The sequence below is a fragment of the Selaginella moellendorffii genome, unplaced genomic scaffold (genome assembly GCF_000143415.4).
Source record: "Selaginella moellendorffii unplaced genomic scaffold, v1.0 SELMOscaffold_29, whole genome shotgun sequence".
In the NCBI taxonomy this organism is placed as follows: domain Eukaryota; kingdom Viridiplantae; phylum Streptophyta; class Lycopodiopsida; order Selaginellales; family Selaginellaceae; genus Selaginella; species Selaginella moellendorffii.
Window position 1 is genome coordinate 800,863 of NW_003314290.1, and position 68,374 is coordinate 869,236.

Below are 68,374 nucleotides of genomic sequence, written 5' to 3' on the forward strand. Positions count from 1 at the left end.
AGCCAATGCGTAGAAGAGGACATCTGGCTGTTTCCTTGTGTTGGGCTCGCGGCTATTCTCGATCGATGTAGCTAGCGGGAACGCGACCTCCCTAAACCCCTGACCAATCGCTGCAGCCATGCGCTGGTGACATAGGCCGGCCATATTCGCGATAAAACGCAGCAGGCGAGCACACAATTAAAGAGAAGTGTAGTTGATGTTCACTTCATAGTAGTGTTACACCATGTCAACTTATTATTTAAAATTGCCTTGTCCGTGTTTTCTAAATTAATGTTCCTGGTTGGTGTCAACTATGTCCTTTTGTTAATGTTATCTTGTTGGTGCTACTGTAGGAAAAAGCTTTAATACAAAGATTCTTCCAGGAAATAAATTGTATAAGTAGTGGAGGGTTTTACTTAATGAATAAGTCTTATTATTTTCTTTCTTACCAATTCATGTAGTGTTTACTTTTTAAACTTATTTTTATAATAAAAGGTTTTTGGTTTGCTTAAGCAAACCTATATGGGGACTGGGATGGTAGTGAATATATCTAGAATATGCTTGGATATTCTAGGATATTCTACCATCTAACGGTTGTTATTCATTTAGATTAATCTTGTATTTATAATTTATAAACATGTTTATAATTTATAAATTTTCCTAAACCTTTTCTAGTATATTCTTTTTTATTCTACCATCTAATGGTTGATATGCAATAAAATTAATTTTGTATATATAAATTACAAACATGCTTATAATTATAAACTTTATTTGATCAATTGGATTAATAAGTAATAATACAAGCAAGCCAAGCAATGCGTAGCAATTTTTTTTTATTATTCTCTTATTTTTATAACAAAAAGGTTTTTTTTTTTTTTTTATGTTAGTCAAATTTATCCTTCACAACAAGGAGTAGCAAGCACAACATGAAGGCCCGGAATAACTGAAGCCGCTTCTCATGCTGCCTCGGAGAAGCCAGCCTTGCCATGACCTCGCTGTAAGGAACCAACTCGCCGAGGTGTCGTAGGCTAAGGGAACCCCGAAAGCATGACCAAAATGACAAAGAGTTCATCGGATGGGACCAAGTCAAAGATCGAGTCCAAGACCGACTCTAGGACCGAGTTCGAGATAGAGTCCGGAATCGAGTCCAAGACCGACTCGGGGACCGAGTTCGAGTCCGAGTTCGAGACCGAGTTCGAGACGGAGTCCGAGATCCGAAATTGGGTCCGAGATCGAGTCCGCGATCGAGTCCGAGACTGAATCCGAAGTCGGATCCGAAATCGGATCCGAGATCGAGCCAGAGACTAAGTCCAAATACTAATACGGGTCAAGGGGTGAAAGCCCAAAGCGTGCGTCCCCCAGGGGGGGGGGGCTGCAGGGGGTTCCAAAAGTATAGTAGGGATAGTGAGGTCCAGGAACCAGTTTTGAAGGGACTCTCCAGTTGGGCTTCCAAACCGACTTGAGGTTGGGACTGGGACTAAGGGGCCTTGGGTGGGAGTGAGCATGGACTTGGCTGGTGCCGGAGGGGCCATCCAAGGAAGTGCTCAAGAGCAGCTCCCACTCCCGAAAGGGAAACCGATTGCGGTGCTCCCGGCTCATGTGGAGTGGTGCCCCACTTGAGTACCATGCGGCTCATTGGTCCTCGCCCTTCCTAGGGGCTTGGGCCTTCCTTCGGGATGGATGTGGGGGGCGAGGGGTACCCATACCGGGCCGTTAGGCCACGGTGTTTCGCCCCGGCGTCCCGAAGCAAGTGTTGCACTCAAGACTTGGGATTTAGAGGGTCCCATGATCAAGTCTTGTGGTACCAAGGGATGTTAGGAATCTGGAAGCTTGGTGTGCTTGGCTGCTTGTGCTTGCGGGGAGTGTAGCCGAACCTTAAGTCCAGTCTAACCCGGGGAGGGGGATTGGGAGTGATTTGGGAATCCGTGGAAGGATGGCTAACTCTCCGTTGCTCGTGCAGTGAGTAGCTGAAACCAAGTAGGAGCTGGTACCATAGGCGAGAACCTTGGCAAGGGAACTTAGCAAAAGCCAAGGCAGTGTTGGACGGATAGACGAGGTAAGCTGGCAAATTGGAAAGGAAAAATTTGTGGCTTACAATTTGGTATCGGAGCCTTTATCTCAGTTCTAGCGAAGGATAGAGGCGGATTGCTGGGAGATGGCAAGGGCAGGGCGTAAGCGAACCCAGGCGGAGACGGAACCTCCGCCGGAGCTGGAGCCTCCGGTTGAACAAGAGGCTATGGATGAGGAATCCTTGCATGAGGAGGACTCCAGTGAGGAAACTTCCAAACAGGAGTCCGGTGGCGAGGTTCGGTCGTCCAAGGCTCGATTGGACGTGCTAGAAGGACAGTTGGCACAGACCAATGCCCTGCTAGAAACTCTCGTACGCAAGCTAAAGCGTGACGAGAGGCGGAAGAAAAAGAAAAAGACTGCGGATGCTGGCAGCGCAGAAGGTGCGGATCTTTCGGCCGGGACTGAGGCAAAACCAGACAAGGTCGAACAGACCGAAGTGGAATCAGTCCCTCAGGCAGTTCCCAAGTACAAACCAAAGCCCCCACCGGTCTTCAAGGGAGTGAATGACTATAAGGTGGTGGAGGATTGGTTTTACGATATGGAGGACTACTTCCGAGCGTTGCGGTTACCAAGCTCGGAGAAGGTCCCATGTGCAAAACCATACTTGGCAGATAATGCCAAGTCTTGGTGGAGAACAACAGAGGCCAACGAAGGACCGGTGGTCACTTGGGACATGATGAAGGCGAGGATCCGCGCAACATATGTTCCTCCGAATGCCACTCTGCATCTGAGGGATGAACTGAGTAGGCTGAAACAGACAGGAACCATCCAGGAATATGTGAATGGGTTCATGGCAAAGAGGATACTTGTCACGGACATGGGGGATATGGATGCGTTCCATGCCTTCATATCAGGTTTGCAAACCTGGGCTCGCGGCGAGGTGATGAGGTGGAACCCGACCAACTACAAGGAAGCGTTGGATGCGGCCATCAAGGTGCATTTCAACGATAACCTGCGAAAGGGGAACACGACGGGGTCGGGATCCACATTTAGCAAAGGGGCCAAACCAAGGGGAACGTATAGCAAGGGGAAATTCAAAAGGAGTTTCTCTAAGAATGAGTCCTCGGGGTTCCGGAAAGGCAAATCCGGTGGCCAGCGAGCGAGTACGTGGGGGAGTCAAGCGAAAAAGGACAAACCCACGGATAAGAAGGTCAAGTCGTATAGCAGCGTGGGAAACAACGTATGCTACAACTGCGGCGAAGCGGGACACTTCTCGAGGGAATGTCCCTACCCGAAGAAGGCCAGAGCCAATATGGCCATCAAGTCGGGTGAAGTCCAAACTGAGGTATGTGATCCAGTCCCTAACTCAAAGTTACTCATTACACGAGCAACTTTGGTAGAGAGTCGTTCGCGACATCTACTAGCCCTCCGAGGGAAGCTCGGAGGTAGCTTTGTTAAGATCCTTATTGACACGGGTGCTTCGGATAATTTTGTGGCTGCAGACATAGTCCGGCAAGCCGGACTAACGGTGCAGCGGCTAGGCGAACCAAGGACTATAGAGTTTGTTCAGGGTAGCCAAAGCACCGATGAGGTACTTCGACAAGCGAGAGTCGAAGTGGGGACATGGAAAGTGGACATGGATTTCACCGTCTTGGATATGGCGGGATTTGACGTGATCTTCGGAATGGATTGGTTTAATCGGTTCGTGGTAGCCTTGCACAAGGTAGGAACCTTGTGGTATTGGCGAATGCCCAAGGAAGAAGATCTAGGGTGGAGGCCCAGGATCTAAAGGTAGGGCAAAGCAAGGCCAAAGAGTCATGCTTGAACCTGGTGTCCACGAGAGGACAACTCACTAAAGGAACTAAGGCAGCCTTTTTGTGCTTACTCTCGGTGAAGAGTGACAAAAAGACAAGAACGGAAGAAGTGCCTTTAGTGATCCAGCGAGTGTTGGACCAATTCCAGGATACCATGCCGGAGGAGCTACCGGCGGGGTTGCCCCCCGCACGACCGATAGAACATAAGATTGAGCTTGTCGAGGGCGCTGAGGCGGTGGTTCGTCCCCCCTATCGTTTGAACGAAAAAGAACTCAAGGAGCTCAAGTGCCAACTAGAGGAGTTGGTGGGCAAAGGGTATGTTAGGTTGAGCAAGTCGCCGTATGGGGCGCCGGTATTATTTGTGAAAAAGAAAGATGGATCTATGCGCATGTGCATAGATTACCGGTTGCTCAACAAGTATACCAAGAAGAACAAGTACCCGTTGCCAAGGATTGAGGACCTGTTCGATAGGTTGGGAAAGGCAAAATACTTCTCGAGGATTGACCTAAGGTCAGGATACTACCAGATTAGGGTAGCCGAGGAAGATGTCGAGAAGACAACCTGTCGAACGAGGTATGGGAGCTTTGAGTTTTTGGTGATGCCCTTTGGGCTGTGCAATGCGCCGGCAACGTTTTCGGCGTTGATGAACCACATCTTTGTACCCTATCTGGATCACTTTGTGGTCGTCTATATTGACGACATCCTGATCTATAGCGAGACGCTAGAGGAGCATGCCGAACACTTGGCGAAGGTGTTTGAGAAACTAAGGGAACATAAACTGTATGCTAAAGAGAGCAAATGTGACTTTGCTCAGCAAGAGGTAAAGTTTCTCGGGCATGTGGTGGGCCAGGACGGGCTCAAGGTGGACCCGGAGAAGGTCCAAGCGATCCAGGAATGGGAGCGACCATCGAATGTACATGAGTTGAGGGCGTTCTTGGGGCTATGCAACTACTATCGAAAGTTTATCAGACACTATTCGAGAGTAGCCCTGCCCTTAACGGATCAAACGGGAAAAGGGAAGATGGTATGGACAGCGGAATGCGAGGCGGCATTCGTCCACCTCAAAGGGAAGTTGAGGAAGGCTCCGGTGTTGGCATTACCGGACTTTGGTAAGGACTTTGAGGTAGACACGGATGCTTCGGACTTTGCGTTAGGCGCAGTTTTGAAGCAAGACAACCATCCAGTAGCGTTCTTCTCGAAGAAGCTGGACAAGGCTCAACGGAAGTGGCCTGCCCACGAGAAGGAATTGTTTGCGGTGGTCAAGGCGCTCAAGGAGTGGCGACACTACCTTGGGAGACACTTCAAGGTTTACACGGACAATGTGGCAACGAAACACTTCTTGTCACAACCCGACCTGAGAGGGAAACAAGGTCGGTGGGCCAATGCCTTGGCCGAGTTTGATTGCGAGATTCTGTACAAGCCTGGGAAGAGCAACATCGTGGCAGATGCGCTAAGTCGAAAAGCGAGCTTGAGGTTGGCGATCTCCAGCGCAACAGCAACCTTCTGGGACGAGGTGCGGACAGCATATGAGAACGATGGTCTAGCACAAGAAGTGTTGTTGAGGAATCTGGAGGCACGGGAAGCTCACCAGAGAGGTGAGCTGCCAACGGAAGAGAAAACGGGCTATGCGGAACGCAATGGACTCATTTATTACAAGCAAACGAGGGTGTATGTTCCAGAAGGTGGACTAAGGAAGGTAGCCTTAGAAGAGTGTCATGACGGACCTCTTGCGGGACACGGCGGAGTGCCCAAGACGATGGGCTTACTCAAGAGGAAGTACCATTGGCCAGATATGGCTAAGGACGTCCAAGACTATGTAAAGACATGTCCAACATGTCAGCAGGTCAAAGCCGTGACTAAGGCTAGTGGGGGCTTGTTGCAAAGCATCCCAATTCCAGATCGTCCGTGGAAATGTCTCACGATGGACTTCATCACGGGACTACCCCCAAGCGAGGGGTTCGATGCGATATTCGTGGTGGTGGACCGATTTTCGAAGATGGCACATTTCATACCCACCACAACAGAGGTGGATGCGGAAGGTGTGGCGAAATTGTTCTTCGAACAAGTGGTTCGAGTGCGGGGAAGGCCAGAGGAGATTATCTCAGATCGAGATAAGATCTTCACTAGTAGGTTCTGGAGGACCCTCCTGGAACAGTATCGCACCAAGTTGAAATTCAGCACAGCCTATCACCCACAGACAGGTATGGGGTATTAAGTCAAGTTTGGTGGTCCTAACACTTCTTGACAGACGGACAAACGGAAAGGGTGAATAGGCAGCTGGAGGATTATTTGCGATGCTATGTCTCGGGAGACCAGACCGATTGGGTAAGTCATTTGGGACTTGCGGAAATGTGTTATAACAACTCACCACATTCGAGTATCGGGGTGAGTCCATGGGAAGTCATCAATGGGCGAGCTATTGAAGGTCCTGTGGAACTCGGCGTGGCCGAGTATCATGGAGAGTTACCCGCAGTGGAGGCATTCACGGCGGAAAGACTCAACATTTGGAATCTAGTGAGGGATTCCTTGGAACGGGCTCAACAAAGGCAAACCAAGTATGCAAACCTAAAGCGCCGGGATGTAGAGTTCCAAGCTGGGGAGAAGGTGTGGCTGAACACCAAGAACCTTAGGCTACCAAGTGGGATCAGCCGAAAGTTGACCCAAAGGTAAAAATGCATGTATTCCTGTAAATGAATTGATCTTGAGTTCCTTAAGCAAGTTCGCGGGGCCTTACGAGATTGAGGCACGAATCGGTAAAGTGGCTTACCGACTCCGACTTCCTCGAGAGATGGGGAAGATGCACCCAGTGTTCCATGTGAACTTACTCAAGCCGTACTTTGAGGATCCGCTTCGCAAAGACCAAGTAAGACCTTTACCTGAGGTTATCCAAGGGGAAGAGGAATACGAAGTCGAGGCCATCCTCAATGCGCGCAAGAGCAAGCGACAAGGACGCGAGGTGAGAGAGTTCCATGTGAAGTGGAAAGGATTTCCACACTGCGAAGCAACATGGGAACCGGAGGAGAACCTAGCGAACGCGCGAGATCTAGTGGAGGAATTTCTGCAAGGCAGAACTCTATGTACTTATGCAAAGTTCAATTAAAAATATCAATTTGCAAAGTTGAGCAAGTGGCATATGTTGGGACCCGAAGGCGCGCCAAAGGTGAGCTAATTAGCATGGGTTAGCTAGGTCGACCAGGCGTAGGGAGCTACGCCCGACTCCCTGCGGGGATGTCGAATCCGTAGACGTATTCTACGGAGGTTGGGTTTGAGTCCCAACCCCCTAGTAAAGCAAGGCTGGGTTCAAGTCCCGACCCCATACTAGGGCGTGGTGAGGGGTGGAGTATAGGGACACCTATATTCCGTTGTCATGAGCTCTTGGCCGGGGAGGCTAACTTAGGCACACCGCTAAGTGGGGGGATGCCCCCGGAGACATGGTCAACAAGTCGTAGGATAAAAAAGAGACGTTCGATGTGGGCATCGAACTTCTTCTATGGGTGGTGGAGTTGTAAGGAACCAACTCGCCGAGGTGTCGTAGGCTAAGGGAACCCCGAAAGCATGACCAAAATGACAAAGAGTTCATCGGATGGGACCAAGTCAAAGATCGAGTCCAAGACCGACTCTAGGACCGAGTTCGAGATAGAGTCCGGAATCGAGTCCAAGACCGACTCGGGGACCAAGTTCGAGTCCGAGTTCGAGACCGAGTTCGAGACGGAGTCCGAGATCCGAAATTGGGTCCGAGACCGAGTCCGAAGTCGAGTCCGAGGTCGGGCCTGAGATCGGGTCCGAGATCGAGTCCGCGATCGAGTCCGAGACCGAATCCGAAGTCGGATCCGAAATCGGATCCGAGATCGAGCCAGAGACTAAGTCCAAATACTAATACGGGTCAAGGGGTGAAAGCCCAAAGCGTGCGTCCCCCAGGGGGGGGGGGCTGCAGGGGGTTCCAAAAGTATAGTAGGGATAGTGAGGTCCAGGAACCAGTTTTGAAGGGACTCTCCAGTTGGGCTTCCAAACCGACTTGAGGTTGGGACTGGGACTAAGGGGCCTTGGGTGGGAGTGAGCATGGACTTGGCTGGTGCCGGAGGGGCCATCCAAGGAAGTGCTCAAGAGCAGCTCCCACTCCCGAAAGGGAAACCGATTGCGGTGCTCCCGGCTCATGTGGAGTGGTGCCCCACTTGAGTACCATGCGGCTCATTGGTCCTCGCCCTTCCTAGGGGCTTGGGCCTTCCTTCGGGATGGATGTGGGGGGCGAGGGGTACCCATACTGGGCCGTTAGGCCACGGTGTTTCGCCCCGGCGTCCCGAAGCAAGTGTTGCACTCAAGACTTGGGATTTAGAGGGTCCCATGATCAAGTCTTGTGGTACCAAGGGATGTTAGGAATCTGGAAGCTTGGTGTGCTTGGCTGCTTGTGCTTGCGGGGAGTGTAGCCGAACCTTAAGTCCAGTCTAACCCGGGGAGGGGGATTGGGAGTGATTTGGGAATCCGTGGAAGGATGGCTAACTCTCCGTTGCTCGTGCAGTGAGTAGCTGAAACCAAGTAGGAGCTGGTACCATAGGCGAGAACCTTGGCAAGGGAACTTAGCAAAAGCCAAGGCAGTGTTGGACGGATAGACGAGGTAAGCTGGCAAATTGGAAAGGAAAAATTTGTGGCTTACACTCGCCTCCTGTTCACGAAGGGAAACAATGATACTGAAACGAACAAGAGAGCGAACCCTAGGCCAACCTCCCAACCCTTAAGGCGTTACGGCCTTAAATCCCACAGGCCATGGAATATTCTCGGAATATTCCCGTGGTTCGTGTCATTCTCCCCTCCCTCATGACCCAGCCACATACGGTAGCCTTGAGAAGCTAAACGAGCCTCAAATGAAGGGAGTCCAAGGCAATACGGCCATGGAGAAATGATGTGCAAACGGCAACACCAACATCGCAACAAACGGTCACGAAAGAAAGAAAGCAATACGGCTTTCTCACATGACAATACGGTCATGGAAAACAAGAGAATGAGAATAGAACAAACGGCTCAAATCATATAGCAATACGGCTATAGAACTCAATTCTCCCCTTCCTCAGGAATGTCATCCAAGTCATAACCAAAACTCGGAAACACTCTCTTCACGTCATCCTCAATTTCCCATGTAACTTCGTCCATGGAATAACCATTCCACTGAACTAACAACTCCCTAGTTGTTTTCCGGCGTGTTTTCACCAATCTTTGAGCAAGAATATTGGCCGGACCAGCCTTCTCTGCATCAATCTCTGGAACTTGGATGATGGACTGATCCACGATATCACCAAAGTGCAAACACACTTTAAGCTTGCTCACATGGAACGTTGGATGAATCTTCGAACTAACTGGCAAATCCAAAGTGTATGCAAGATCCCCCACACGCTGTAAAATTGTCCAAGGCCCACAATACCGTGGGGACAACTTAGCACTACCACTTCCTTTTAGAGATCGTTGTGCATCCGACAGCTTAAGGAAAACCTTGTCACCAACTTTGTACTCTTGATGACGACGATGCTCATCAGCCAATCTTTTGTCTCGTTCTTGAGCTTGCCTCATGTTCAATTTTGCCAACTCAAGCTTGTCTTGCATATCCTCCAAGAAATCGCAAGCATGAGGAACCCGAACCAAAGCCAAATTCAAACTCACAGGAGATCTAGGCTCATAGCCATACATCGCCATAAAAGGAGACATGCCAATAGCCGATTGATGAGCGCTATTGTGAGCAAACTGAAGCAAAGGCAAGTATTTTTCCCATACTCCCTGTCGAGTCAAGTTTCCCACAAAAGACCGTAGCATATCTTCTAATAGCTGATTCATGCGCTTTGTCTGCCCATCAGATTGTGGATGCTCACCACTACTCATGCTCAATTTAGTCTCTAGTTTTTCAAAGACCGTTTGCCAAAACTTGGACGTGAACTTAGGATCCCGATCACTCACAATGTCACCCGGCAAACCATAGAGACTGAATAACCAGTCTACAAACAACTGAGCAAGTTCAGAAGCTTTTATCGTTGTCTTCACAGGGAAGAAGTGAGCCATCTTCGTCAAACGATCCACAACAACCCAAATAGCATCATTTCCTCGAAAGGTTTTGGGCAAACTAGTGATAAAGTCTATCGAGATGCTATCCCACTTATTCTCGGGTACACGTAAAAGATGATAGAGGCCAGCGAGCTTCTGATGATCAACTTTGACCGCCTGGCAGGTCAAACAACCACGTACTTACTTTTCAACATCTGACTTCATCCCAGGCCAAAAGAAATGCCTCTTCACCAACATATATGTTCTCAATACCCCCGGATGCCCAGCACTTGGCACATCATGACACTCAACCAAAATCTGTTTGATGAGTTTGTCAACACGAGGAACCACAACACGTCCCTTCTTTACCAGGATTCCATCTCGTATTTCGAATGACGCAAACTTGTCACCCTTTAAATCTGTAGAGGCGTCCCTCAACAAAACCTTCGCGCAAATATCAGTGATGAAGGAGTCAAAGTCAGCAAACTCCTTAAGCTCATCCAAGAGATCGCTGGATAGCTTCACGAACGAGATAGAATTTACCATCCTGGATAATGCATCAGCCACTTTATTATCACCTCCATGCTTGTACCGGATCTTAACAGACATTTCCTGCAGGAACTCTTGCCAACGAGCAAGGCGGCCTCGAAGATCCACATCTGGAGAGACTGATGATCTGAAACTACATGGAAGTCTGATCCATATAGATAGTGTCGCCATTCTTGAGTAAGTCAATTCTGCTGTGTGACATCAAACTTGTGGCTCATGAAGGCAAGAGAATGCCTAACTTGAAGCAATACGGCCCCAAAAGCACTATCACTCACATCATTGCCTATAATTTCCACCACAGTCACCTTATCATTCATTGAGCCCTTCAGAACAATCCTTGCTCTGATGTCCAGCTTTATGGCAACGAAAACAATTGCCCTCCGCCTTATCTCTCTCACGGTGGTCCAAACGAAATTTCTTAGCCTCACTGCCATCTTCATACTTTGAGCCACAAGGGAATAACAACCGTTTCTTCCCCGAATATGAAGCATTGGCGAGCTGGTCATCACGTTGACCACCCCGGAGACCATCCTTTTGACCAACGTTGACCGAGTTGACCGACGGTTTGGGCGAAAAGATTTGAGCCTTAGTGATAGCATCAGTCAATGTTGCTGGAAAATCCTTCTTGACCTTCTGCTGCACATCCACCGAGCTCAATCCTTTGATAAAACATTGCACCTTTAGCAGCTCATTATAGGTGCCCATGAGACTAAGGCAAAGATCATGGAACTTGCGGGCATACGCATCCAAAGACAAAGTCCCCTGCCGGATCTCTAACAACTGATTCACGAGATCAACCTCTTCAAACTTCTTGACAAACGAAGCGCGGAAAACCTTTGTCAAATCAGTCCAAGACGTCGGCGTCGGATTAGCTTTGATGTAGTTCTTCCACCACGAAGAAGCATGGCCCGTAAGCTTCGTCACAAAGAAATCTATCTTCACCTTATCCTCACAAGGATTGTGAGACCAACAACTTTCCCACAATTCCAACCAAGAATCAACCTCTTGACTATCACAAACATCCGGTGATGATTTCCATTCCACAATACCATAATCCTTGGCATGCTTGACGTACCAATGGTAATCACGGACATGAGATTGATTCAACCCTTGAGGGTTCATGCGAAGCAAGAAATCCTTGATGAGATTGACGGAATCCTTAACCTCCTTTATGTCGCTCTGAACTGCAGAAATCTGGCGTCCTTGCCGCAAAACGACATCATCAAGAGTCTCTTCCGCATCGTCATGGTTATCCTCACTAACGCCATACTCCTCATCAGGATCAATATCTTGCTCACCCGCCATCCCCAAAAGAACGTGCTGCTCCGATACCAATGAAACGAACAAGAGAGCGAACCCTAGGCCAACCTCCCAACCCTTAAGGCGTTACGGCCTTAAATCCCACAGGCCATAGAATATTCTCGGAATATTCCCGTGGTTCGTGTCAGATACCTTCTTTTAAACAGGGAATTATCCAAAGCTAGATTTCTTAGCTGATTGAATAAGCTAGAACAAAGCTCGAAGCAAGCAGCTGCGTCAGGCCCTGGAGGAGCAACCTCTTCAAAGATCAGGTCACTTCCAGTTCGTCGAAGAGAAATTACCTTGTTAGACCACGTCCGTGTTGTGTCGGACTTACAGAAAGTAGAGCGCGCTCCTCCTGGACGATGATCCTCCTGACCTCGAGCTCCTTCCTGGGACGCCCAAAAATATCCGATCCAGCTCCTCCTCAGATTTAGCAGAACCAAATACGTAATTGCTTCTCATGCTATATTACCGTGCAAAGCACCCCTTGCAGTCGGCTCCAAGTTCCTGCAGCCATGAATCTGAGGAAAGCAACCAGAAACACCAAGAGCAGGAATTCTTTGCAACGAACTGCAAAGTACGTACTTGGACATGAAATTCTCCCGTGACCATCGATCGTTGCTATGAGCCGCCGCTTCCTGCAAAAAGGAGAAGAGCTCTCTTTTACGTTACCAACCATGAAGAATTGGGGGGGGAAGTGGTACTTACAAAAACTGCCAGTCTGAATCAAGACAATGCTCTTCTCGCTGGTGGAATGATCGAATCGAGTTTGTTAGTAAGTGAAGGAGCCTCAAGAAAAGAAAACGAGTTTTGAGGAGGAAAAATGGGGAAACAAGTACTCAACTTCAGAGATTTGGTCCTCCGCAACCACCAGCGTTTTCACTGACTGTGGCAGCCGCTCGATCCTATTTCCTGGAAGAAAGAAAGGAAAACTCTCATTCAAGATTGTCATAAAGAGTTTACTGTCCAGTTCCATCGCGTAGTAGCTGAAAGGCGCTCTGGATCAAACACAAATCTCCAGCTGGAATTAGAGGGCAAACGAATGTCTGGATGAAGATCGTACCTGTTGGGGATCGACCCAAGAACACCATAAACCCTAGTGCCGCAAAGCCCGGAGCTTTAGGGTTTAAGGGAGACGATGCCGCGATCGTTTGAAGCGGTGTTTGCGCGCGCGCTCGAGGCAGTGGAGCGCAAGGCGGAGCACGACGACGATCTCGACTGGCAGGCATGGAACAACCGCGAGGAGTGCACCGTGGGTAAGCGCTGGAGCGTCGCCAAGCTCAATCGCTACCTCGAGATATGGAAGCTAGGGGTGTCGTGCGTCATGCGCCCCGGCGGCAAAGTTATCGCCGTGGAGCGTCAGCACGAATCCTTCGTCGCTGGGTACGTGAGGGATAGATTCATGTCCAGGAGGGATGGGATGGAGCCTCTGGGGAGCAGGACGTGGGGACTACTCTACGTTCCATTTGCCCATCTCCCCAGGGGGAGCATCAAGCTCCTCACCATGGAAGCCTTCCATGCCGCGCTCTACCAGCTCGAGCCCAACAATGGCAAGTACCTGACCAATCGCCCATGCCCGCGCTTCATCCTCGACATCGGCCAGTGCCAGACGCTGCCCGAGCTCCTCTCCTACAAGGACGCCTACTTCCATAGCCCCGGCTCCAAGGTCCAGATCTTCCTGGCGATCAAGTTGTACGTGAAGACGCAGCTGAGGCAGATGGTGGCGGTGTTGCTCGACCGATATGGCGATGCTAGAGCCATCTCGTTTGGAGAGGAAGCGCTCCATCCCGTGACTGTGGCGTGGCTGGAGGAGCAGGGGATTCCATTGGCCGGAGTGGGACACTGCGGGGTGGAATGCGATCGACCAGGCATTCCGAGCTACGAGATCAAGCTTGAAATCGCCAAGGTGCTCGAGGGTGGGGATGATGTCGACACCGTTCGGGAGAAGTGTGGCGACCATGTTACGCTGGATCTCTACTGGGTCAAGACTGAGTTTCACAATAGCGCTCGTTTGCAACCCCAGCATATCCTAAGTAATTAGCAGCTAGCATATCTCTGCGCTGGAGAATTCCTCGCGATTTCACCTTCTTGAATCCATAGGGCGTGCTGTGTTTGTGGCTTGCATCCTCTCCAATTAGCTGCTTTTCTCGCCCTCCTCGCCTAGGAATTCCTCTTGCTTGGATTCCAGCGCCCATTCTCAGAAAGGTTTCTGATCTCAGTGGTTAAGTCCAGGAAAATGAAGGAAGACTTCTTTACTTTTGTAAAGTCCAAAGAACTATAAGAGATAAGAGATCTTAAAACCAACAAGCGAAACAAAAACTCAGAGTATTTGGAAAGAATTCAAGAGATTTTTGAAGCTCAATGGAATAATCAAAGAGCTCACAAGATTCGATCTAGTAAAAGAAATCACACAAACCAGGCTTGTGTACATTGATCTCCCGGCAGTGAATCTCTGCTATACTCTACCTGGATATTCTTGCTTGGTCTGGATGTGACAGTTGATTGATCTCTTGAGAATGATCTGGATGTGATAGTTGATTGATCTCTTGAGAATGATCGGGATGTTCTTCTTCTGGATGTGATAGGCCTAGTTGATGACAATGGACTTCTGCTATACTCTAAACATCGGGAACGCAATGAAAACCCGGAGTGGACCAGTGACTTTGGTCCTGGAGTGATCGGTGTTCCCGTCACACATCCAGGCGCTGATACTGGGCTCCAAGCTAGAGAATACTTTGAATTACGGGGCAGTGAGATCTGCAACTTGGAATAACAGCGGCTTTGCTTCTCCCAATCAACCTGAGGGCACCGATGGGTATAATGTGGGATTCGTTAGATACACTTGGAGGTTCCTGCTTCCCAAAGGGATCAGGCAGTTCGTGAGCTTCTTTACGAGTGTCGACGATGAAGAAGACGATGACGATCAGAATGAAGGGTCTGAGAGAGCTGAACTAGATAGATGGCACAACTTGGAAGTGTCGTTTGAGGTCATATGCAACACAGACGAAGAGTTATTGCATGGCAACTTGAGCTAACAAGTAACCTTAAACCCTGGGCTTTGCGGCACTAGGGTTTATGGTGTTCTTCCCAACAGGTACGATCTTCATCCAGGCATTCGTTTGCCCTCTAATTCCAGCTGGAGATTGTTTGATCCAGAGACACGATGGAACTGGACAGTAAACTCTTTATGACAATCTTGAATGAGTCTTTCTTCCAGGAAATTGCTGCCACAGTCAGTGAAAACGCTGGTGGTTGCGGAGGACCAAATCTCTGAAGTTCATTTTTCCTCCTCAAATTGGAAAAGTTTTCTTTTCTTGAGGCTCCTTCACTTACTAACAAACTCGATTCGATCATTCCACCAGCGAGACAGCAACCAAGAGCATTGTCTTGATTCAGACTGGCAGTTTTTGTAAGTACCACTTCCCTCCCAATTCTTCATGGTTGGTAACGTAAAAGAGAGCTCTTCTCCTTTTTGCAGGAAGCGGCGGCTCATAGCAACGATCGATGGTCACGGGAGAATTTCATGTCCAAGTACGTACTTTGCAGGTCGTTGCAAAGAATTCCTGCTCTTGGTGTTTCTGATTGCTTTCCTCAGATTCAGCAAGCTCAGGGAGTGGCTGCAGGAACTTGGAGCCGACTGCAAGGGGTGCTTTGCACGGTATTATAGCATGAGAAGCGATTGCGTACTTTGTTGTGCTAAATCTGAGGAGGAGTTGGATCGGATATTTTGGGGCGTCCCAGGAAGGAGCTCGAGGTCAGGAGGATCATTCTGTAACTTGTTCTGGCGGATGGAGCTGCTCGAGGTCAGGAGCATGGCAGTTGTGCCAATTATGCTAGCCAACTCGATGATGAGCAAGTCACTTTTCTGTCGGAAAACTCTAGACTGGACGTGTGCTTACTCAGAGATCATACAGGAGGATGGTACGTTTGCAACAAGAGAAGCAAGCTGCTAATGCCTTTTGCATTCGCATTGCAACGCATATTGCTCTTTTTTTACCTTCGGATTGGTGGTGTAAAGCAAGAACACACATTCTCTAAAGCTAAAAGACCACTTAAAGCGTGGCTTTTGAAGGGTAGAAAAGGCATAATAAGATTCGACTGTTGAATTAAATTGAATAGTATTCCATCAACAAATTAAAACAAGCAATGGTGTTAACAAAAACGTCCATCCGGGACTAAAACACGTCAGTGTCTCGGACTCCCTATCAGCATCTACCCGTCACTATATCGGACTTCTAAGGAGTTCGACGAACCGTGTCCGGTGCTTATACTCCTCTTCATCTACGTCTTCGAGCCTCGTTCTTTCCAGACAAAAATGGCGACCGAGAGCGTCTTCCAGTAGCTCCGCAAGTTCTTCGCGATACGAGAGATAGTCTTTGAGCTTGCAGATGAAATCGCCGTGGGATCGGCCCTGTGCGAGATTTACATACAGCTCAAGCTCATAGAACGAAGTAACGAAAACTCGCTCACCAGTCGATACGCTGGAGCGCGGCGCGGAATAGTCAAGTAAGCCATTCGTGCCGGGCTATAGTCCCAGAGGAAGGAAGTGTGGTGGAGCCAGCGATCTTTGGAGATGGACTCGGCATTTCCAGCGATCTTCGTCTGCCCGAACGCATAGTCTGTCCAGCACTCACGAAGAACAGTCGCCAAAGAAACTCTTTTATCTCTCCGGTACCTTGCTCGTGAACTGTGAAGTCTGGATTGTCCAAAAAAACGTTCTTGTACAGCTCTCCGGTCCATTTCAGTATAGTCCTGGGGAAGAGTTCCAGCGATGGAATCGCCTTTCGCGAGCAAATGAGCGTGACAAAGAGCGTATCTTCGTCCACAATCACAGTCCCGCCGCCGGAGAAGCGTCGCACGACAGGGATTCCATCCCGGGACACGGCGTCCACATCCAGAAGCTCTTCCGGGCTCCTGGGGCACGGATCCATCAACAAAAACGCGCGCATTTGGGGAGAATCTCTTCTTACCCGCTCACTCCCATGACGATCGTGGGAGGCGATGTCCCATTGTTGAAGACGCACCAATTCTCATCGGACTTGTGCATCAATCGCTCCTCGAGCTGGAGCTGCCGGAAGATGGGGAATCCCTGGAGCCGTAGCACTCGCATTGCGGGCCTCATCGCCGCCATCCAAGAGCCCTAAAAAGTCGCTCTTTCTAGTCCACGTAGAGACACGTGGCAAGATGCGCATTTGTCACGCAAGCCCTAATCCTTTATTTTAAATTTTTTGAATCTCTACTTTGAAGCCGCGTAGGCCTCTGGAACTGGCTCCGTCTTGCCAGTGATTCCTTGCTTGAGATTCTTAAAGTTTTCTTCGTAGTTTTTCTCGGCAGGAGGATTGCTGGGATCGATGGAGAAGGGTTCACTGAAAGGAACCGTGCTCTTCACCTGTTAGAGAGAAACGCAAAAGAAAAACCATGAATCGGGAAGGGGAAAACGAAGAGAAACTCTACCTCGAATGTCACATTGCAAGCTGCGGGAGATTCCAGAGCAGCCACGCAAATCCGTGCAACTTCTTCTCGCGAAATCTTTCCCTGTGCAATGACAATCAAAGAAATGTGAGAAACAGCTCCAAATGAGATACTGAAACAGCTCATACTGTGATGTTGTCTCCCTGATCAAACTGTAGCTCTGCTCCTGCTGGCTCTTCTGTAAGCGCACAGGGTCTGACGATCGTGAAAGGCACCCCACTCTCTCGTATAAGATCCTCTCCCTGAGAGACGACTTCATAAGCTTGAGCTTTGAGCCAAACTACTCCCGTGCAAGTTTACCTTGAGTTTGTAAGTGAGTATGTCTCCAAGCTCTTTATTGAGCCGGACTGCTGGTGGCTGCTTACTTAGATCCAATCCTGGTCTGTCCGGTCTCGTAACGCCAGCAGAACTTACGTGAACAAGCCTGCACGAAGAGAACTATTCAAAAGCTTATAACGAAACTCGGGACTATACCTCGGTGTAACAGGCTCACTGAGATAAGCTTTGATGCTTGCGATTGGAATCGCAAACGAACCTGGTTCAAACGTTGGATTAAGCCTGCCATCGTACTCGAACTTGCTGTACATGAGCTACAAAGAGAGGCAAAACGAAACTGGAAGTCGAGAAAAATGGCTACATGAACATACCTGTAGCGAAGCGATGCTCGAGACGTCAAACGGTGGAGCGTCTTGGACAGTTCGTGCTCGAAAAACTGGCACGAAGCTTGAAAATGGGACCCGAACCTACAAGAGTGGTTTCCAGCTTCCACGCAAAAGGTAAGAAACATGACGTTTACCTGTGTCCAAGAGTTCTTCTGTGTGTCAAAGCTCGCAGTGTATCCGGTTCCGTCCCAATCTTTGGAAACGCGGACAATCAGCTTCAATCTTTGGCCGTTTCCTTTGAGCCGGAGCTCCAGGCCGTCGTACGCGGACAAGTCCAGCACTGGATCAAAGTTCTGTCAAGCCATACATGAGATCTAATGCTCTTAGCCGGAGTGACTACTACACCTTTGTTCTTATGCTCGCAAAGCCTCCATTGTTTGCAGTCGAGACAACTCCTATACAGCACAAGAGCGAAGTTGTTACACAGTTTCTTCTGGAAAGTTGAAAATACCTCTGAAGATCCCAACTGGCTCATCTCCCTCTCGGCCAACTTGCAGAAAACTTTCGCTCACACCGCCCATAACAACATCGTCCAAAGATCCCCACGCGGGCCCGAAAGGAATGCCATTCTCTACGACCAAGACGGGACATAATTGTGCAAGAATAAACAATATCACTCTCTTACCATAGAAGCCAATCAAAAGCCTTCCTTGCAGCAGTCCAACATGATCTTTTACAGCATCAATCAAGTTTTTCATTCCCTGGTATTCCACTGCTTCTGGTGGATCGCCTTTAATCTGGAACATCAAAGTAAGAATAGGAAAACAAACTAAAAAATGAACTCACCTCTGGCATAAAAAACTTTATGCCCTGCAAAGTGTATCAATAAAAAATGAGAATTGAATTGATCGAGCTAGAAGCAATGGTCTCTTATTACCTGAGAGTACTTTTGCCTATCCGGTGTATCTCCCTCCTTGGGTCCTACAATAACCGAGGCCGCGCTTATCACTTTCTTCACTCCATGAAAGTAGTGAGGTAGCAGTGTAGCTTTCTTCGTTACATCTCCAGTCACCTGAGATCTTGCCAGACGAAAGTAGATTACCACCAGTTTTCAATGATCTATAGCTATACTCACAATATCTGTGTCTGGTCCCAGTAAAGTTCTAGCCTTCTCGGTATTCCTGACCTGCATGTCAAAACGATAAGACACAGAGTTGAAATGCGAGAATTCCATTACCAGGACACGAACAGGAATGCCTTTTTTTCTCAGGACATCCACCACTCTCTTCCCAACGCCTCCAGTTGCACCGGTGACAAGAACTAAATCTCCGTTCTTTGCTTTGCTGGCTGCCATTGGCACTGCTTCTCGAGACTTCGTAAACCTTTCCGTGATGGATTGCACCAGCTGAAAGACACTGTTAGTTTAGATACGAAACCGGATTACGTTGAAGCAAACCTTTGGGAAAGACGGCTCGTTGAAAAAGAAGACAGTCTTCAGAAATCGTCCAAAATCCCAGGAAGCAACAGCTGCTGCCTGAGATGGGGAGCTACAAGCAAGCTTGGTTCGTCCCGGATGGCTTGTAAAACTTCCGCAAGCTCCCTGAAAGCAAGGAAAGCTAGATAAGAAGCTGCTTGCATTGTCAGTCCAGACAACGTAAGGTACTCACCAAAAACCCAGAGCGCAAGCAAGGCCTTGAGCTGTTCTTCGCACTGTCCACTGCCGAGAACAACTGTGGATAGTTTACCGCCCCGGCTGCTATCGCCATCCCTCCGCTACGAAGACGCTGGAAACCTCATATGCTGCCAAGATAACGAAAAAAAAAAAATCGTCGTCCACGCGTCCACCAAAAAAGCTCGTAGCGAAGTGTCAAAATTCCGGCATAGATCCCGACTGCGATGGTTCCACCAAAGAGTTCTTTCCTCCATCTTGCGAGAAAAGCTCACACGTTCGTCATAGTGCCCGATAGAAGAACGTAAGAAGACGATGTCTCTGGAGACAAACTTTCGGCTAGACGTGCTGCTCGCTCGGAGTCACCATAGTTTCTACAAGCACCGAGCAAGGCGGTCCACATCACGAACTCGGGCTCGTAAGGCATGGATCTCAGCAGCTCCTCGGCCTCGCCGAGCTTTCCCAGTCGAGCAAAGAGATCGGCCATGCATCCAAAGTGCTGGGACACTGGAGAGATCTCGTACTCGCGGAGCATGGCCTGGAAGTGCTCGCGTCCTTGCTCCAGGACTCCTCCATGGCAGCAAGCGTACAAAACTCCCGTGAAAGATATCTCGTTCGGCTGCGTGCCGTCTAAAGTCATCTCCCACAGAAACTCCACTGCCTCGCTCCGGAGGCCACTCTGGGCGTAGGAGAGGAGCATCGTGTTCCATAGAACGATGTCTCTTCTCAGCTTCACGAGCCTGTCAAAAACTTCTCTCGCCATCGCCAAGCTCCCACACTTGCCATACATGTTGACGAGGCTGGCGGCGGCGTCGCCTTCGAGCTTGATCTTGGAAGCGATCATGTCGGCATGGAGCTGCTTTCCAACTTCCAAGTCATTCGAGCTCGAGCACGCGTTCAAAGCACTGACGAAGACAATCGCGTCCAGCTTCAAACCAGAGCCTGCCCGAGCTCTCATCTTCTGATAAGTTTCGAGAGCTTTCGAGTGAAAGCCGTGATCGACATAAGCACTCAGCATCGCCGTCCAGCAGATGAGATTCTTTTCTCGAATCCTTTCAAAAACATCCTCGGCCTCCTGGACGAGGCCGAACTTCCCATAGATCGTCACCAGCGCGGTCCCGACTACCACATCAGTCTCAAACCCGAGCAAAACTATCTTCTCGTGTAGCTTCTTCGCTTGATCCACGGACCAGCAGGCACCTAAAACGTTGACAAACGTGACCTCGTCCGGCTCGACGTCCATTACCTTGTAAGTTTCCATCGCTTCCACGGCATGCCCGTTCTGGGCATAAGCCGCTATCATAGAGTTCCAAGTCACAGCGTTCTTCCTTGTCATCCTGTCGAAAAGCTCTCTTGCTGGGCGGACGCCACCACTCCGGCCATAGAGGTTGATCACCGAGGTTGCGATGACAACGTTGGATTCAAGCCCGGCAGCGTAGACCAGCTTGTACACGAAAGCCACCGATTTAACGCTGGAGCAGGCACCCAGCACAGTGACAAAGCTCACAACATCCGGCTTGATCCCGTCGAAGAGCATCTCCTGGAAAACTTGCAAGCCTTGATTGAGCCGAGCGTTCTGGACGAGAGCCGCCACCATGATGTTGTAAGAGTAGACGTTCCTGCTGGAGAGCTGCTTGAAGACCGCGATCGCGTCGTCCAGGTAGCCACACTTGCCATACATTTGTATGAGCAAGTTGCTCAGGTAAGTGCTCTGGAAATGCTTGCTCGAGCTCATGATATGGCGGTGGACGAGCTTGCATTCTCCCAGCGAGCCACACTGCCGGACGAGCGAGGCGTAAGTACCGGAAGTTACTTCGCTACCTTGCGTCGTTAGCCGGCCCAGCGCTTGATCCAAGCTCGCAGAGGACGAGCTGCGGAGAAAAATCCGCCACAGCCATTGTGATCGTTTTGCCGATCGTCCTTTCATCTCGCGAGCTACAAGCAAAGTAAAGAAAGAAGCGAAACTCCGTCCAGCATGGTTTTGGTCGATTTTTCGCTTCCAGCGAAAGAAATTCAAAGAATGCGGTACGATCCTGCTCAAAGGCAAGTAAAATCTGTGATCCCTTCGCAATCTGGCCTTACCATTTGCCCGGGCGCCATTGCGTCCAAGAACCCTAAAACCTGCCCTAGAAAGTCAGCGCTAGTCAAATAGTACGTAGAAGATCTCCCGCCAATAAAAGGATCGCGAGGATGAATGGCAGCCACTCGTTGCGAGATCTGTCCACTCCACGTGGCAGGCGGACTGGCCATGGGCCAGTCCCAGTGCGTACGGCATGCAGTAAAAATGGGCGCCACGTCGGACCAGTTTGTGTGGATACGAGCATGGGTTACCATGTTGCGATGGATGATGATGATACCACATCCATCCATGGAATGTGTCCCGGGCTTTTGCAATGTGGCGGCGATGGCGGTGTGCTCTTCGCGTTCCTAGGCGGTAGAGGCGGTAGCGGCGCTGCGGCCGCGGCATAGCGCTCGAATGCGCCTGCCGCCTTTGTCTTGAGGGATTCCACTGCAATCTGGGAAAATATTTTGCGTGAGGTGAGGGTTTCTCGATCGCCAAACAGTGTAGGAGCTCCTAAATCTCTCACATCGGTAGCAAGAATCTAGCTACTGTTCCTTTTGGCCGCTTGCGGAGGAGCTGGACCTAGCGGCATCGCCCCCGATGGGGAAATAGGCCTAGAATGACAGATTTTGAGAGCAAAGGAGGCCATGAACACATTCGCGGTCGAGGATTTGAGGCACTGGACACGAAATCCACTTGGTCTTCTGTGAGTACCTTTAGAACAAAAAAAATTACTTTCCTTCGGTGCCTCGGATTGAATGGGTTCTTCGTTTGTGACAGTTCGATGAAATAGCTTGGGATGACTTCGGTGGCGACGATCACAGCGTGCCAGAGCCTGACGAACGGGTGCCGTCATTGTGGCTGAGAAGAAAGAAAGACCCAAAGCTCTGGAAGGAGTTAAAAGAGGAAGAACAGCCATCGAAAATGGATGCCGAGGCCACGACCATGGACGTGGATAGCTGGGACAGTCTCAACGTAGGGGAGCTTGGGGCCGTTCCAGACAATCTCACAGGCATTGGAAACCATTTGAAGGAGGAGTCACCGGATGCTTTGCCACTGCTGGATGGAGGCGTGGCGATGTGCCTTAACGAGTACAACGATGGCGACGCCGGGCACTTTGCTTTCTCGGCTGTTCCAAGCGAGGAGGAGATGACGCTGTTTGGCGGTGAAAGCGACGCTGGAAAAGGAAGTGCTCTACTAAGTTACGCGTGGGAGAACCTCGAGGACATGGACAATCTATTTCAGTAAGAAACTTGACGCTTCTTAGGTTAGTGTGCATTAGTTTGGCATCATCATGTTTCGTTCTAAACTTTTGTTTCTTTGCGTCACTTTTCTAACAGAAGCGAGGAAGCACCATTTTCTCAAGATGCGACCGATGCTTTGCTTCAATGGCCCGCTTCATCTTCGTCTCCAGACTCCAACTCTCCGGTGACGAATGCCAAAGCGGCGTGTGCCAGCCCGGAGTTGAGAGCGATGAAGGGAAAGTCGCACGACCAGGACATGAAAATGGAGTTTATTCCGTGCGAGAGCTTTGACAAGAACTCGGACGCATGCGCAAGCATTGCCGATGGTGAAAGTGCAGCGACTGATCTTTCGACTGCCGAGCTAAAGTTTGCAGCTTACGAGGAGCAGCGAGGCGACATTGACAAGGTACCGGTAAAAATCTATTCACCTGAATTCTTCTTGTGCTAACCATTGTTTCGATATGCAAGACTCCAGCGGAGGATTCCATGGAGCCGCTCTTGTCCCCAAAGGGGAAACAACAGGTCTCTGACACAGACAAGGTGATTAAATTTTTTTTCATGGCACTGATTTTTCTGAAGTAACATGACTATGGCAGGCTCATCCAGGAAAGAGACAAGCATCCAATAGAAAACGCAGTGATGAGCGATCCAGAAAGCAAATTTACCCGAAGAGACCTGGCATCAGTTATGCGAAACAGCAACCTTCAACTCAATTTTCTTCGTCCCAGCCGTTGCAGCTAAAACCAACTGTAGCTTCAACTCTGCAGGTCTATCCTCATGTTACCGGACCGGCAGTGCTGGGAACCATGCATCACAGGCCGCAGTACATTGGCCCAGTCCACCATTCTTCTTATATGATTCAACCAGCGCAGTCACAGCATTCGCAAGCCGTTATGATGTGCTACGATCAAGCCGAGCAACAAAGGGTCGGCCAGGAAACAAGGCAGAAACTAGCGCCCCCGCCGCCGCCGTCGTTGTCCGGAACAAACATGACGCCTCAAGAGAAGATTGAGAAACTGCGGTGGAAACAAAAGATGCACCGATTAGCGTCGGAGCAGCACCAGCAGATGGCCAAGCAGTGTGGACTTTCCATGGATCCGTGTCCGCCACAGCAAGGAGCTCGGAGCGAGACGCCTATAGATGCAGACGACAAGGCGAATGTGAAGTCGGAAGATGGCGATGGAGCGCGAGCTACAGTTGTGGACAGCGCAGTTGTCAGTCAGCTTCTCGGCATAATGTCTAAGGTTGGACGCGCCGTAGCTTTGCTCCGGTTCTTACAAGTTTTGTTTTTCGCAGCTGGACGTAGGAACGAGGATTTGCATCCGGGATGCGCTCTATCGGCTTGCGAGAAGCGCCATAACTCGTCACACTTCTGATGGCCCGAGCAGCAGCGAAGGCTCCAATAACTCGGCGGGCGACAACTCTCTGAGTAGAGCTATCAGGTTGTTCTTTCCTGGTCTGGATTTTCTCGTGACTGAAAGCGAAAAGAACCAATTTTTCTCGTGCAGATATCCACTGCTGGAAACCGAGACCAATCCCATCGACCGGACAATCGCAAATCTCCTGTTCCACAAGCGCAGCAGCAGCAACAGTGCCAACAACAGCAACAGTAGCAACAACAGCACTGGCTCCGCAGTGAACATCCCGTGCCTCCAGGAAAATCAAGCTCCCTGGACCTGGCAGCAGCAGCAGCACCACCAACAACAGGAAGCTCGATTATCTCAGCAACAACAGCAGCAGCAAGAGCTTCCATCGTCCGAGCTCACAGCACCCGACGAGAAATCCTTGCGCGATGATTGCTCGAGCGAGATCGCGGAGGAAGCGAGCGATGGCAGAAAAAAGGGTGCTAAGCCGGGTGGTGACGGTGGCTACGGCCAGAGCGTCAAGAGCCATAGGAAGCGGGAGGCGAGCAGTAGCGAGTTTTTGTCGAACGAGGAAGGAGATAGCCCGAGAATTGGGAGGGGGGCGTGTAGCAGCAGCAGCGATAGCTCTAGAGGCCATGGCAAAGCAGCGAAGACGGGGATTCAATAGCATATAGAGACGAAACGAGCCAATGTACACACACCACGAGCAAAGGATCACATTTAAAATATAGATGCGCATAATTTCTTAGAATATGCCGGATATGCTCCTGAGTTTGAAAAAGATGCTTATAGGATTTTTAGGGATTTAGGGTTCTTGAGGGAGAGAGAGAGAGAGAGAGAGCCAGGCGGTGCCGCCCGTGTCAATCTTTCGGCGGGAGCAACGGGGAATGCAGCTACTTCGGAGGCGGCGGAGGTCGCCATGGCTCCGAAAACGCAAATGCAGGGCACGCTGTTCAAGTATGGGCCCAAGCCAGTCCAGGTATTGGGATTCTCTAGCTTGTTTTGCATTGAATCGCGCGGATTTTGCTGCGAGACAAGGTTGCCTTTCGGACTGGATCGTTCCAGCAGCAAGTGATTTTCATCGGGGGATTGACAGACGGCTTCTTTGCGACAGAGTAGCTTTCTAAATGCATTTGCTACTTTAACACAATGATTCTTCTGTTTCTTCCTTCGGCATTTCAGGTATCTACTTCCTCTTGCTAAAGCTCTCGAGAGTGAAAGATGGTCGCTGGTCCAGTGCCTTTTATCGTCGTCGTATTCTGGCTATGGAACTTCTTCTTTGAAACAGGTGCTTAGATTCGTCTCCTTTGCTGCGAGTGAATGTTTTTATCTTTGGGTTTTTCGAGTCTCTAGGATGCACAGGAGCTGGAGCAGCTTATCAACTATTTAATCAACGAAGAAAATTCTCATGGTGTGGTGCTGCTTGGGCACAGCACGGGCTGTCAGGTTCTACTTACTGGAATTCTTTTGTCTATTGTTCCAACTTTGCGGTTAGTACAGGATATTGTTTACTACTTACGAGAGGGTGGGATTTGCATGAAAGCCGTCCGAGGAGCTATCCTTCAGGTAACACGACGCTGTGTATGTTTTTCGTGCTTCCATTTTTCTCTTTTATTCCGTAGGCTCCTGTAAGTGATAGAGAGTACAGAGCAACGTTGCCTGGGACAGCCGCAATGATCGACTTGGCTGATGAAATGATCAAGGAGGGAAGAGAATTGGATTTGATGCCCCGCGGGGCTGAACCAGCTGCTCCTATCACTGCTCATCGGTATGGAACTTTACAATGAGAACTTTTTGAGAAAACTTTCGAGTTTATATCTTTGTATAGTTTCCGCTCGCTTGCTGGATATATGGGAGACGATGACATGTTCAGCTCTGACCTCTCCGATGAGCAGCTTCGTGTTAGGCTTGAGCATATGTCAAAGCTTCCTTGCCAGGTGTGATGGATCTGCTCTAAAACATTTACGATTAATTTGCTTCATAGGTTATCTTTTCCATGGCCGATGAATACGTTCCGGACTACGTGAACAAGCACAACCTTGTCAAGCGGTAAGCATCAACATGTTTCCACGATGTAATACTTATTTCCCTTCTTTTTCTGCAGGTTGTGCGCTGCCATGGGAGCCACAGCCGTTGAAATATGGGGCAATCACAGCCTCACCAACCGGATCCAAGAGGCTGTTCGTGCTGTCGTCGACTTTATAAAGAGAGAGAGCTCGAAAGACTGGGACGATCCATGGAAATGAAACAGTGTCTACAAGGTAAAGTTTGTTGGTTTCCTTTTCTTCTTCTTTAACAATGTCACTCACTTACAACAGGTCACCAAAACTGCGAGACTTGGCTCTAGCTAGTCTGAAGTGTCATCATCTCTGTCTATTCTATCTTCTTTCCACCTTATCCGGAGCTCCTCCTAGGCATCCTGGATCGTTTTCGCAGCATCCAAATCCTCATCCACTTTGTCACTCTCGCCATCAAGCTGTTCCCGCTTCCTGTCATCAACCTCCTCGCTCTTGGTTGCCTCGAGGTCTGCATCACCCTCCGTGACGCCGACCTCGGCCTTATCCGCAGCCACCAATCCGTGATCCAAATCCTCGCCTTGCTGCTTCTGGGCCTCCTCCCTGGGCTCCTCGCCGGATTCCTGCCTCGAGCCAGTCGTCGTGTTTGCCTTGAACAGCTCCAGTTGGTCCTCCAGAGCCTTCAAGTGATTGCGGAGCTTGACCACCTCCTTTTCGCTCTCGTCCAACTCCTTGAGCTGCTCCTTGAGTGTGGCGATCTGGATGTCTTTGTCACCCAGAGCAGCCTCCAGCCTCGTTTTCTCCTCGCCCAGACGCTGCTGCTTGCGCTCCGACTGGATCAGCATGGTGCTGGTGTTGGACTTGACTGCGGCCAGTTGCAGCTTCTCGTCGTTGAGATCCGAGGCCTTTTTCTGGAGCTCGTCGTGGGATCTTCTCGCATCCTAAACATGTGTGTGTTTTGTTTTGGAGGAGAATTTTTTGGTTTTGGAAAGCGAAGCATGTAGGTGATGGGACTAAACATCAAAAGTGAGGTACCTGGAGATCGCGGAACATGGCATCTAGTTCGGCATTTTTGGACTCCCTGTCCCGGTGAGCGCGCAGATCTTGGATGCCCATGAAGCAAACGAGGACGAAGATGACGAACAAGGAGATCGCCAACCTGAGGCCGCCTCCGTTTGACAATCCAACTGCGCCTGCCATCGCGAGTTTAGGGCTATCAAGTACGGTATATTCTTTATAGCATTATCCTCTGCCTCTAAACAGTTAATGAATGAATTATTCACTTCAAATCCTTGAATATATCATATTTAAACCCTCCATTCTCATGCTTATTACTGGAAGTGCTGTCAAATAGTTAAATTGTTTATGACCACTATCAAGTAAAAAGTAAAATTTTGGAGCATGCATTAACACTATCAGAAAAAGCAAGACCACTTATCACCTTTTTTCTTCTTGCTTTGTCTAAGCAAAGATATATTATTTCAAGATATATTAAAGCATCGGAATGAATAAAAAGTATGTTTTTATCTTTTCAATTGAATTCTTATAAAATTTTAGCTGGCCATATAAATAAAATATGAATATTTATAATAATTTGCTTTGCTTGTTCAATAAAATTTAAAATTAAAACAGTTAAAAACACAAAATAAAATCTATATAAATGGCATAGAGGTTTTATACAATTTTTCAATGTCAAATCTTGCACACTACCACTGTAATGTGGGCCTGAGTTGTAGCTTCTTTCACATCCATATAGTCATGAGCCAATTTATGAACCAGTTGAGCTTGATAATAAAATTCTATGATGAATTGTTCATAAATCAATTGAACTTCCCGTATTTTACCTAGTTAGTCAAGGAATAAGAAAAACAATTACACAAACAATAATGCTATATGAGCTAGAGAGCATTGTGAGCTACAAGTAAACTTGGGGCTCTTACAATTTGATCTCCAAAGCTTAGAAACATGGTTTCATTTGAGGAAAACAAAAGTTCATTTCAATTTTTTCAAGTTTCTTGATGTGTATCCTTGGCATGGATTGGAAAAACAGCTTGCACCATTGGAGCTCCCAATCTTTCATGTGGAGGTTTTGCCCATGGAGCTTCATCATCATGTCCAAGACATGTCTCTCAACCTTCAGGAGTCCCTTGGCAACAAAGTGGACATGCTGCATGTCGCCAACTTCAAGCAGAAGCAGTATACTTCCTCAAGGTTGAAATCACTGGAAGCTAGGAAGAAGAGGTCACCACCTTCATGAGGAGGGGAAAACATTAAAACAAGCTATTTCTAATTAAGTGAGAAATTTCTGAAATAACACTATTAATTTCAACTTCTCTAAACTCCAAGTTTGGAGCTTGAAAGTTTGCAAGCTCCAAGTATTGTACCTCCAAGTGTTGCTCCTCCAAATGAATTATTTTCATGCTATGGGTAGTTGGCAGGCAAGAGATCTCCAAGTGCACATTCTTAGATGTTATTATGTCATCTATTAGATCAATCTCTCCTCTTGTGAGAAACCTAAAGGTATCATTAATTACTTTTTTATTTTTATTTCTTGTTTATTATTTTTTATTCAAGAAAATTAGTGGAATTGATTGCCAACATCATACAATTTCTATCAACAATCAAATTTTCATGGTGACAAAATTAATAAATTTGATTTGCTACATACAACATTAAATAGTTACTATGATCATGGCAATAGTGCTTATAGTCTTGTGATTTTAGAGTTAAAAAGCTTTCAGAATATTGTTTTGCAAAGAATAGTTTTATTGCAAACACTACTACATATAACATATATCTGTGTTTATCGGTTGGCTTTAAGCTTTATAATGGAATCATATATTGGAGATGAATGGCCCAAGAGCAATGCAAAACATTTGTATTTGTGGAGTTTTGCTAGAGAGTTTTATAAAGGAGTTGTTTTGCCAAATAAATGTCGTTGAGAGTTTTTCTTAAGAGTTTTACTTATTGTTGAGCCCTTATAGGATATTGTATGATAATATATATACCATTAACCCAAGATATGTTCAATAGTCAGACTCAAATTCATTTATATATCCCTAGAATATCCAAATCTGCCATGTGGCTTGGTCCAACTAACTCTTCCAAGAAATGTAGAAGTGGCTACAATAGGGGAGGCCAAGTGATTCTAAGGCTACCCAACTCACTTACTAACTAAAAAGACCAATTGATCAATCTAAGGAGCCAAATTTTATGTTGTGTTGAGTAGGTTGTGATAATGAAGTTTGGAGGGGACAACTTAAGGCTACTATATTTACATTACCAGTTATAAGCCACTCTAAAACTAGTAGAATAAGAGCTTTAAGGTGCCAAGTGCAATTGCCTCAATTGCCCCATTGTCATACTTTTGTAAGAAAGAGATAAAAAACACTTGTTTATTGATGAGAGCTATTATATTGCCACTAGAAGGTTGTGAAATTCTCCCTTGAACTGTCTCAATCCTCTTAGAAGACTTCCCAACTTTGTACCACACAAATATATAACACAAGTTACTCCCTCATGTGTGAAGTAGAGTTATTGCTAAGGGCCTTAGGAGTACAATTTATAGTGAGAAATTCACTCAGCTATGGGTGGAATTTTGGCAATCTAACATCTTTAGTGACCAGTTCTAGATAGCTTGGATTTTATCAAGCCAACCATGAAAAAATACTATAAGCGTCTTAATTTTGCATCAATATATTAGTTTAGAGTATGTATATTGCTCAATTATGTTATGTTGCGAGGTATCTAACACTAAACTGGGCTATGGAGACAACAATAAGACCTTTCCACTTGAAGGGCTAGAAATTATAAGTTACATAAAATGTTTGTGATAAGAATGTAATGAGTCAATCGATGTCAAAAGAGGCATGTAGGAAAAATCTTTTGAGAGAGCTTAATTCTAAAGGGAAATACAATGTTACAAGAAAAAAAACCTAAAGAAAGGATTACTTATGTGTCAATTGAATAAATCAGATATTGGAAAAGCTGTGCTTTTCTTGGGATTATGCATAGATTCAAACAAACTATAATACTTTAAATCTCATTTATAGCCATAGAGAAGAAAATAAATTTAAAATAAAGAATCAATGGTTATCTACTCTATAAATACATTATACAAATGCTTCTCCAAGACATACTCCATTTCCTCAAATGGCCTTGAGTTGAGTACAGCTATGTTATGCACCTTAGTATAGTTCTCCTTAACACTCTTGTATAAGACTCTTGCATTGGATATAGATGATGCAACCTAGACTCTACATGTTCCAAGTGTACACTCCACCTGTGCTGCTGCATATTGATGAGGCATATAAAGAGCAAGACAATATTAGTGATGAAGATGAGGTGGGTGGGAAATGGAGCTGAACACACTAAAAGGGGCATCAATCATATCAGATCACAAGAAAAATCTTTATCACTGAAAATCTAGTTGAATTGGTATGGATTCTTGAAAATTCACAATAGAATTATAATTGACATCACATTTTTAACTTTGTGAATTATAAAATTATAAGAGACTCTCGCCATTCATTACACATTAAATTTCAAACATTTTTAATTATGAATTTTCTATTACACTTTCTCACATAATCATAGTTTTGCCACATCAGTATGCCAAGTCACTATCTACATGGATCATAAATGCTCACTGTCTAAATGCCACATCAACAAGTAATCAAGATCATTAATTCAATTCTAGTTACAGATCATATTACTTATGTAGCTCATTGCCACTGGCTTGCTGCTAATGGCTTGCATAGTGCCAGCATACTCACTACAAGGAAAAAGAAGGAATCAAACCATGTCAATCAAAACAATAAGAAGGAAAAGGGGGAAAAAGGAGAAGGATGAGTTTTAAGAAACTCTAGTTAAAGATTATCTATAAGAGTAGGTTGTAGATGTTGGTGAGTGATTCTTTCTTCTGTTTTTCACCTTCATCCTTGCTAGGTTTGTTGGACCAGCCATTGCTATTGTTATAAACCACAAGTGATTGACAATATTTTTTAATAAAGACAATCCTATAGAGACCCCACTTTGCTCAATCAATCCATGTGAAGTGATCAACAGAGGTGTTGAAGATCAATTAATAGTTGTGAATGAGCATGCTATAAGCTTGGAATGTGAGTGAGAAATATTTTAATACATGGATGCACCTCGCTTTTAGTGACTTACTTTTGTAAACAACCAAAAAGAATAAATCGAGAAATAATTCATAAAGCTTCAAATATATAGAGAAAAGGGTTATGAACAAGAGTACATCTTTTTTTTCAATCAGTTAAGGGTTTTAGAGTACTTGGGTTTAAGCATCCTTGGGTTTGAGTAATATTAAGTTGGATAACCTTCTAAAAAGTTCAAATTCAAGAGTTTATATTTCATATAGAGAGGTCTTGGGTCCAACTCTATTAGTTGGTTATAGGAATCACACTATATGTTGAAATTAATATCTAGCAAGTCTAGTTTACTAACCTCTTAGAAAGTTTAAATTCAAAAACTTACATTTGGTATCAATGTGAGCGCATCTAGATGCTGTGAAAAGGGATATGTAGAGTGAGGACTTCAGACATCACTATTGCAGCCTTGGAGTGGCATCATTGCCTTGAGCTATGCCTTGGCATTAGCAAAGGTGCTAAGATTCAGTGCAAGTTGGTTGCATGTCTAGCGGCAAATTTGATAGAGGTCATTGAAGAATATGGCTCTCCAGATGCAACTTTTTGGGAGCTTATTCTTGATTCAGTTGCTATAAAAGTGAAGGAGCTCACCATGACTTGGTAGATAAAGTGGTGGAAACTTGTGGTCCTAATGCATCTCTTCAAACAACAGCTCCTAATCACTCAGGCCTCTTGCACCCATTGGAAGAAGTACTAACATAATAAGAGCTCCATGAGGCTGCACTAAGTGAGGTTGCAAAAATTACATCATGATCTAGCTCTCAAAGTCCTTGGGTGACTATTTTGATGCGACATATGCAGCAATTCATTCATATGAAGCATGACATTTAAGTTTTCTATTGTCAATGCTCTTCACCTCTCATGCTAGTATCTGCAGGTCTACTTAGGCATTGAGTATATGAGTTTTTTGTCTCTATTCAAAAGGCACATGTACTTTGTCTATTATTGATTCTTAAGAGGTTAAATGCTTGTTGAGAACAAGATGCAAGATGTTGGCAGGCTGACAACACAAGTGTTTGAAGCTGCATAGAGCCAATTTCCCTTCATTTTGTGTATATATTTTACATGCCACAAGGGAGGCAAAACCTCACATGTCATTGTTCTATGCAAGGATGACTTCCCCAAAGATGAATATAACAAGGTATTGTAGTTGTCAAACTTCTTTGCTACACTTAAATGCATGTCCTTGCACCAAATATATGTAGTTGGCATCCTTATATTTCACGTCTTTTTGTTGAAATTGCAAGTTGAGAGCAAATGCACATTGGCTTTGTTACATGCAATATGCAATGCATGTGTAATAGATATTGGATGTATAATGGTGCATTTTTGAGAGGGACCTACACTTCTACACTCCTTGCTTGGAATGTTGTGGATTCCATGTGATGTGTACAAGTTGAAGATGTCCTAGGCTAGCAGAGAACCCTGAGTCAGTGAAAGAGTGAGTGCATTAAAGAATATATATCCCTTTTCTATTGACTACCAAGCAGGGCTAAAGTGTATGAGACATTGGAAGTGGCAAAAAGCATTAGATTCTCTTTGCTGAGTCCAAAATTGTGACAAGTGTGTTGTGCACTGGATTCAAGTATTATATCGTCACAGTATCTCTCCCTACCAACCAATAGATGATATACATCATTTACAACATATCTAGACTAGCTTTGCAATATGTAATTTCATGTTGTGCTTGTAAAGTCTATTGCAATTCTCCCTCATTTTGACTTATAAGCTTTTATTCTTCATAGAGGAGTGGCTTATGATTTGCTCTGGGGTGAGCATCTTGATGAACATGAAGGAGTGGTTCTAGTCTATAGTGCGTGCATTCACAACAAAGGAGCTACAATATGTAATATCTTAGTTATGGCCAATATATGACTATCAAGCTATGTGCAAGCTACAAGGTCTCTCCTCCACCACCACCACATCACCACATACAAACCCCTACCTTCCAAAGGCACTCACGTGCTCCTCAACCATACAAGTCGAAGAGCACTAAAGAGATGTAAAGCAAGTTGCACACAAGTTTTGGTGTGCTATTGAGAATTGCCCGGTGTTTGGAGCATTGAGCGAGAAGCAATATATGGGTTGAGCAAGGTAGTATGAGTAGCAACGTGTCAATATTCTTATTATAATAAATATATGTAGTACTAATTTCAATTGTAAAGCTACACAGGCCTCTAAGCAAAAAGAAGAGTCATGCATGTGTCTTTTCTTTCCTTAGGGATGCTGTAGGAGACTCCAAGTACACACCAAGTTCAAGCAATGATGGATGTTTATAGAAACTCATGTGTGAGTGTATAGTGCAATACCAGTATTTGATGGAAATGGTGACTTTGAATGTTATTTTTGAACACAATATCACAGAGATGTATTAATTCTCCCATACCTTATCCATATGTATAAGTGTGGGGTTCTCAAACACCATTTTGTGGGATAATATCTTCTGTTGTAGCAGTACTATTAAACTATAGAATCTTGGATTAGATGCATGCAATTTCAATGTACCTTACCTTAAGTTGTGCTTGTTTGGCTGGAACTGTCAAGTAGACATGTGTGTAGCATAATATCCATGCCTTCTTGTGATCATGTCTAGATTTCAAGTGTTGATATGTTGACATAAAAACCTCAAGTATGCTATGAATATGCCACTTGTTGCTTATATCAATAAGAAAGTGACACTCTATGGTAAGTAGCATAGTCTTGAAATAGGGTTATTGCATGCTACAATAGTACTAGGAATTGGTCAAAACTTTTAAAATTCACTTTTAAAATTAACAAAAACTCAAAATTCTGCAGTTATTTTAATAAAAATTTATGATTTGGGTAATTTGAGTTAGTTTGTTATCACTTTTTTGTTTAGATCCAATACCATATCACCTTGCATTATATCTCCATAATCCAGAAGTGCTCAATTCATTGGGAACAAACACACTTATTCTCAAGAGGTAGTTTTACCTAGTTGTGCATGGATGAACAATATGAATTTTGCCCTCCCATGTCATTGAACTCCTCTACCCAATCATGCACCATATATACATTTGACCATTCTGTATTTCTCAATAGCATTTATATAGAGTGGGCCCTTGATCATTGTAACAACCATGCTTCTTATATAGTGAGTTTTTGCCATAGAAAAAAAAAGAATTATAAGTTGTTTAACAAGCCACCATCAATGATGTTATGTAAGTAAAGCCCCTGAGGCTCTAGCTTGTAGTGCTTTTCAAAAATCAATGACAATTATTTCATATAAAGAAATGTAAAAGATAACTCTTTTACTGTCTCAACATTGAATAGGATGCAAAGAATTAGTTCAAGTCTCCAATGTTGAACTCACTCGGGATAAATGTGAGTCAATACAGCTCTTAGTATGGCTACATCCCTTAGTTTTCCATCCATAAGAAATTTTGAAGTTCTCATGTTATAGAAGAATTTAACAAAGGAGTGATTCAACCTTTTGCACACTTTTTATGGGATACATACAAATCTAGCCTATAGATAAATAGTGATGCAATTAACTTCTTTTCAAACCTATCTTATAGCCCTCCATCAATTTGGCTTTAGTCTATACAAGAATCTTGTTGTTCATCATAAGCCTGCTTGCTTGTAAAGCTACTTTTGTGATTGCCCAATAGAAAATAGGAGAATGTAAGCAAGCCACAAATCACACAATCAGAGTGGCAAGCTAAACTCTAAACCCTCTGGCCACATGGCATCTAACAGGATATTGCACCCCAGATTTTAAATAATGCTACCACCTCAGCTGAATGTCCAAAAGATATTTTAAGAAATGATATACCAAAAGATTTAAAAATTGGATTTTCAAAGTTATGATTTCTAAAATTTATCTAATCTTTGCATCCAACTTTCACATGTACAGAAATTGAAATGAAATGTAAAAATTGTTCTATGCTAAACCTCAGGCCTAGTGATTTAGGCCTACCAAACCTAAGCCTATATGCAGGTAAGTTCACATTGAACTTAATCTATTGTTATATAATCCACAATATTTTACTAGAAGGTAAATATAATAATTATAATAGTGTAGCATATAGATTGTCTAATTGTGATCCATCAATTTTTGTATATAAATAAGGATCTATACCCTAATTAACAAATCTATATTATGAATGCATGGAATATGGAAATGGAATACCAAAATATGCATATCAATTAGCCCAAAAACCCTAGCTTATAAGTGGTCTAAATGGAAACCAATCCGACGGCTACCAAAATCCCACTATGCTAATATTAGTATATGGCATCACACTTGGACCTCACATCATCCCCTCTTCTCAGAATGATGGAAGATAGAGTTCTTTCGTGGACGGGCTGATATCTAGAGGGACATCAGGAGGTAGCATTGGTGGATCTATATGTAGTGCTAATTATTCCTGATCCCTTTGTACTAAGCATTTCAGCCACTACACATGCACAATTTTTAGAGGATCAACCTGTTAGATGTCATGCCAAATCTCATAAACTTGCAGTTCAATTTGCCACAACACCTGATATGGTCCCTTCCATTAAGCAAAAAGCCTCTTAGCCAAACCACATACCATAAGATTGAGAAAATAGACCAACACCAAGTCATCCACTTTATACTTTGTAGGTAGCAATGATGGAAATTGTAGCACTATTTTTTTCCTACTTGTATATGGCCCAGATGTTCAGTAGACTCTACTCGGATAAGTGGAAGAACATTCACCAAATACTGATCCTAAGACCTAGCATTGGCAACTCGTGGTAATCATGAAAGTAAACCTCAACTCCACTAGTAGTATCAGATCATAACCATATAAGAGTTTATTTGGTGAAACATTAGTAAAACTCTACACTCTTTGTGATATACACATATTGAAGAGATGGTAAATAACTATCCTAATCCGAATACTAAAAGTTCACATATTTCACGATTATCCCTTTGAATGTTTGAATGAGCTGCTCTACTAAACCATTAGACTATGGATAATAAGCACTCAAAAAGTGTGGTGTATCCCCAACCAAGACATTAAAACGTGAAATGCCTCAGCCATAAATGCAGGATTATTATTTGAAAGAATTTACTATAGATAACAATGTTAGAACACCATTTGATTGAGAAGGAAGTAATTAATAGTAGTGGCAAATGCACTAATAAGAGCACTAACTTCCACCCAATGAGTCAAGTAGTTAGAAGCAATAATCACATATTCATTACTAGCAATCGACCGTGGAAAAGGCCTGCTATAAAAAATAATTTTAGGAATATCTTCTTTGGCTATCGGTACTTGCCAATACCTAAAAGCAAGATTTAACTTAGTGAATTAATGACTTCTCCCTAGATAATCCAAGAGATCCATAATGTGAGGAAGAGGGTACACATCCGGGATCGTTACTTCATTTAACGGATGATAGTCAATGCAAAAATGAATACTCCCATCAAGCTATGTCACAAGATAAGGTTTACACACCCAAGGACTCCACGACTTCCGAATAACACTCTTTTCTAACATCTCTTTAATGTTTGCATGTAAAATCTTAATCTAACGACAAATAAGAATCTTGCTTCATAAGCCGGTCAACCATTATAATAGAAGAGTGATGGGAAGAAGAAACAAAGGAACAAGTAATAGAGAGATAAAAGTGATGGAAATAAAGGTAAAAGTAGCATAACTAAGAGGAATAAAAGTGAGAGGAATGAAAACAATATAAAGAAGTATGAAATAAGGGGGAGATGCCTCAAAGTCACATTTGGCATGATTGTGCCGCAATTAATTTATACTAAGGATGAGGTTAAAAGCTTGACTTGGCACAACTTGCAATGATTGCAACTCAAGCTTGAAATCGCTCACATATACAATTAAGTTTGTATTATCCTATGCACATGTATGTGTATGGCTGTTGCCATACAAAATGAAAACTAGCTCTGCCACATGACACAAATATAGATGGTAACATATAGCAATAAAAGATAAACTTAAACCTATATCAACCAACATAGAGAGAATAATAAAAGACCTCTTGTTATAAAAATGAGCTTGGAAAGTAAACACTAGATGAATTACTACCAAGTGAACCCTTTGATAATACTCCTCGAGGAAAGATGGAACTGATATATTTGCACAAAGACCCTTCATTATTTATATGACTCTTCATTTCCTAGAAACATCTTAATGTCTAGATCTTCCACTACAGTAGCATTAATAGGACATTGTTGATGCCAAAATCTCTATCAAGGAAATAAAGGTTGCCAATCTGGAAAATCACCCTTGTCCTTGAATTCAGGCAGCAGTAGCATCAACTTCTATTGGAATAGAACCATTTCCCACAGAAAGTGGAACTAAAAAACATGTAACGAAAAGTGAAAAAGACGATATCTCATAAAATTGTGATTAATGAAAAACATTGTCAAAGGTGGCTAGAGCAAGTGTATGCATAATTTTTATAAGATCTTAACAAAGTGCTAGCTACAACATTCCTAACTTGATATATTCCAACATATTGGGCTTTGCATAAAGTAAGAGACTTTAGAAATGAATGCCAAATTGTATCATGAACTTAAATGGTTTTTAATGGAGGTGATACAATTGTTGAAAGGCATTATCACAATTGTCGGCATATCCAAATGCATGTTTAAAGATGTTCAGGAGAATGCTTCAATCCTCATGAGTGGCTGCACCCAAACCACTGTACTGTTGCAATGCCATCCCTTAGAGACACGTGGCAAACGCCAAACATCATCCCAAGAATGATATATAGTAATTACTGTGAAGTAATTGAACTAATAGTACACATCATCCCAAGATTTCCACGAAAGAACTTCAGCTAGACTCAAGGATTGACAACAAGAGCAGAAAGAGTTGTACCATGCGACATGAATACCACCATCAACTAAGTTTGACTATTCAATTGCAGTTGCATAATATTAAGCAATTGCACTAATTGTTGCTCCAAAGTCAAAGGAGGAGGAAGTTGCTACTCAATGAAAAGGATAAAAGCAAAAAAAAAAGAAATTGAAAAAGCTATAAGAAAAAGGAAATCTAAACAATGCAAAAGCTAGATCTAAAGTAGAGTCCCAAATCTAAACACTTGCAGGGACAATCAAAGTTGCTTTTCACCTCCACCAATATAAGTGTATAGAATATAGAAATGGAATATCAAAATGTTGGAGATGTTTGACCTCCAATAAAAACATAGCTAATGTACCTTGATATTTGGGATATTCTACTATCTAATGATTGTTATTCATTAAGATTAATCTTCTATTTATAATTTATATATATATTTTCTAAAGGGCATCTTATGTTGATATGGTCTAAGACTACATCAGAATGAATATCATTTTTAATAATAAAGTAACTTAAGCAATTTCATGAAGAAAAGTACTTGCTGCCTTTTTTGTCATACACCTATAACATATACTCATAGTTTGTAAGTTCTTTGATTTTATCCTTTTATTATTTTTTTCCTTACAAATAAAAGGTTGTTGTTGATCGTTTGTGACCAAAGATTTTGTTCTCCTTGGCTTCTTATGTTCTCGTCCGTGGACCATACACTGTAGTCATAGTCTTCATCATAGTCTACAGATTTTCAAAGCAGAAAGAAAAATCTAAACAAGTTAGTCACAGCGCTTGATCATGAGCTGCATTCCCAACCCTGGCTTGAGGGTGACGGAAGAAACCGGCGAGTGTTTGTAGCGGGGCGAGAGACCCAAGTGATAATGCTGGAGAATCATGGCTAAAATAAGCTTGGCCTCCATAATTGCGAAGGACTGGCCCACACATATCCTGGGTCCTGAAGAGAAGGGGAGGAAATCGTATGTTTTGCAAGCCCTGGATACGCCCTGGCTGAACCGCTGTGGCCGGAACTCGTGAGCATCTTCGCCCCAGAGGTGCTTGTCCTGGTGAAGGGCCAGAATGGGGATCCAAAAGGTGGTGCCTTTGGGGACGTAGAGATCGCCCACGCAAGTGTCTTGGAGTGCTGCTCGGACTAGATTCGGGGCTGGAGGATACAGTCGCAGCGTTTCATTGATGATCATCCCCACCTGGTCATGGCAATTATCAACAATCATGTGAACATTTTGGTGGGGATATGATATGGAGAGTTCTTTAGACTAGGTATACGTACCGTTTTCAGTTTTGCGAGCGTATCCGCGTTCACTACTCTATTTGACTCTTGGAGAACTTGTCTCGCCTCCTTGCGGGCGAGGTCTTGCCACTCCGGGTGCAAGCACAGCAGCATCATTGCCCAAGTCACAAGCATCAGCGTCGTCTCGTGCCCGACGAAGAAAAAAGTCTGGCACTCCTCGATCAGCTGCTGGATTGTGAACTTGAACTTGGATGATTGCACCTTATTGCCGGGATCCTCCTCGACTGCAGAGAGCATCAAAGCCAGTAGATCGGTGCCCAGTGACGGGCTCGAGAGGCGAGCCTTGATGAGATCCTGGAGCAAAGCTTGCATCTCCCTCTGGAGCTTGCGGATCTTTCTGTTCGTTCTCGTCGGGAGAAGCCTGGTAAGAAAAGCATTGAATCTACGTAAAACGCACGTAGGAAAAGGAAGGGAAGAAAGAGGAAAAAGAAAAAGAAAGAGTATGTAAAAGTATTGTATAGTACCTGCTTCCTGGGAGCCACAGATACTTATTGGATTGAACAAACAGCTTCTGGATGGATGTCAATGTGTGGAAGAGCTTGATCCCATCCGAATAGCTGCTCCCAAACGCCGTGGTAGCGATGATATCGGCTGTGACAACAGCCAGGTCGCGATAAGCATCCACCTCGCAGGGAGCTCCCCCGTTGAGCTCCAAGTGAGCATCCCATCTCCGGATGAGATTCTTGGTGCTCTCCAGCATAGAGGGTACCATTTCCTGCGATCCAAATCTTTCAATCGTTCTTCTACCTTGGTAACTTTGGAAAGAAGTTTCGAAAGGAAAAAACGCGCGAGAGAAGAACTACGAACTTAGCAATCTCGATGATACCTTGATCTTGTCCATCTTGAAAGCGCGGCAGACGATGGCGCGGCGATGAGCCCAGTCGCTGCCGTTCGCCATGATCAGGCCATTGCCCAGCAGCACGGCTCCACCTTTTCGCTGCAGCGCTGATTTTCCAAAGTGTGCTGCTTTTGTGTACAGTATCTCCTTGATCATGTCGGGCCTTGTCACCGTGATTCTGGGCTCCGTCCCCCACCAAAACACAAATGTTCGTCCTGCAGGAATAGAAAAATCACTACAAGCACAAAACAAAAAGAGAGAAGAAAGAAGAATTGGAGGAGTATCATGAATCATGACCGAGGTGCAAACTTACCGTAGAGCTTGGACCACTCCAAGTAGTATGGGCAGATTCTCTGGAGGAGATTATGGTCCCCAATTTCCATGGGCTGGTGGAAGGCTGTCTCCTTCATCCTCGTGATCTCGTCCATGTTTCCTACAAGGAATTTGGGACGAGGACCCTCCAGCCCCTGCATCCGCAGCAGCCGTCTCAGATGGACTGGCCGCCACAAAAACTCCGCCACTTTTTTTGCTCCCCAGGACAAGGCGGTCGCAGCCGCAGCGATGACGACGAGGAGAAGTGGCAGCAGCTGGAGCGGATCCATGGACCGATCGTACATAGATTCTTTCTCTTTCTTTCCACTAAAGTGTGTTCTTCGCGGTTTGCAAGGAGCCAAGATCAATGATGGTGATCATCTAGTGACTTGATGGAGTGAGAGCCAGCCAGGAAAGGTAAGTCATCCGGGACAAGATCAAACTTTGGGCAATCATATGTCGTTCAAGATCTGGAAAGAGAGGGATTTGATGCGCTGTGTACTACCGGGAGAAGAGAGGGGTGCGGAGAATTTCTAGTGCACGAGAATGGTGGAATCAATGCGACCTTTTCCCTCGAGAGGATCGAGAAAACGGAGGGAGTGAAGGGAGAGTAGTCAGATCTAGCAGAGCAAAACCATTAAGCGAGTACTCGAGAGTACTACAAACTGCCGCACTTATATATGGAGAGAAACTACTGCGGCTTTTATATGTGCTCAGTTCCTGATTAGGAAAGTCACTCAAGTGAAACAGCAACAAATATTTAATCCCAAAAATATGGAAAATTAGGCAAAAGAAAGAGATAAACCGCGAATTATAAGCGTAGAAATAAGAAACTCGGGAAACTCTACAAGGTATAGAGAGGCGGAATTTAGAATGAATGGATCCAAAGGAGAATGAATGAGTGATCAACTTTGGAAGGAAAACGTGTACGAAGGCGAGAAGGGGCAGCATTTACAAGGGCATGGACAAAAAAGAAAGGGGAGTGTTTGTTCTATGTCAAGAGTGTGTGTGTGTGTGTTTGTTTTGCTAGAAGGGGACGAGAGAAGCCAGAGCTTTCACAGCTCATAAGGACTGCTTCTTCATAAATAGCCCCTGCCTGCCACAAAAGACTGAGTGAGAGGAGCGCCACCAAACGCTGCTACACGCGCATCCATCTCCATCCAAAACACCCAAGGGCCTGGGGTGTTAGATATTTTTTCGAGATCGATTGATCGATGGATGGATGGATGGAGTAATGATTTATCAAAACAGGTAGAAACAAAAATTTCTCTTATGATGTCAATATAATTTTTTCGTGTTCGTGCTGGTATAGAAGAAGATCATGCACTGCTGAGATTGAGATTGTTGTTCTTAAAAGAGGAAATCGTTTTCTTTTTGCTTTTTCCTCTTTTTTTCCCCAAAGGCTAAAGGTCGCGTGATTTTTACTGCAGAGGTGGGGTGTTGACCTGTAAGAAACAAGCACTGCTCCTCACTAGGGAGGACACACTTTGAATCATCACGAGCATCATATGCGTTGGAGAATCTAATTTGTCCACCACCACCACCCAAAAATCTTCCTGGGATCGACCATTTACCCCTCCAGATTCATTCCTCACTGATCACTCGCCCACCTTTTTCTACAGCGAAAGTAAAAAAGAGCTTTTTCGTTGGCAGGCATGTAGAGTGATCCATCCAGGCCATACAGGCAAAGGTTCTATCAACCCATCGCGTGAAAGGTACCATTCCACCCCATCTATCTACGAAGCGTTCTCCATAGCCATACATTCGTGCACCCTCTTCTCCGGGACCACTTTCGGGCTTGGAGGCTCTCCCGGCTCAAACGTTTTCTATGCATGGCCCTGACTTGTTCTAGTGTGTGTGTTGTCTGGGTGTTGCCATATAGCCTTTGGTAGCAAAGCGAACACATCCTTTCTCTATTTCTATCAGCAACCAACCATTCCTGTTCGTCGGTGCTCAACTGGAAAAATATTGAAGAATCGTCACTCCTCTCCTCTCCTTTCTCTCCTGCCAGTTTATTCCATTCAACTCCTCCGCTCGTTGAAGAGTCGTAGCCACAGTTGAAGCGTCACAAGAACACTGGAGGGCCTACAAGGAATTTATAGAAAATGGAAAAGAGGTCCAATGACAAAAGCGAGAGCCAGCAAACAAGGCATAGGAAACATAGGCAGGATTTGGCTGCCACCACTGCCAAAAGGCTCTTCTTCTTTCTCGCATCATAGTGAAAAGGACCGAAAACTTCCTCCCCCAGCAGTTTATTGCATGACGAGCAAACTTCCAACCACATTTTAACTCTCTCAAAATACGAGCCTTTGCCCTTTTGGTTTGACGGTGATTTTCTTTAATGTGGGGTTTCTAGGGTTTAATGGATGATCGCGATTTGCAGGGCCATCGTGGGGATCGCTGACTGATTCTTTGCTTCGATCGAGCGAGCTCGCGTCGCCTTCAAATCTTTCCATGGCGGGAGTTTGCATTTGCAGCGAGCTCTGGCGCCAGTCACACTCGCAAGACGCCGTGTCCACGCTGAGCGCGCTGCTCCAGGCCGCCTCTTATCGTCTCAGATTCTCTGCCATAGCTCCGGTAAGCTTTCCATCTCTATTTTCTTGCGTGTTCTTTTAGTCCTCTTTGTCTTGTAGTCTTGTAGTCTAGCTTATTTCATACTTTGGCTGGATGGCTCTAGGACTTTATTCTCAGCAACGCAGGAGTGTCCATCGCTTTTGTCGTGGTGGATGATGTTCACAAGGAGCTTGCATGCGAGGCCGAAAGGTGATCTATCCGAGCTTTGCCTCGTCTAGGATTTGACTTTCATGTATCTACGCAGGATTCTAAAGATGAGAGGGACTTTCCAGAATTCCTATGTCATCGTCACACTCTCGTCCGAGGCTGACTACAGCGTGTTTTCGGAGTTCTACTTCAGGTGGCCTGCTACTATTTACAACTGTGTTTTCTAACTTTTGCTCATTTGCAGCCTTGGTTTCGATGGTGAAAAGCCAGCTTGTATTCCGGTACCGAGCAAGCATATGGCGCTGGAGAAAATGATCCGGATTGCTTTTGTTCACGCAGGTGGTGTCAATCCCGTCCTTTGCTTCTTGCTCTGACATCGTTTGAGCAGAATGCAAGCGCCAAGGCATCACTGGAATGGTTGATCTCGAGGTGCTTTGATAGGATTTATTTTTGTGTTTCTTTTTCCCACACTTTTCTGCAGAGAAAGCAGTTTGTTCAGTCCGAGGATGCGCGGATGGCTTGTGTCTCCTCTATTCCAAGGTTGGAGCTCCATGACGCCCATTCAGTGAGTGCTTGGACCATAAGTTTTGTTTCTAGCTACTGCATCTCAGCTTGTGCAGGGAGTGGGATCTTTGGAAGCCATTTCAAGGTCGAGCCGGGAGTCTATAATGGAGACAACTGATCTTTCTGTGGACTCCGCAGAGTCTGTCATGAAGCTATTTAATGACAGGGTGTATGGAAGCACACCACTGCTTTGATCTGTGTAATTGTTGTTGGCTATTACTGTTCAGCGTATTTTCTATTTTAAATACTTGCTAGGCAACAAATGAAACAAAATTAACTAATTTGCCAAGTCTTTTATATGAAAGATTTTTAATCTAGGTTTTTGATCTTGGCACGGCTGGCGCGGAGGCGCTGGGATCGGGCCTGTATAGATCTCTTCCGGTGCATGGGCGCGACGCGATCGTCCCCAGGATGAAGCGCGAGCGCTGGTTTTTGGTGGTGGGGGAGGGCAGACGTGCTTTCCCCGGCTGGGCTCCTGGCACAGGTTCAAACTGCCCGCGAATTTCCTCACCCGGAGGTATGTGGTGGATTACTCGCAGCGGCTCGCATGGGAACCAACAGCAAGCTCGATCTCATCCAGTGAGCGGATGGAACCGGATCGCCAAGCAAAGCTTGCAGGACATCGATCATCTCCATGCTGGTGGACGAAAGAACCAAAGAGGTCATTATCAGCCGGAGACTATGAACGAATCAAAGACAGATGGGGAGGTTTTCGATGGGGAGTACTGGAATAGACACCATGTTGAAGTCCCAGGGATCTTGGAGAGGACTAGACCCGTTTTGGCGAAACCAATACCACAGCTCAAGGCACAGAAGAACGGGGTGACATATTTTGTGGAGAAACTTGGCAACAATGACGCCCGGTTGATGAGCCTGGAGGTGGAGGCCAATGCTTGGAAGGAGGTTCTACTTCCAAAGAGAGACGAGTCCTGCTTTGACGAGTCCTGCTGAGAGGGAGATCGATATGGATCATTCATTCGATGGCTTTCGGGGCCTCGTGTGTGGTGGAGGAAGGATCATGCTTCTCGTGGGCGATGGACTCTATCAGCTGGAGGAGAGCTTGTGTTGGATCATGCCTATGGGGTGACTGCTTGTGCCGGGTGTGGGGCTTTCTGCAAGCCCAGGGAGAGCTGCGATCTGAAACGAGCAAAGAAGAAGAAGGGTCTCGGGGATGATTGTCTGGTTGGGTATGATGTGGAGGAAAAGAGGGGGTTCCATATTAATGTGAAGAAAGGTCTTGCTAAGTCCTGATATGATGGGTGGAATGAAACTGAATGTTTGTTTTGGGGGCATTTTGGCGTTAGAAGGCTTGAATGTTTAGTCAACTTTAGTCAGACTTCTTAGTTAATCACCTCATAATCCAACGGCTCCATTGTTTAAGCATTTAAGTTTCACTCCAATGTTGTTCCAACTCACTTTTCTTCTTAGTCCTGACATTGCATTCTAAAGCACACTCCATTGTACTGTTATGGTGTGCAATTTGTAGATGCAGTTGTTTTAACATGTGTCAAAAAGCCATGTGCTTGCCCATAGGTCCAAAACTTTTTCCATGTGGGTGGAATCTACTAAGGATATTCTTTATCTAGATGCCATTCCAATGGCCCCATCAATGCATAGGGCATAAAACTCCATCATAGCCATTCAATTTAATTTAACTTTGATGGGCTCGTATCATGTGAGTTCCCACAAATGCTCATATTCTCACTTATGAAAAGGCTGAGGCAAAGAGTTGGTAGTTGGGACATGATGTTGCATTAACTACTCCTTTTATAAATAATGGTGTTATGATGATGCATACCAATATAATGCAAATTGACTAAGTTTATGAAATCAGACTATAGTAACCATGTCTCTTTCTTCTCCTTACTGCAGTATTAACCACAGGTAAGTTACAAGGACTCAATCATGCAGAGTGGCAAGGCCAAAAAGGCTTGAAAGCATAATATAATATAAGCATAATAACAAAGCATCTCATTCTATATACATTGAAAGCCAAATTCTAACTGTAAGATACATTTTGCTTATAAGATAAAGCACAAATTCAAAGGCAAGGGTTTTGGGTGAGCAAGGATGGGGCAAAACTATCTAATATATGTAGTTTGGTGGGGGTTGTAGATTGGTATATTAAAAGATTGGAGTGTAGTGGCATCTTTGACATGCAAAACTTCTTCTCTTTGTTTTTATTGCATTAATACTTCTTCAATCCTTCTTACACATGTTTTATGGATGTAGCGCACTTGAATTTGGAGCTAAACTCTAACCTTGTTACACTATAAAATAAAGATCCAATACAATCCCACGAGCACCAACTCCTTATATCCAACACCAACATGCAAAATAGTGTTAAGCAGTGTTTAACACAATTTTGGCATACCGGTGGCCTAACATGAGGAGAAAGGTACCCTATTGACTAGAGTAGTATAGAGTTTAGGCTTAGACCCAAGTCGGATGTAAAACAAGGAGTGACACAACCTAGCGAGAGCTAAACTAATGTTTCAGGTGGTCAAACATACATTCTAGCCACTATCTCTATTATATATTTGAAACCCCCTATATCCCCCCCTGAAGAACACATACTCACCCCAAACCTCCTTTAATACCAAGAGTTAGTCTCTAGGACTAACTCGAAACTTATTAAATATGGAATCTAGATTGTGAATTTGGACATGGGATGAACATCATTGTGTTCAGGCTGATCTTTACATTTTGTAAATATGACAAATTAGCAAATCTAGACACTTTCCATAATTAGTTAATAGAACAAAACAAGACCAATATAAAGGGCATGATAGCATGTAAATGATTAATTTTTCCATTTTACTTTAGTCATTTAACCACACCTCCGACTACTTGGAAGAGTCCCCTTCACAACCTCCATAAGTCCTATTCCAGACTTAGGGCTTGCTATCCCTGAGAATGGCATCCATGCCCCTCAACTTTTACACTTGGTCCAAGTGTTCTACATGTCCGATCCCATAACTAACACCCCAATGTACCATTGACATATCAGCCTGTTACGCTAAGGCCATGCCCCTTCACCTTGGTTACACCGGCGGTCTAACACCACCTGCATCATAGTCCCGTCTCTCAAAGACTCGGCCATCCGTCCATGAGTGATCATCCCAGATCCACTCCTTATCATCCTTAGGATGCCTGCAGACATGAGGAATAGCCTTCCCCAATATCCTTTTTCCAGTCCCCACCAAGTCCCTTTCTGTCCATGACCGTGTTCGCCAACATTGCCACTAGATCAAGGCCCATAGGCCCGATCACTAAGTCCCATGGTTTTTTGGGATTTCCTCACCATACGACTATATCCTTGATCACTACACCAAAGGATTGCTCCTCTTCTTTTTCACAGTCTTGGCCTTTGGGATAACATTTCGGAACATTGTGGCTCTACACGAGCCTCGGGGGTACTCTCCTTGTCTTCCGCCTTTGGGTGCCCTAGCCATAGGCTTAGAACGAGGTTCTGTGGAGCCACACCAGGTATCAAAGTAGGTAATGCCACCCATGCTTAGACTGGGAGCATCAACCATTCAATCTCCCGGGGGAATTAAAGTTGGCTTTTAAACACTTCACTAAGCTACCCCACTTGTTGGTTCGTATTCACTCTAGTCTTGGACTTCCCAATGGTCAGCTCATCACCCAACACTTGGGTACAGCCTTCTTGGGCCAAACTGGCCTTTTCTGGCCAAATTAGTTCAACTGGGCTCCAACCCCCACACTCTCCCTACTATACTTTTGGAACCCCCTACAGCACCCCCCTTCCCCCTCCCCCCTGAGGGACGATCGCTTTGGGCTTTCACCCAACTGTTGGTATTAGTATTTGGACTTGGACTTGGACTTGGACTCGGACTTGGACTCAAACTCGGACTCGGACTCAAACTTGGACTCAGTCTTGGTCTCGGTCTCGGTCTCGGTCTCAGTCCCATCTTGGACTCCATCTCGGACTCCATCTAGGGTCCATTTCGGACTCCATTTTGGGTCCACTCGGGTCTATCTCGAACTCCATCTCGGACTCCATCTTGGACTCCGTCTTGGACTCCATCTCAGGTCGATCTCAGTGTGAGACACAAAATCCCTAGGCCCCAAAGTGGAGCTGGAAGGGCGCCACATGGTAGTGGCTGAAGCGAGAGCCAAACGAGCGTAACACGTTTGGACCAAAAGCTCCGACTTGAAAGGTCAAGAGCGGGAGTGGAACTCCCAACGAAGTGCTCGAGGAACGAGCACGAAGCGAGCAAAAGGCGAGGCTCCAAAAAGGGACCCAAAAGGGCCAACACATGACACGTAGGAGTCCGAGATGGACCTGAGTTGGAGTCCGAAGTGGAGTCCGAGATGGACCCGAGTTGGAGTCCGAAGTGGAGTCCGAGATGGAGTCCGAGATGGAGTCCAAGATGGACCTGAGATGGACCCGAGATGGAGTCTGAGATGGAGTCCGAGATGGACCTGAGATGGACCCGAGATGGAGTCCGAGATGGACCCGAGATGGAGTCTGAGATGGAGTCCGAGATGGACCTGAGATGGACCCGAGATGGAGTCCGAGATGGAGTCCGAGATGGAGTCCGAGATGGAGTCCGAAGTCGAGACCGAGACCGGGACCGAGACCGAGACCGAGACCAAGACCGAGATCGGGACCGAGACCGAGACCGAGGCCGAGGCCGAGACCGAGCCCGAGCCCGAGTCCGAGTCCGAGTCCGAGTCCGAGTCCGAGTCCGAGTCCGGAGCCTGAGAGGGTGAAAGCCCAAAGCGTTCGTCTCCCAGACCCTGGGGGGTTTGGTGAGCTCCAAAAGTATAGTAGGGGGAGGACTGCAGTGGAGCCAGTTTGGCCAGGAAAGGCCAGTTTGGCCCAGGAAGGCCGGACCCAGTGTTGGGTGATGAGCTGCCCACTGGGAAGTCCAAGACTAGAGTGAACACGGACCGACAAGCGGGGTAGCTTGGTGAAGTGTTCAAGAGCCGGCTCTAGTTCCCCCGGGAGATCGACTGGCCGATGCTCCCAGTCCAAGTGTAGGTGGCACTACCTACTTGGATACCAGGCGTGGCTCAACGGAACCTCGCTCTAAGCCCATGGCTAGAGCACCTAAGGGCAGAAGGCGAGGAGAGTACCCAGGTGGCTCGCGTAAGGCCACGGTGTTCCGAAATGTTGCCCCAAAGGCCCAGACTGTGGAAAGGAAGAGGAGCAGTCCTCTGGGGTAGTGACCAAGGACACAGTCGTGGTGAGGAAGTCCCAGAGGACCGTGGGACTTAGTGGTCGGGCTTGTGGGTCTCGATCAAGTGGCAGTGTTGGCGAACACGGCCAGGGGCAGAAAGGGACTTAGTGGGGACTGACAGAGGGATATTGGGGAAGGCTATTCCCCTTGTTGGTGGGCATCCTAAGGGTGCTAAGGAGTGGATCTCAGATGACCACTCACGGATGGTTTGCCTAGTCTTGGAGAGCCAAAACTGTGATGCAAGTGGTAATGGACTACCAGTATGGCAAAGGTGATTGGGCATGGCCTTAGCGTAACGGGCTGGCATGTCAGTGGTACCTTTGAGTGTCGGTCATGGGATCAGACACGTGGAGCACTTGGACCAAGTGCAAATGTTGAGTGGCATAGATGCCATTCTCGGGGCTAGCAAGTCCCAAGTCCTGGATTGGACTTATGGAGGTTGTGAATGAGACTCCTCCAAGCGGTCGGAGGTGTGGTTAAGTGACTAAAGTAGAATGGAAAATTTAGTCGCTTACAATTTGGTATCGGAGCTGTTCCTTAGTCCGACTTTTATTGGTGCTCAAGTATATCACCACTGGTGTTGGCAATGGAAGGTCCGAGAAGTGGGCCTATCCTTGAGGAGTAGCAAGTCGGGAAGACATAGCTCTCCATTACAGTTCATGTGTGAACTTGTAGACAAGGTGGTGGATAGAAAAGGGGCTAATAATGGAACGACTTTGGGATCTTGGGAACAGTGCAAGGTTTTCCTCATTGAGTTGAGGAGGTGATCCAGATGAGCGTTTGACTCAGCAAACGGGCTAATGTGGTTGGGGTAAACAACTATAGTTGGGATCACGGGGAAGATAGAGACTCCAAAAACAATAAAGGAGTCACAAGTTTATCCTCACATGGTTGAGGCTGGTGCTCATGAAAATGAGACCGGAATGGATGACCGTGAGAGGTCAAGTATGGATGAGGACACGAGTCCTCGAAATGGTAGCCGGGGCTACCTCTAATAAATGCTAGAACAACCCAAGGAGTTAGGGGTGTATTAAGTGGATGAGTTGGTATTCTCATCACATGGACAAGTAGTCCTAAGGGGCAAAGGTTGCCCCCAGAGAACAAAATCAAGTGTCGGAGTAACACTTGTGAAAATAGTCCTTTTGAGTAGGACAGGAATGCAAGAAGTGTATTCCAGTGAGCTAGTGCCTCACAAGTAGGACCTTACGGGTCTGTGGATTAACCAAGTCCAAAACTGCTAGACGACTCAAGTAGAGTCAAGGGATGGTCCTAAAAGGACTGATGGAAGCATTTGGACTGAGGTGCGTTGTATCCCACAAAGGATGGGGGGGGATCATAGGATCCAAGGATGAGAACAGAGAGTATCTCATCGATGGCAAAATGTGCCATGCTAAAGTCGTGGGAAAGGTGTTCCCAAAAAAGAAAACAACTTTGACGCAAAGCTGTATGTGACCTCTATGATGCAGTGCTAACGGATGGTTGGCATGAGAAAGAGCGGTGTTGGTCTTGGCAAAGACATAAACACGAAGGGGAAGTGTCATAGAGGTAGGCTCATGGAGCCGATGGTGTGGAGACACCAAATGTGCCAAGGTGTGATACCTTGAGGCTATGTTGGTGGGTTCATGAAAACCCCTTGCCAAAGGAATCCCAATGGAAATGGGAATGGCATAGCCTAAGCTGCAGAGCATGCAGTTGGAGTGTGGTGACCCAGATAATGATAGAGGTGTGAAAGCACCAAACAATGAGTTGTAGGACTTGACAACTATGAGGCAACTAAGCAAGAGGTGCAAAATGACTGGTTGAACGGGTAGAAGGTAGCTACCCAAGACTTCTTAATAGCATAGGGAAGTCGGATACGCCCTTACGGGGGATAAGTTGCTTGTGTTGCGATATAGTAAGTCAATGTCATAAAAGGAAATACTCATTGTCAAAAAAGCCATCATTGGGACACCCGAACACTCTAGAACACCAGAAGGTGGTGTTTGATGTCGCGAGGGCAATGGATAAAGCCCAAGGGACTAAGTCCCTAGCGAATGATGGATAGAAGGTGCTATCCTAATGTCCAAGGTTGCGGAGACAGGAGAGGACTGTCTACCCGAGTTGGACAAAACCAAAAATGGAATTTTGGCAAGGCTAGTGATGGGCATGGAAAGGCCCATAAGCAACAATGTAATCCCAGTGTGTGGGATTATAAGGTGAGCATACCCGGATTGAGGAACCACTCCCTGGGCTATTGGGTAGGTTCATCCCTAAGAATACTTGCTAAGGCATGATAGAAAGTGCAAAGCTATCCTCCTGGTCTGGAGGAAAATAACCAAAGGAAACATATGGGGCCAAAAGGCAAGTAGTATTAGGATGGAACTGAACCATAGAAATCGAAGGGCATAACCAAGGTTGGTTATGCCAGCTGGGAGTGGAGAATCAAGTGGGGGCTCGAGGGTGTTGCCGTTAGCAACCGTGATGCCATGGAGAGTCTAAAATATGGAATTGTCCATGTTAGACTATGTGGCAATTGGAAAGCTTGCAAAAAGGGAGGCCTTAGCAAGCTAAGGGACAGAGTTCCTTCAAGGTTCCCAAAGACGATTCTAGGTAGCTTAGTACCTAGAAAGGCCAAGTGTAAATGGTTCATAGAACGCGCGAAATCAGAGTGGCGCAGCAGAAGCGTGGTCTTGAAGCTTGCCATGAGGCAAGGCTGTCAAGGTTAGGGAAGTAGTTCCCGAGTGTTCAAAAAGAGGGCTTTGAACGAAAGTTGATGGTTAAGGACTTCCACGCTTATGCATGAACCATGTTACGGTGGCCGGATGACTTGCTAAGCGAGATTGGCAAGTCAGGGGAACAAGTACCCTAGTTGAAGGTGATAACTTCAAAAAGGGTGGGCCCATGGGGCCAAGCATGGAGGAGTCCATGCATGATCACAGATATGTCAAGTGAGAGGACTTGGCAGTGTGGGGGAACTAGGTTCCTAAGCTGTGATCTGTAGCGCGCTTTAAAAATAAGTTGGTGCACCGGCGTGGGGAGTCACGCCAGGCATTTTGTGTGATGCCGTCCGTAGATGCATATACGGAGGTTGGGTTCGAGTCCCGACCCTCTAGTGCTTGGGTTCGAGTCCCAAATCACTAGGGCGTGGTGATGGTTTGGAATATGAGGACACTCATATTTCGGTGGTCATGGACTCTCAGTGGGGAGACTGGTTTGGGCACACCGCCAAGCGAGGGATGCCTCGGAGTCGTGATGCACGGTTAGATTGCTTAGTGTGAAAGCTCAGCATATCTAACTTGAACGCTTTGGTGCAAGTGGCACCAAGGTCGTGGTGAGTGAGATGGGGACACCTAATCTCAGTTGCTATGAACCCTTGGCCGTAAGGGCTGGCTTGGGTGCACCGCCAAGTGTGGGGGATGCCCCCGGGGTTATAGTCAACAACTTGGAGGTCTAGAAGACCAAGTACCTCTTGGCAACTCTGTTAAGGTGCCAAGGTGAGATCATTAGGTGATCTTATGGCCAGATAAGGACAAGGTCCTTGGTTGGCTAAGGAATGAAGTTCCTGGTTCAAAATGTTGAAATTGAACTGTTTAAGGTGGTGTGGCTTGGTCGTGATGACCAAATGGGAAGAGCACCTAAGGGAAATAAATTATGTTCGTGCGATGGCATAGTGAGTCCGAGGAAAGTAGTCTCTATAAAAGACCCATGGGAGGGTCACGAAGTTGGGCCGTGGATAGAGCCCATAGCAGAAGATGCTAAAGAGACATACTAGGGGTGAAATCCTCCGGACTTGGCAAAGAAGAGTCTTTGCTATGGAACCGAAACAATACCTCAAGAAGGGAGGTAGAGATTCGATGTTGCTTGGTGCAACAATTAACGGATAGGAGCAAAAGATGAGTGGCCAAGATAGGGCCGTGGAATCCCTTGGGGGGAATCCAAGTGACAAAGTTAGGCGAGGAACACTAATGTGTTGGACGCTAACAAGTTGCGGGAAAGGAAGTGTGTTTCCAGGAGGGATTCCGAAATGCTCCGATTTGGCGAAAGTGGAAGCTCCAAGGGAGGGAGCAGTAAGGTAGCTAAATGATAGGGCCATGAACAGCCCTAGCACAAAGTATGATAATTGGAACTTTGGCACGAAATAGAAGAGAGGATGATGGTGCCCTCGAGTAGAGAACTTCCTAGGATGGGAAGTGGAGTTGCACAAAAAGGTGCAAGGCAAGGTGTCGGAGACACCTAGGAAATTGACTCCAAGAAGTCAAAATTCAAAGTTCCAAAGTGCAAAGGTTATATCGATGGAAATCGAGACTACTCGAGAAGGAGTAGTGGGATTGACTTAGAGAAGGGTCTCTAAGAGGTTTAGCGAGGACTAAACCAATAAAAGGAGAGAACCACTACATGTGGTCCAATCAGTCTCTAAGTTGGAAAGACTACCCTCCTTAGAGAATAGGCAAGGCATGGTGAGCCTTTGGTGTCAAACCATGGAGGCATATGCAAAAGGCATGGTGAGCCTTCAATGTCAAACCATTGACGAATATGGAGAAGGCATGGTGAGCCTTCAATGTCAAACCATTGACAAATATTGGCTAGGTGCCAAGGATGGAAATGGTAACACACGCGAGTGTTACTTTATAAAATGGTTTACCGTTCGATGAGGACATCGAACTTCGTCTATGGGTGGTGGAGTTGTGAGACACAAAATCCCTAGGCCCCAAAGTGGAGCTGGAAGGGCGCCACATGGTAGTGGCCGAAGCGAGAGCCAAACGAGCGTAACATGTTTGGACCAAAAGCTCTGACTTGAAAAGTCAAGAGCGGGAGTGGAACTCCCAACGAAGTGCTCGAGGAACGAGCACGAAGCGAGCAAAAGGCGAGGCTCCAAAAAGGGACCCAAAAGGGCCAACACATGACACGTAGGAGTCCGAGATGGACCTGAGTTGGAGTCCGAAGTGGAGTCCGAGATGGACCCGAGTTGGAGTCCGAAGTGGAGTCCGAGATGGACCCGAGTTGGAGTCCGAAGTGGAGTCCGAGATGGACCCGAGTTGGAGTCCGAAGTGGAGTCCGAGATGGACCCGAGTTGGAGTCCGAAGTGGAGTCCGAGATGGACCCGAGTTGGAGTCCGAAGTGGAGTCCGAGATGGACCCGAGATGGAGTCCGAGAAGGAGTCCGAAGTGGAGTCCGAGGTGGACCCGAGATGGACCCGAGTTGGAGTCCGAAGTAGAGTCCGAGATGGACCCGAGATGGATTCCGAGATGGAGTCCGAGATGGAGTCCGAGGTGGACCCGAGATGGACCCGAAATGGAGTCCGAGATGGAGTCCGAGATGGACCCGAGATGGAGTCCGAGATGGAGTCCGAGATGGACCTGAGATGGACCCGAGATGGAGTTCGAGATGGAGTCCAAGATGGAGTCCGAAGTCGAGACCGAGACCGGGATCGAGACCGAGACCGAGACCAAGACCGAGATCGGGACCGAGACCGAGACCGAGACCGAGGCCGAGACCGAGCCCGAGCCCGAGTCCGAGCCCGAGTCCGAGTCCGAGTCCGAGTCCGAGTCCGAGTCCGGAGCCTGAGAGGGTGAAAGCCCAAAGCGTTCGTCTCCCAGACCCTGGGGGGTTTGGTGAGCTCCAAAAGTATAGTAGGGGGAGGACTGCAGTGGAGCCAGTTTGGCCAGGAAAGGCCAGTTTGGCCCAGGAAGGCCGGACCCAGTGTTGGGTGATGAGTTGCCCACTGGGAAGTCCAAGACTAGAGTGAACACGGACCGACAAGCGGGGTAGCTTGGTGAAGTGTTCAAGAGCCGGCTCTAGTTCCCCCGGGAGATCGACTGGCTGATGCTCCCAGTCCAAGTGTGGGTGGCACTACCTACTTGGATACCAGGCGTGGCTCAACGGAACCTCGCTCTAAGCCCATGGCTAGAGCACCTAAGGGCAGAAGGCGAGGAGAGTACCCAGGTGGCTCGCGTAAGGCCACGGTGTTCCGAAATGTTGCCCCAAAGGCCCAGACTGTGGAAAGGAAGAGGAGCAGTCCTCTGGGGTAGTGACCAAGGACACAGTCGTGTGGTGAGGAAGTCCCAGAGGACCGTGGGACTTAGTGGTCGGGCTTGTGGGTCTCGATCAAGTGGCAGTGTTGGCGAACACGGCCAGGGGCAGAAAGGGACTTAGTGGGGACTGACAGAGGGATATTGGGGAAGGCTATTCCCCTTGTCGGTGGGCATCCTAAGGGTGCTAAGGAGTGGATCTCAGATGACCACTCACGGATGGTTTGCCTAGTCTTGGAGAGCCAAGACTGTGATGCAAGTGGTAATGGACTACCAGTGTGGCAAAGGTGATTGGGCATGGCCTTAGCGTAACGGGCTGGCATGTCAGTGGTACCTTTGAGTGTCGGTCATGGGATCAGACACGTGGAGCACTTGGACCAAGTGCAAATGTTGAGTGGCATAGATGCCATTCTCGGGGCTAGCAAGTCCCAAGTCCTGGATTGGACTTATGGAGGTTGTGAATGAGACTCCTCCAAGCGGTCGGAGGTGTGGTTAAGTGACTAAAGTAGAATGGAAAATTTAGTCGCTTACACTCAGACTCCATCTCGGTTCCATCTCGGACTCCATCTCAGACTCAATCTTGGGTCCATCTCGGACTCCATCTCAGACTCCATCTCAAACTCCATCTCGGGTCCATCTTGGGTCCATCTCGAACTCCATCTTGGACTCCATCTTAGGTCCATCTTGGGTCTATGTTAGACTCCATCTCAGACTCCATTTCATGTCATGTGTTGGTCCTTTGGTGTCCCTTTTCTAGAGACTCACTTCTTGTTCGCTTTGTGCTCGTTCCTCGAGCACTTCGTTGGGGGTTCCACTCCCGCTTTCGACTTTTCAAGTCAGAGTTTTTGGTCCAAACGTGTTATGCTTGTTTGGCCTTCGCTTCAGCCACTACCACATGGCACCCTTTTGGCTCCACTTTGGGGCTTAGGGATTTGTGTCTCACAACTCCACCACCCATAGACGAAGTTCGATGTCCTCATCGAACGATAAATTATTTTATAAAGTAATACTAGCATGTATTACCCTTTCCATCTTTATCACCTAGCCAATATTTGTCAATGGTTTGACACCAAAGGTTCACTATGCATTGTTCATCCTCTAAGAGCATAATCTCTCCAACTTAGAGACTCATTTGACCACTTATGGTGGTTCTCTTCTTTTATTGGTTCAGTTCTTGCTAAACCTGTTAGAGACACCTCCTCTAACTCAATCCCACTACTCATTCTCGAGTAGTTTCAATTTCCATCAATATAACCTTTGCACTTTGGAACTTTTAATTTTGACTTCTCGAAGTTAATTTCCTGGGTGTTTTTGACACCTTGCATTGCACATATTGTGCAACTGCACTTCCCCATCCTATGAAGTTCTCTACTTGAGGGCACTATCATCCTCTCTTCTATTTCGTGCCACTTTTGGCACTAAGTTCTAGTTATCATAATTTGTGCTAAAAAGCTCTATTTCGTTAAAGTGGGATTTATTCAGTAAAATGGGACTAGGTACAAATTTTCAAGTATTTAAAAATGACGTGAAATTATATGTTTTTTGTCCAGGGGCTAGACATATCTGGGGCATGGTGACTAGTGCGGTGACTTTATGTCCAGACTGTGTCCATCTGGTTGTATAATAAATCTCATTGTCAAGGTGAACAAGCCGAATCTGAAGCTAAAGAAGAGCAATGGCATGCGCGCACACACTATTTGTTTGTTCATTGAGCGTGTGGTGAGCTTTCCAAGATGAACGTCATTCCTATTAGCCAGACATATAACTTAATGGTGAGAACATTTAGATATTATTCAATGTTATCTTTTTCTAACGAATCTAATTGTGAAGGTGTAGCAAGAGGCATTGCTAGTCTAGAGAAGTCATTTAACTCATTTGACCCTTAGCGTATTTTCATGAAACTAAATAACATTCATATTATTAAGGAATTTCTCTAGTACCTTTTTTTTACGACATAGAGGCTTGCATTTCTTTCAAAGGTGATTTAGTAAAAGGCCTGAGGGCACATGCCATTCTATTTCTCAGACCGGTATTAAGATATACTAGTGCAAAGGGAAAAAGGTATTTGGTGATCAAGTAAATGGCATGAGGGCACACGCCATTATAAGCCTAAGCGCTAGTGGACACCTCCTTTTTGGTACTCTCAGCGGTACTATCATCCTTCTCCGGGTCAGTTGTTTTGCTTTGGATTGTTGTCTCTGACGTTACTGGGGCGTTCTCGATAGTTGTTAATGTTGCCGTTTGTTCAGAAAAATGATCACCTGGAGTATAGTACGGGGAGTTTGGAAGATTTATATATTCTACATCTTCACCTATCTCCTTCTCCGTCTCCTTTTCTGCCTCACTTACAGATTTTGTGCTTGCCATGAGAATGCTCTTCACCCTAAAATATGGAGTTCGTTGTGTTATAAAAGGAAACCAACACACACGCTGCAAGGGAATGATGGTACATAAAGCACGTAAGCCCACAATATGGGTTTATGTGCCATTAATATGGGCCACACGCCATATTATTAGATTTATGCACGTGTGATTGGTAAATGCATATGTCACATCATCTTTGTTTTACCTCACACACTATATCAGGCCTAATGAACCATATCACATGTGCGCACATGCTATATATATGGAGAAGTATTATGCAAGGATAGAAATTCAATGCATGATTGTGGAGAGCAATGGCATGAAGCCACATGCTAAATAACATTTTAGAGAAAGAATTAAAATAAAAACATGCAAACAGTACTAAGTGGAAGTGCACAATTGAATGAGGTATTTCTAATAAATACTTCACTCACCTCATATAGGAATGGCTACCACTCTCAAATGGCGTATCGCCTCATGCCATCACCTCGCAATTTGTTATAACAATCCGATGAATTCATATTCGGCTTGTTCACCTTGAACTTTAAGTAAGATTTGCTAAAACAACTAAGAATTTATACTTGTTATTTGTATCATCTCACCTAGGAATGGCGTAAGGCCACATGCCATCACGCCTCCTCTGATTCAGATTCGGATTGTTCACCTTGAAATAAAATACATTAGAAACTTAGTAAAGGAATATTCATGAATCTCACCTTGAACCTGGGTTATGAATGCTCTTGCTGCATCTCTTGCATGGTCTGGCAAGGTGATGGTGGCACTCTGCTTCCGCATCCAACCATGCACAACATTATCCACCGATATGCTCATGCTGGGATCCCTTGGATTCAGCACTCATCTCTTTTCTAGGCAATCCTTCATATATCCGGAACTTAGCTTGAACCACTCCACAGTTACATTGAAGGAGTTAGTTTCCGCGTCCTCCTCTGCATCAGTGATGTAGTGCCCCACCCATATCATTTGTTTTTTATTACTGGGTCTGACAAGCACGACCATTCCTTTGCAGACCTGTATTGGATTGAATGCTAAATCCGGCTTCTTGTTCCTCGGCCCACAATAGTGATCCTCAACATCGTTATCTGTCATTGCATTTCCAGAGGACATTGTTCCTCTACTATCTGGTGCTCTGGGTTCTGGCCAAAAGGACTCTTCCAATTCTTCATATACAACCGGCCCATTTTGGATAGTAGATATAATCTTCTCCCAGTATTCGAGCAAAGGCTTGCACATCTGAAAATAGGATTCTCCACCAAACACCAACCCCCTCTTCCAGAAGGCAATATGCTGTCTAATCCCGGCCACTATACTTTCCTGGTCTTTGAGTCCATCCGGGTGCATCGGCCGTGGGGAACCCTGAGGAATCATAGGTTCCCCAGTTATGGGATCTCTCTTGAAGAGTTCAATGCCGTCCACTGGCAGCCACACTGTGTCCCATTCTCTCATCTTGTACCTCATCACTGGAGCACCGTCACACATGCTGAAATGAAACTGAAGAGGCTTGGAGTGGCCAATCAGCGTTTCGGATCCGTCCCTGATGTAGCCTCTTACAAACCCCTTAAAGTCTGGAACCTCTGTCAGAAGTGCAGCTTCAACAGTGCCTTTGATGCAATTTTGGAATTCATCGTAGAGTTGTGGGAGGGTGAGGACATTGGATGGCCGGAGGGACTCTGCCAGGTGACTGAACATGGCATTGACGTCTTCATGAGTGTGCCCAACCATGAGAAAGCCAAGTGTAACCGTTTCAAATATGCCTTTGGCAACAAGCATCGCCAAGTACGCGAAGACGTACATGTTTTTGTTCTCACTGCCAGCATTGTCTGTTTGGAGCAGAAGATGGGGTGGAAGGCCATATCGGCCGCAAGAACTTCCTTGAGATTCTGCTTTGTTTGGATGAGGCTGTGCATTCACCGGGCGACCAGCCTCGTCGGAATGGCATAAGGCCTCACGTGATAACCCTACAATCTGACGGCCAACATATTCACTGGGATGGCATGGGGCCCCACGCGATACTGCAAGCCTTTGCTCCTCCTCCAGCTGAACCCTGTATGGGGTTCGATCGACAAGGGCCTTATGCAAGGGTTGGCCGTTCAACTCAGTCTGCGCACTCTGCAAAGACCTTAAGTGTTTTGCTAGGGACGCAATCATCATGTTTGCACCCCCGCCACCCCATAGAGGTACAAAGAAGTTCCCATAGTTCTGGGCACCATGCCCATGAGCGATTATGCCAAATAGAGACACAGGCAGCTGCATGGATGAAGAGATTGCCTTGGGGGCAGGATTGAGTCGAGGTAAGCACGTCTTTTTCTGGTCCATTTTGTCGTGGATGATGCAGAGGTAAGAGTCAGGTCTCTCCATGGAGAGAATCCTGTTATGATAATATGCAGTCCTGCAGCTTCTCTGCTCGATGTTGTGGTCGAGCCGCCTTCTAACCAACGTCTCTCGCTCTTGAGCGCTGCAAGAATTCTTCGACAAAGCCATTTTGATAGCAGTGCACTCGTCACACTTTGAAAAGCTGGAGTACTTTCCTATACTCACATCCCTGAACCTGTTGCTCCACAATCTACTAAATCTAGATTGGCTCAGCTTCCTGTAGCCATTACTCTGGAGTTCCCGATTCACATCTTCCAATATGGCCCCCTTGGTATACATGGAAGGGAGAACTCGTTGGGTGTCTCGTGTTCCATCTTCCAAGAGGCGGGTTTTATGTGGTTGTTGCTCGCTACATGTCTCGACAAACCTCTTGAAGATTGCCTCTCCATATACAACATGACCCCTGGTTTTGTGCGTATCGTCGTTCCCATGGACTGCCTGTTGAACCCTTTGTTCCTCGAACTCAGTTTTGATTCTGTAGAATGTGGTTCGAGGGACTCCATAAATGATTCTCCATACCTTCATGCAGACCAAACCCCTCTGGAAGACCATGCCCCCCACCTGATGTTCTGAAGCATCAACAGATGACCGTAATGCCTCATACACAAAATTGCGAGCTGCCTTCCAGGACAATGTCTTGTATCTTGCTCTCTCCTCTTCAATAGCATCCCAATCAGCATGTTGACAGCACCTCCTCTTGCAACAAGCAACTGTCGAGACCATTCGAACCTCCATCGCCATTTTCTGCCTTTTCAGTTCATTGCTCAGATCCCTTTGGCTGCGCTTTAGGAAGGTGTACTTTCTTTTCCCATGAAGAGATGTTCTGTCATCAGTTGTAGTGGTGTTTGATTGTGAATCCTTCACATTCTCAAACACTAAGTGCCTCAATTTCCACCGCACAATGCTTCCAATAGTCAGACTGTTTTCTTCTGTGTCAACAACCTCTAAAATCGCAACTCCAATATCATCCCAACCCAATTCTTGATTAGCAACCGCATCTCTTGGATCGACAACTGTGGTTAAGCCCTCAGCTACCACCTCCCCCTCGGGGTTGTTTAGAAACACCTTCGCCTGAATCCATGTAACACGGTTCTTAAGATCCACGGAGGGAACATGCGTCGCACTTGCACTGTCCCCAACATCTGCTTTCTTCTAAAGATTTTTCAAGGCAACAATAACATTTACCCCGACGACCATCTCTCCTCGTTCAATAGCGACCACATTCCCATCGAAGACAGTCTCTACTGATACAGCAGCATTGCCTTCCCCAAGCCTTTGACAGTGTATAACAAAGTTCCGATCCATAGACACAAGGGTCCCTTTTGCAACTCTCTTCCCACCATTCAAAATGTAAACCTTTTCCCCAACCCTGAAGGCCATTCTGAAAGTGCAGAAAAGAAGTTAAGACCATACAAAAAATGATTGGAAAATGGCCTAAATCATAACATACCAAACAACCTCAATAGCATGAGGCCACATGCCATTATTCAAACATGCTATTGACACCCACATGAAATTTCGCATTCACAAAATTGGCATGAGGCCTCATGCCATCTTGATATACACACAGCTGCAGGCAAGTAAAAACATACATGACAATACGCTAGCCATGAAATTGCAAGGGCCCAAGATGGCATGTGGCCTCATGCCATTTCTAAATGTGGTCCTAAGCCATTCCATGGTGAACATACCAGGAAGCACAAGTGCTGAATATCAAGAGGAAGCGGTAGCCACACCAAAGACAGTGCCGCTTGCAACACCGCAACTACTCGTAGCGCCGCTCGCAACACCGCAACTGCTCGTAGCGCCGCTCGCACAAACTGCCACTCGCATAAACTGCCGCTCGCAATGGCACTCGCAATGCCGCAACTGCTCGTAGACGCATAAACCACAGCCCACAACGCCGCTTACACAAGCAACGCTCACTGCACTCAGTGGAACCAAGAACACGGTGCACAAAAATGATAGACCTAGGAATGAGTTCGAGAATTCAAAAATAACACACGCTTGAACGTCACATCAAATCCTCTGACAAACCAGATTTTATGATTCCTCTGAAAAATTTCAAATTGAGTAGCTTCTAGACTTTGCTGTCGGAGGTTGAACTTTGTCACATCATGTCCTTGCCTCGATCCAGCTGTGCCATGTCAGTGATTCGAATTTTGCCATGCCATGTCAGCGATCCGCACCAAGATTATTCGCCGTGTAAAGGAATAATTATGCTGTGTGTGTACGTCCATTTATGGCAATATAAGGCCACACGCCATTCAAAGAATAATGCTAGTCGAGCATTTTTTGGTGCATTTTTGGGTTCAAAATTGCATGAGCCCACACGCTATAAAGTTTACCTGTACCAAAAATAGAAACAGCTTTATTTACTTGGGAATTTAAGTGGTTGAGGCATTTTTAAACTTACAAACACATGCCCTACTTACATTCCTTTGGTTGCTTAAAATTCAAAAATATTATAAACCTTTCTTTTTGCATTTTCAATGTTTTCAATTATGGTTTTTGATTTTCGCAGGACCAGCCTAGTAATCTATTTGCATCCCGTCATGTTTATAGCTAGCTTTCGTTTGTCCCCTTCGCTAGCCTGAGATACATCTGCTCGGCATCTGCCTCTTACAGCATTTGCCCAAAAAGGGCATCTTTCTTCACGCAGCATTTGCCACATGTTTAGGGTTTAGGGTTTAGGGTTTAGCAATTCAATAGCTTGATAAACATGCAAATACAGAACTTGATGCAAAATCCTTTGATATGTCACAATGCCCCTAGGACCATAAACACATTTCAATAGAGAGGGTCTTTTCATTTCATAACTCCTTACGTAGATCTTGATGAAACCAGAGTTAGTGAAGTTAGTTTCTTGTGATCCTGCATCTGATTGTGATGTCCCTTTGCAGTGTCGATGGAAAGGTCAATGCACACCAAACTGTAAAATCTTGGAGCAAAATAACGGTTGGATCTATGGCAAATGCCCCTGAAACATTGTAAGGCTCGTGTGGTCTCATGTGGTGTCCGATCGAGATGCTTCTTTGCAGGGTCATCAAGAAAGACATTGTATACCATTCTGTAAAATCTAGTTGCGATCTAACAGTTGGATCTCCAGAAAACTCAAAAAAATCTCGTGCGTGTCAGAATATTCTAGGAATATACTCCTATGTGCCCTTGAAAATGGCATGCGGCCCCATGCCATTCAAGAGATAACGCCAGATGACACCGAGAATTTTTTGGTGCATTTTTTGGGTTCAAAATTGCATGAGCCCACACGCTATAAAGTTTATCTTTGCCAAATAGAGAAAAGTTTATCTGTGTCATGTGAGGTAGTTACAGTCTTTTGTGCTCGGCATCTGCCTCTTGCAGCATTTGCACTGAAAGGGAATTTTTCTCCATTCAGCATTTGGCCCTGAAAATGGCATGCGCCCACACGCCATTCAAGGAATAACGCCACAAGACATTTTTGGGTTTAAAATGTTTAGGGTTTTTTGGGTTTTTTCAAAATATTTTGGGTCCAACGTTTTTTGGGTTTCTTTGGTTCAAAATTGCATGAGTCCACACGCTATAATATTGATTTGAGAGAAAAATAGAAACAGATAGAATTTCTTTATTTAGCTGAACATCTGCCATTTTTGGAAATACAAGATGCTTTGGAATATCCAATCATGCATGGTATAAATATAGCGAGGGTATTAAATGATATCCCAATCATGATCTTTCTTTTGGATTTCGTGTGCATGCAGTCCGAGGAATGATGACGTTGCGGATTTCTTTTGGATTTTGCGTGCTTGCATGCGCGCGGCAATCCAGAAATTAATGGTGGCACCCAAGTCCGAGGAATGATGACGTGGCGGGATTACCAACCGTTGTGACATTTCGCGAGGTTTTGCATTTTGCTTCGTACTCGCGCTCGCACACTCGCGCTCGCATCGCGCTCCCACTCGCGATCACGCTCACATTCGCGCTCATCTACCTTCTCTACAGGTTTCTCATGTGCATCGGCGTCCACTCGTGCTTGCATCACACTCACGCTCGCATCGCGCTCGTGTGCATCGGCGTCCACTTCAAGACACACCCAGTTTGTAACTTCGCCGCCAACTCCGCCGCCCACTCCGCCACCCACATGCAGCCCACTTGGCGTCCCGGGAGATTTCAGCGCCACTCTCCAACTGTAAGTGGCAGAGTAGCCTTGCTGCTACGATCCGCTGTACACACAGTGCACATTCGCCAGCGAGTCCGGCCTCGATTGTCACGGCCTCCATTCGGCTTCAAATGGTAAGTCTTTTAGGCCAAGTAGAAAATGGCATGAGGCCACATGCCATTCAGTAGCAACATTGGCATGCACCGATTGGGCTCTCGAGTGCAGTCCGGTTACAGATGGCGTGTAGCCTCACGCCATCTTAGGATGCAGCCTCAAGACATCTTATGTAGTGGTGAATGGCGTGTGGCCTTATGTTATTTCCAGCTGCTAGCTTTTCATCTGTCAGCTCTAATTGTTGTGCATTTCTGAATAGGCGAGGAATTGTGTTCTTCTTCCAGCCACTGTCAATGTGGATGCAGAGAAGGGGGAGGAGCTCACCAGTTGGACTTTCGGGATGGAAGGCGAGGATCTGATGCTGTACAACACAGATGGTGGGAGAAAAAAATGCATGGGGATCCTCATCCAAGTGACAGACACTCCATGCAGTTCCATGCAAGAATATGGACTGGCACTTGTGGTAGAGACAACGTCCGCCTTCAAGATCCACCTTGCACATCCTAGCGGCTTCCCGAAGGGGGGCAGCAGCTATGAGGAATTCCTAGAGGGAGCTAGGGAGAGGTTGTCCAGGAGGCCCACAATTTCAAAGACGCTGCGGGTCTATGAAGATCACATGGAATCCATGGACCTCACCTACGGCGATGTTCAAAAACTATATTCCAACATTGAGCCGTTGAGAGTGCCTCCAGTTCGCGAAGCGAAGGGGAAGGGGGTCGATCTGGAAACTACCCCGAAGCAGAAAAGGGTGGTCAAGCTCAAGCCGACGTCTGACTCTACTGCTCCAAAAAAGAAGCTACTCAGTGATGCCATTGCCTCGGGTTTGAACACTACACCCACCAAAAAGAAGAGCCGCAAAGAGCAGAAAGAGCAAGAAGAGGCAGCAAAAATCGTCGCAGATAATAGTACTTGTTATTATTCCAACAAAGTATATACAATCGACGTGAGCCGTATCGACATCCAAAGCAAATACAACCACAGGCTAGTATCTAATGAGTGGGTGGAGAAACTGAAGCAGAAGATGCTGGCAAGTCCAGTAACACCCGACATCGCAGACGTGATCCCCTACTACCGAACAATGAAGGGCGAGACGAGGTTTCCAAACTTGATCAATAGGAAGGTGTTGGACGATCAGAACATCCGGTTCTATGCCGTCTCCGGGCAGCATTCTAGCTTGGCGATGCAACAGATAGTTGTGGATATTATGGTGGGCGAGGAGGTGAGGAAAGTCTTCAAGACAAGAGTTGTCCGCCTGATAAAAGGCAACTCGCCCCTCCGATCTATCATATACATCTCCCACGCGTAGAATGTCAAGCAAGAAACGTGCTACAAATCGGGTCTGCACGAGACATTGGCACGAACACGGAAGCTCTGGGTTCAACTGAAGAAGCCACAAAAACCAGGACAAGGACGTGCACTAGCAACTAGCGCCTGGCAGGTAAGCCTCGTTGCATGTGGCATAACATGTGGCCTCACGCCATTTCCATTGCAGGAATTCTCGAGTCTTCTCTCGAAAACACTGAGGGTCAATGACACACTCAGCTTCCATAACATTCTACTCGCGACAAAAGTTGTTTTTGACAAATGGGTAGATGTGCTGAGGAGGTACCATGACGGGGAGTTGCTAAACTCAATGGGTGTGGAGGACGGCCGGAAGCCCAATGATTTGAAGCTCAAGGCTTGTGTTTCTCGCGGTCTCTAGATGACAACGACCTTCTGACAGTGGCTAATGCTCTTCTACGTGGTGAGGTAGTCTTGAACAAGACCAAAATGACTCCCGGCCATATTGTGACATACGAGGACTTGTGCATGACTCTGAGAGCTCGTGCGCTATTGAAGGATTGGATCTTCGAGCAAGTGGCTGTGGAGAGGGTGAGCATCGACACCACGCAAGAGATGATGGAAGAGCTAGACTTGTCAAATGAAGACATCGACGAGTACGTGAAGGGGGCCCCCAAGTTCATCGATCTGCTGCGGGATGCCACGAAAAGTAAAGCTGAGAAGTTGGATCAGTATCCAAATTTCATTAAGAGGGATGTCGACCGCCGGCTTCAGAAACAGCTCGACCCTGCAGCAGAGGCCTATCGAGAACCTTACCGGGTATACGTGAATTCGGATGAGGATCAAAGGTGGAGGAGCATCGTTTCCCGCGGAGATGAGCAGGTCAAGAACATCTTTTGTGTGATGGACTTCACAAACGAGGAGATCACTCATGCAGACGAAGTCAGCTCCATCATTGACTTAATAGTGGGACTTGCGAAGGTGGAATCTTCAGTCCACTATATGATCTACGACTCCGAATCCTATCACAAGTTCTGGAAGGCCTTGAACGAGGTGAAGGCTCGGTTGAAAGGCAAGGAGATGCGGGAGATCCATGGGATAATGGCTAAGAAGAAGATACCGACGAATGTCCGCATCTTCACACTCACCCTTGTTATTGGTCCTATAGCAGAGTGGGACTGGAGTGACTTCCCAGCTTCGTTCAACAAGGCCGATCGAATTGATCTGAGGGAGGTCAATTTACCCGTGCCTGAGGAACTGAAGACGGCTATGGAGCTTTCGAATCCAAAGAAAGCTCCAGGTGCAGCATGGGAAATGCTCAGCTGGGTCTTCAACGCAATAGCGGGTGACTCCAAGGGCAAATGCGTTGTCGAGTACAACTGCGGTGGACTATTCTTTCGAGCCGCACTACTCAAGGGTGTCCCGTGTGTTGCGGTGACAAACTCCATTGAAGAGGTGACTTCAATGGAGCATATAATTACAGTTGCCAAAGAAAAACAGTATCTTCTCTGCGAACCTGGTGAGTACGCACTTTAAGTTTAAATGTTATCTCACAAGCTCTGTATGCAGGAGTGTGGCCACCCCCAGATGCTGAAACGGCATTAACAGCTACTGATGTTAGGCCGAGCTCACAACCTGCACAAGGTAAGGTCACGTGAGGCCTCACGCCATTTTGATTATAGATAGTTGTGAATATTCAAACACGAGGACTGAAAAGCGCACTGGTGGCGCGTCGAAGAAGGACAAACAGACAAGCAATAGGAAAAAAGGAGGTACAAATTATATTTGCAATGGCGTGTGGTCTCATGCCATTCCTTGCAGGAGATACTTCTTCAAAGGCAAAACAGGCAAGCACCAGCCAAGCTCAAACTGACAGTGGTCATAAAAAGCGAAAGCACGTTGGACAGTCGTCGGGATCAGAGGCGTTTGATTTGAAAAGGAAGAAGGGCAACGAAAAGATGATAGGTAATGCCTTGCGGTTATGGCGTGTGTGCTCATGCCATTCATTGCAGATCAAGGGCTGAGTGAAAGGAGCCAGTCACCACCTCCTGACTCAGATTCCTATGGCGGACTCCCCTTCCCCAATCTCAATGGAGAGGTACAATGGATGAGGGATGCTTTTCAAGTTAGGGCCACGTTTTTCTCATCTCGTCGTCTTCGAAGGGTGCAAGAACGTGCAGAAACCATGTTAAGACAGTCGGGTGAGGATACGGTCCTAGGTCAAGCACTAAAACAGGCTATGGTTGTCTTGTATTTTGAGATGGAGACTCGGCCAGATGATTTTCCCAAGATGGTCCTGGAAGAACAAGCCATCCAGCCTGAGCAGCCTATGGAAGAAATGTAGGAGGGGGATGAGGAGCCAGAGAAAGATAATGAGCAGGAAGAGCAGAAGGACGAAGAAGAGGAGGACGAAGAAGAGGAGGACGAAGAGGACTTGGATGGTCCTCACAATGGTGACGATCACAATAACGACGATGACGATGAGACAATGGCCAGCCTGAGGTGGCCAAAGAGCAGCGGAGGAAGGTCATACAAGACAAACCATCAGGTAAATAATAGTACATCCATTCCTAACCTTTTACCATTTCTAACATTGTCCATGTAGGTCGCAGAAGAAATGGTAAGTAGAGATTATTCAGTTGAATTAAGATACAAACTCTAGCCTTTAGTGTCGAGGAAGGATAGTGCCAAGCAAGGGTCGAAACGTATGTCCAATCCTTCAGAATCAGCAGTGCGCCCAAGTAATATCGGTCCTAGTTCCTCAATAGCAGTTGATGGTAAATACAGTATAGTCGATTCAATGTGCTAATAAGTTTGTTTTTAGTAGCCAGTAGGGAAGATACCATCTCAATCGAAGGGAGATATTTGGACATGCATATGGATCCGCCAGTGGACTCTACTTGCCTGCAAGAGTCATCAGAGCTGGTGGAGGCTACTATCCATATCAACGCCAAGTAAGCTGACCACGCTCCACTTGATGCTGCCCATACCACTGAGTCAATCTTGTCCACGTATCCAACTGACGGTGACCA

At 46.3% G+C, this 68,374-nt stretch overlaps 9 protein-coding genes across 10 annotated transcripts; 3 read left to right on the top strand and 6 right to left on the bottom strand.

Annotated features, from left to right (window-relative positions):
• Positions 1-11,846: 11,846 nt before the first annotated feature.
• LOC112348379 lies at positions 11,847-12,772 on the bottom strand. Its single transcript, XM_024680755.1, has 8 exons — positions 12,742-12,772; positions 12,642-12,676; positions 12,523-12,590; positions 12,387-12,424; positions 12,264-12,316; positions 12,151-12,199; positions 11,978-12,067; positions 11,847-11,919 (listed from the first exon to the last, which is right to left on the bottom strand). The coding sequence occupies exons 2-8, from the start codon at positions 12,652-12,654 to the stop codon at positions 11,913-11,915; spliced, it is 318 nt and encodes a 105-aa protein (XP_024536523.1). The 5' UTR covers positions 12,655-12,676; positions 12,742-12,772; the 3' UTR covers positions 11,847-11,912.
• Positions 12,773-15,777: 3,005 nt separating this feature from the next.
• Positions 15,778-16,819, bottom strand: LOC9645648 (lipoate-protein ligase A). Of its 2 annotated transcripts, none has more exons than XM_024681015.1 (4): positions 16,649-16,819; positions 16,354-16,592; positions 16,149-16,297; positions 15,778-16,059 (listed from the first exon to the last, which is right to left on the bottom strand). In XM_024681015.1, the coding sequence occupies exons 1-4, from the start codon at positions 16,807-16,809 to the stop codon at positions 15,901-15,903; spliced, it is 708 nt and encodes a 235-aa protein (XP_024536783.1). In that variant the 5' UTR covers positions 16,810-16,819; the 3' UTR covers positions 15,778-15,900. The 2 variants fall into 2 exon arrangements, with proteins under 2 accessions (XP_024536783.1, XP_002976077.2); XM_002976031.2 differs by having other exon boundaries at positions 15,778-16,089.
• A 50-nt stretch (positions 16,820-16,869) lies between these two features.
• On the bottom strand, positions 16,870-19,648 carry LOC9646175. The gene is made up of 16 exons (XM_002976032.2): positions 19,420-19,648; positions 19,209-19,352; positions 18,990-19,157; positions 18,888-18,938; positions 18,690-18,824; positions 18,599-18,622; positions 18,438-18,549; positions 18,264-18,383; positions 18,158-18,207; positions 17,947-18,105; positions 17,798-17,893; positions 17,625-17,740; positions 17,451-17,574; positions 17,279-17,392; positions 17,133-17,213; positions 16,870-17,067 (listed from the first exon to the last, which is right to left on the bottom strand). The coding sequence occupies exons 1-16, from the start codon at positions 19,516-19,518 to the stop codon at positions 16,915-16,917; spliced, it is 1,746 nt and encodes a 581-aa protein (XP_002976078.1). The 5' UTR covers positions 19,519-19,648; the 3' UTR covers positions 16,870-16,914.
• A 44-nt stretch (positions 19,649-19,692) lies between these two features.
• LOC9646176 (pentatricopeptide repeat-containing protein At4g21300) lies at positions 19,693-21,348 on the bottom strand. Its single transcript, XM_002976033.2, has one exon. It carries the CDS (start codon positions 21,346-21,348, stop codon positions 19,693-19,695), a length of 1,656 nt encoding a protein of 551 aa, XP_002976079.2.
• Positions 21,349-21,784: 436 nt separating this feature from the next.
• On the top strand, positions 21,785-24,842 carry LOC9646177 (protein LNK1). The gene is made up of 7 exons (XM_002975851.2): positions 21,785-22,189; positions 22,264-22,727; positions 22,824-23,133; positions 23,196-23,267; positions 23,324-23,971; positions 24,024-24,169; positions 24,236-24,842. Exons 1-7 carry the CDS (start codon positions 22,103-22,105, stop codon positions 24,756-24,758), a joined length of 2,250 nt encoding a protein of 749 aa, XP_002975897.1. The 5' UTR covers positions 21,785-22,102; the 3' UTR covers positions 24,759-24,842.
• Positions 24,819-26,515, top strand: LOC9645649 (UPF0613 protein PB24D3.06c; the record flags this gene model as incomplete). Its single annotated transcript, XM_002975852.2, has 10 exons — positions 24,819-25,070; positions 25,130-25,206; positions 25,274-25,379; positions 25,445-25,537; positions 25,592-25,657; positions 25,714-25,859; positions 25,920-26,028; positions 26,076-26,140; positions 26,196-26,352; positions 26,410-26,515. Coding segments are annotated over 9 exons (1,056 nt in total), but the record flags the coding sequence as incomplete, so codon positions are not given.
• Positions 26,473-27,389, bottom strand: LOC9645650 (tropomyosin). Its single transcript, XM_002976034.2, has 2 exons — positions 27,142-27,389; positions 26,473-27,047 (listed from the first exon to the last, which is right to left on the bottom strand). The coding sequence occupies exons 1-2, from the start codon at positions 27,304-27,306 to the stop codon at positions 26,502-26,504; spliced, it is 711 nt and encodes a 236-aa protein (XP_002976080.1). The 5' UTR covers positions 27,307-27,389; the 3' UTR covers positions 26,473-26,501.
• Positions 27,390-38,822: 11,433 nt separating this feature from the next.
• LOC9646178 (cytokinin hydroxylase) lies at positions 38,823-40,841 on the bottom strand. The gene is made up of 5 exons (XM_002976035.2): positions 40,553-40,841; positions 40,228-40,454; positions 39,866-40,116; positions 39,381-39,762; positions 38,823-39,297 (listed from the first exon to the last, which is right to left on the bottom strand). The coding sequence occupies exons 1-5, from the start codon at positions 40,839-40,841 to the stop codon at positions 38,872-38,874; spliced, it is 1,575 nt and encodes a 524-aa protein (XP_002976081.1). The 3' UTR covers positions 38,823-38,871.
• A 2,073-nt stretch (positions 40,842-42,914) lies between these two features.
• LOC9646179 (protein PARTING DANCERS) lies at positions 42,915-44,109 on the top strand. The gene is made up of 7 exons (XM_024681049.1): positions 42,915-43,128; positions 43,229-43,314; positions 43,370-43,465; positions 43,517-43,611; positions 43,661-43,701; positions 43,754-43,837; positions 43,884-44,109. The coding sequence occupies exons 1-7, from the start codon at positions 43,006-43,008 to the stop codon at positions 44,028-44,030; spliced, it is 672 nt and encodes a 223-aa protein (XP_024536817.1). The 5' UTR covers positions 42,915-43,005; the 3' UTR covers positions 44,031-44,109.
• Positions 44,110-68,374: the final 24,265 nt, after the last annotated feature.

Coding starts and splice junctions, on each gene's coding strand:
- LOC112348379 (XM_024680755.1), bottom strand. Junction 12,425..12,522: donor CGGAGGACCAAATCTCTGAA/GTTGAGTACTTG, acceptor TCATTCCACCAG/CGAGAAGAGCATTGTCTTGA. Junction 12,068..12,150: donor TGCAAGGGGTGCTTTGCACG/GTAATATAGCAT, acceptor TGGGCGTCCCAG/GAAGGAGCTCGAGGTCAGGA.
- LOC9645648 (XM_002976031.2), bottom strand. CDS start 16,809: ATGGCGGCGATGAGGCCCGCAATGCGAGTGCTACGGCTCCAGGGATTC. Junction 16,593..16,648: donor ATCGTCATGGGAGTGAGCGG/GTAAGAAGAGAT, acceptor TCCGTGCCCCAG/GAGCCCGGAAGAGCTTCTGG. Junction 16,090..16,148: donor GCGCTCCAGCGTATCGACTG/GTGAGCGAGTTT, acceptor AATCTCGCACAG/GGCCGATCCCACGGCGATTT.
- LOC9646175 (XM_002976032.2), bottom strand. CDS start 19,518: ATGGCGATAGCAGCCGGGGCGGTAAACTATCCACAGTTGTTCTCGGCA. Junction 18,208..18,263: donor GCCAGTTGGGATCTTCAGAG/GTATTTTCAACT, acceptor TGTGCTGTATAG/GAGTTGTCTCGACTGCAAAC. Junction 18,106..18,157: donor TTGCGAGCATAAGAACAAAG/GTGTAGTAGTCA, acceptor ATGGCTTGACAG/AACTTTGATCCAGTGCTGGA.
- LOC9646176 (XM_002976033.2), bottom strand. CDS start 21,348: ATGAAAGGACGATCGGCAAAACGATCACAATGGCTGTGGCGGATTTTT.
- LOC9646177 (XM_002975851.2), top strand. CDS start 22,103: ATGACAGATTTTGAGAGCAAAGGAGGCCATGAACACATTCGCGGTCGA. Junction 23,268..23,323: donor AGGTCTCTGACACAGACAAG/GTGATTAAATTT, acceptor TGACTATGGCAG/GCTCATCCAGGAAAGAGACA. Junction 24,170..24,235: donor TCTCTGAGTAGAGCTATCAG/GTTGTTCTTTCC, acceptor TTTCTCGTGCAG/ATATCCACTGCTGGAAACCG.
- LOC9645650 (XM_002976034.2), bottom strand. CDS start 27,306: ATGGCAGGCGCAGTTGGATTGTCAAACGGAGGCGGCCTCAGGTTGGCG. Junction 27,048..27,141: donor CCATGTTCCGCGATCTCCAG/GTACCTCACTTT, acceptor ACACATGTTTAG/GATGCGAGAAGATCCCACGA.
- LOC9646178 (XM_002976035.2), bottom strand. CDS start 40,841: ATGGATCCGCTCCAGCTGCTGCCACTTCTCCTCGTCGTCATCGCTGCG. Junction 40,117..40,227: donor TCAAGATGGACAAGATCAAG/GTATCATCGAGA, acceptor TTTGGATCGCAG/GAAATGGTACCCTCTATGCT. Junction 39,298..39,380: donor CGCTCGCAAAACTGAAAACG/GTACGTATACCT, acceptor TGCCATGACCAG/GTGGGGATGATCATCAATGA.
- LOC9646179 (XM_024681049.1), top strand. CDS start 43,006: ATGGCGGGAGTTTGCATTTGCAGCGAGCTCTGGCGCCAGTCACACTCG. Junction 43,315..43,369: donor CTTGCATGCGAGGCCGAAAG/GTGATCTATCCG, acceptor GTATCTACGCAG/GATTCTAAAGATGAGAGGGA. Junction 43,612..43,660: donor GATTGCTTTTGTTCACGCAG/GTGGTGTCAATC, acceptor TCGTTTGAGCAG/AATGCAAGCGCCAAGGCATC.